Below are 72,089 nucleotides of genomic sequence, written 5' to 3'. Positions count from 1 at the left end.
TACGAATTGGACATTCGCTTATTGCTCTATTCACTACCTTCACCCCTAGACAACACATAGAGGTAACTTAATACGCCGATCCCAAAACATTCAGCGGCTCCTGAGGGGGTAGCGCTACATATATGCCCCTCTTCTCCTCTTGTCCATTTACAGAACACCTTGTATTCTACAAAGCATTCACAGGATACAATGAGTTCTGTGACTGGGCAAAAGCAGAGAAAGGGTGGACAGGCGGCACTACGGCTTCTACGTGTATGAGCCGCAGAGGACTAGAAGTATAGCATGAGCTATAATATCCAACTGAATGAAAGTGTAAGTTTACAATGTATTAGTCTCTATTGTTTGCAGAACAAGGTATTTCTAAGTAAAACCTTATTTCAGCTTTGCTCTGCAGGCGCTTGTATGCTTCAATTCATATATTGCTGAGCTAATATAATCCTTGCAAGATTACTGAGTTTAAAGGATTTGTATTGGGTTTAGCGTTCAAAGTACAGAAACACTAAACGCGATTTACTACAAACTTGTACAAACCAATGTTTTCACCCCCCTTCCCTTTCCACTAGACTTTACTACCAGACATGTAATTTGTTCCAAGAAGTCCAACCAATGTATCGTTTTTTACATGTGATAACACAGCAGGGTTTACTTCCTCTTTAACTGCTCCGTAGCCTAACACCCACACACACTTTGTTATTTTTTGTAATAATAAAACAAATTTTATAATGATTACATTTTTTTAATAGAGGAAGCCAGAGATTCGTTCTGGCAGGGGGGCCCAGGGCAATTTCCCTTTTTTGCCCTTAAATCCGGTGTAGTGTCAGTTTGCTGCCTATCCTAGAATGCTGCGGAAGTCACGTGGCGGCCAACTGCGCATGCGCGATGCGTTCCAAACGCAAGTGCTATGCGTCCCAATGGATTTTCGACAGTACAAACCAGCGAACCCGGCATTCAGGGCGACGTGGATTTAGAGGAACGTGGCCAGTCGGCCTCCTGGCGCTTGCTCCGCTTGCTCGGCCTCCTGGCTCTTTTTTTTAACATCGTCCAATCCACAGGGATGTTAAGGAAAGAGCCTGGATGCCGACCGAGGTTTCACTGGTGTGCACTGTCGTGAATCCATTGGAACGCATCGCATTTGCGTTTGGAACGCATCGCGCAGTTGGCCGCCACGTGACTTCCGGAGCATTCTAAGATAGGCAGCAAACTGTGACAATACACCGGCACTGCCTGTTGCAGAGATTTCTGCTTACTTCTTGCTGTGTCACTGTAACATGAAGTTAGGGGTAATTTTTCCAATAGAAACAAAGACAGTAATAAAATCAGTAGACAGGTTTTATCGCTGCCCATGTCTGTTGTGGAGGCTTATCACAATCCAATGCTGGACATTTCTATTGCTGAAGCATCTGCATTGGACTGTGGGATGTCAGAGGGTTGGGTGTCCTTGGTGTCAAATCTGAGTTAAACAAAGGATTCAGCAAAAAAGAAATTTTGCTGACAACTAAAGATATGTGCAGGAACTTGTTCTTAAAATGCCATCTAGGGCGAAGTTTAAACACTTCAGATAAAGAGAATTTCTGTCCTGATCCAAATGTAATTGTTATGAAATCCTCGATCAGCTGCATGTGATATAGGTCAGATGTCCTTACAGGGCTTTTTTTTTTCCAGTATCGTAAGCCATTGTCCAGTGCAAAGAGATTAGGAAATCATAAACACAAATTAAATATCAGCAAAACTTAAAGCGGGGGTTCACCCTATTAAAATTTTTTTTTTTTTTTTTTTATTCTAGCATAAAATTCGGCATCGTAGCGCGAGCTACAGTATGCCGGTCTTACATTTTTTATCCCCGTACTCACTGTTTAATCCTACCTAGACGATTCCGACTGCCCACGGGGAATGGGCGTTCCAATCCAGACGGAAAGTGATTGACGGCCGGCTCTCGCGCGCCACGCTTCTCCGGAAATAGCCGAAATAGGCTTGGCTCTTCACGGCGCCTGTGCGCAGGCGCCGTGAAGAGCCGAGACCTACTCCGGCTGTCTTCGGGGAGCGTGACGTGCCAGAGTCGGCCGTCAATCACCCTCCCTCTTGCTAGGAACGCCCATTCCCCGCGGCAGACGGAATCGTCTAGGTACGATTAAACAGTGAGTACGGGGATAAAAAATGTAAGACCGGCATACTGTAGCTCGCGCTACGATGCCGAATTGTATGCTGAAATGTTGTTCAGCAGGGTGAACCACCGCTTTAAAAACATAATACCTATGGGTCAGAGGGAAATTGCTTTGCTGACACAGACAGTGATAAATATCTGTAAGATGTAACTCTTATGCCGCGTACACACGACCGTTTTTCGGGTTGTAAAAAATTACGTTTTTAATGGTCTAGAAAAAACGTTTTTTTCAACCCGATCATTAAAACGGCCTTGCCTACACACGATCGTGAAAAAAATGCTCTGGCAAAGCGCGATGTTGTACGACGTCACTATAAAGGGGGAGTTCCATTCGGATGACGCCACCCTTTGGGCTGCTTTTGCTGATTTTGTGTTAGTAAAAGACGATTTGCGCTTTTCAATCTGTTACAGCGTGATGAATGTGCTTACTCCTTATGTTTTTTTCACGTCGTTAAAGCCCACACACGACCATTTTTTCAGACGTTAAAAATGACAACGTTAAAATTGACGTGAAAAATTAGAGCATGTTCGAAATTTTTAATGCCCATTTTTTACATTGTGAAAAATGCTCTGGAGCCAGCGCACTGCCCCAGTGTGAAAGCATTCATTGATTTTAATGGAAATAGGTTTTCGTGAGCTTTTCAGGTGCTTTTTTAAGTGTGAAAGCGCCTGAAATGCTCCTCGGTGTGTAAGGGGTCTTACCCACTCTAAGACAACTTTCACACTGAGGTGCTTTTTAGGCACTTTCATGCTAAAAAAGCACCTGAAAAGCTCACGAAAACCTATTTCCATTAAAATCAATAAATGGTTTAACACTGGGGTAGTGCGCTGGCAGGGCAGTGAAAAAACACCCCTCCCCATTGAAATGAATTGAAATCTCTTCAAAAGCGCCTAAAGAGCTCTTTAAAAACGCTCAGTGTTTTACAAATTTTTTTACTGATAAAAATTTTAATTTAAAGTTGCTCATGGCTGTAATGTATTGTCGGATCCCGGCAATGTGGATAAAAAATTTAGGAAAAACATCCGCCCTTCGGGTCTGGTATGGATTTTAAGGGCAGCTCCATGCCAAAATTAAAAGAAAATAGCGTGGGGTCCCCCCCAAAATCCATAACAGACCTTTATCCCAGCAAGCAGCCTGGCAGGCCAGGAAAGGGGGGGACGAGCAAGCGCCCCCCCTCCACTACTGAACCATAACAACATAGAATATCCAAGCTCAAACTTACCAACCAATCAGCAACCAACCAAATTCACCCGTCTAACAGTATGCGTTAAAAACAGAGGTTTATTTGCACGCATTTGCAAATGCATGTGTAAGCTGCAGGCCCCGTCAAGGCTCTCTGTGTACTGCAGTCCTAACTCTAAATTTAAAGTCTTCTCAGTGGAAGCACATGCATGCTGATGGATAGATAAAGGGCAGGTGACTGGAGGTAGCCCAGCCCTTAAAGGGGCAGGAGCACACTAAACACCCAGCACATAGAAGCAAAAGTGCCAGTGCGTTTCCTGACCGCAATGACATCAATTCAAAAAACAAATGTCACTGCCCCTACCTATGACTGGTCTATACAGAAAGGAGCGCTGGAAAGGGCGCGTATACAAACAAAAACAACATAGAATATCCAAGCTCAAACTTACCGACCAATCAGCAACCAACCAAATTCACCTGTCTAACAGTATGCGTTAAAAACAGAGGTTTAGTTGCACACATTTGCAAATGCATGTGTAAGCTGCAGGCCCCGTCAAGGCTCTCTGTGTACTGCAGTCCTAACTCTATACCATACCAAGCTGCTTGCCCTCAACATGGGGAGGGTGCTTTGCCCCCCCCCCCCCAAAGCATCTAGTTCCCATGTTTATGGATTTATTTATTTTTACTTTATTTATTTTTATTTTTACACTTTCTTTTACATTTTTTTTGATCACTTTTATTCCTATTACAAGGAATGTAAACATCCCTTGTAATAGGAATCTATTGTGACAGGTCCTCTTTATGGAGAGATGTGGGGTCAATAAGACCCCACATCTCTCCTTCAGGCTGAAAAGCATGAGATAGAAAAAAAATTCACGATCTCATGCTTACCAGCCGCAATCGCAGCTTTGTTTACATCCTCGGTCCGGACGTGATGTCATAACATCACGCCCGGGCCTCAGACGGTCATAGACATGGTCATCATCTTGTCACCGGAAATCTCTATGGTCGTCATCCGGCGACGGCGGATTCTATCTCCGGGTCACCGATGGCACGGGAAAGCCCGGAGAAGCACCAGATGGCGGTGGGAGGGGGATGTCCCCTCCCATCGTCTGTAAGAACGATATTTTATAATGTAATTATCCAACAATAAGAAAACTAAACAGATTTGTCCCCCTTTGTATAATATATATATATATATATATATATATATATATATATTTTTTATAAACAAAGGTGACCATACCACATAACTAGCAGCCGCGACAAAGAGAAAAAGGGAGGGGGACACCACATATCCTGTCTTCTGAGGCGACTGACAGCTGCTAACGGAACCTTACTTTTATAGCCCTGTCTGGTGCTGGTTTCAACTAGAACTAACTGGTACCAAGCCCCCAGCACCTAAAAGCCCGGGAAAAACATGTGTACCCCGATCCCAGGCCATGTGAGCACCAGGTGCTTACTTAAAGCCCGGGAAAGTCACGTTTTTTAACTCTCTATACCAGGAGTGGCCAACCAGTGGCCCGCGAAGCCCTCTGATGTGGCCCGCGACCTCCTTCTCTGGAATGGAGGGTTGGCAAGCCCAGATCGCAGGTTGCCGACCTGCCATACCACAGCATCAGTGTTGTAAATGAAGCTGGTGGTAGAGGAAGAAAGCGGCTGCAGAGCAGAACCCCACTAGCCGATGCTTCCTCTACAGCGCTGGCTTTTGCCACAGGTGGAGTCTATGGCAAAGTTCAGCTAACCCGCAGTATAGACACAGGTGCACTACGCTGTGGGTAAACCACAGCACATCAATGTGAAAGCAGTCTTAGGCCCTTTTCACGCGATCGGCCCGACCAAATGGGACCCTTAATTCACCTCTATTGATCGACTGATGTCCGTTTACGCCGGCCTACCTCCAATCCGAAAAACAGAAGAGAATTCATCCCCTTTCATCTGGGCGGATAGTAGGGCCTATAGAGAAGCCGCGACCTGTCATCCGCTCATTGTGGCCCTCAACTGGTTAACAAGTTACTTAAGTGACCCTCGCTCTTCAAAAGGTTGGGCACCCCTGCTCTATACCATGTGAGGACCAGGTGTTCCCCAGAGAGCCTTAGCAGGCTCCCAAAGGGGAACTTGAAACAGTTCTTATGTCCTTCCGCTTTCCCATGAGAAAAGGGGGAATTGAAACCGTCTCCCCCTTTTCTAACAATCCTATACAGATGAGCCAGCTTTGGTCTTTTACTAGAGACAGACATTGAAATGTATATAAACAGGTTGTAGTGGATCATATGACCAAATCCTTACAATAGATCTGGTTAATAATTGAATGTTGCTTCATCCACCTCCGTTCCTACCTCTAGTCATCACAGCAACCAGTTCACGTCATTCAAACCCCCCACTTCCTCCATTGTGTTCCCAAATTCTGCCAAGTCATGCTAGCCTAGCACGCTATAAGCTCAGCTTGCACTCTGCCCAGATCTGCCTAGTCATGTTTAGACAACCCTTCATCTACTCTTTTCTGTAGAAAATGACATTGTAATTGACAGGTTTATGTATAGAAGATTTACTAAATAAACGTGCATTCCCTGACTAGAACATCTAGGGTTGCCACCTAGCCAAACCCGAACATTTTAGCGGCCTTGGATACCTTTGGGTGCCCCAAGGAGAGTAGTAATGTGGTGTTCATAGCGTGCTGCATCGAACAGTGTGTGTGGCCAAATTGCTATTCCTGACATCATCACCCTGCCACCCAGTGATGCCGAACTTGCCCGAGACAGCTGTCTGCAGCTCCCGGATGGCAACAGATTTGTGTGACTATCTTGGTTACTTCATAAGCCACTGCCCGGTTTGAATAAAGTGCCTGAAACCTGGACACATGAATCAAAACGCTGACTGTCCGGGTCAATCCTGGACAGGTGGCAACCCTAAGAACATCACACCCTCACAAGGGTCAATTCACTAAACCATAGCACATGTGGTATTTTTGAAGTGAAGTTAAACCTGGAGTTAGGCTTTAGGTATCAATAGTCAAAATGTGAAATCCAATATTAATTTCCAGATTAAATTTAAATTATCTTCCAGCCAACTCCTATTAGGTGTACTTTGTGAGAATCCCACACACATTTACTTCCTTGAATTCTTTGACACGTATTCACTATGCTAGCGGTCACCAACCAGTGGTCCGTGGACCACTGATGGTCCACGAGAAAATTCTGGTTGTCCCCAGGGGTTCTGCCGCAAATCAACATTGTTGTCGATGTATGCCGTCCAATGTTGTTTTCCAGTGTTGTTCTCAATGCAGACTAAGGCCTCGTACACACGATAGGTTAAACAGAGGACAACGGTCTGATGGACCGTTTTCATCGGTCAAAACCGATCATGTGTGGGCCCCATAGGTTATTTAACCATCGGTTAAAAAAAAGCCAACTTGCTTTAAATTTAACCGATGGATTCCTAACCGATGGGAAAAAAATGATCGTTAGTAGGCACAACCATCGGTTAAAAATCCACGCATGCTTAGAATCAAGTCGACGTATGCTTGGAAGCATTGAACTTCATTTATTTTAGCAAGTCATTGTGTTTTACGTCACTGCATTCTGACACGACCGTTTTTTTAACCGATGGTGTGTAGGCGCGACAGACCATCAGTCAGCTTCATCGGTTAACCGATGAAAACGGTCCATCGGTCTGTTCTCATGAGATTGACTGATCGTGTGTACGCGGCTTAACAGTCAATACTGTCAGCACACATTGATAGCTGATGCCTCCTCAGGATCCGTACACCTCTGTGAGGGGCCATCTTTGCCTACGAGGGATGCACAGGCGCTCTGTAGAGAGCTGTACAAGCAGCTTGTTGAAATCAGCGGTCTCTAGGATTTCCACACACATCCCGATCCACATGGATCTCCACACACATCCTAGAGCAGGGGTGCCCAACCAGTGGCCCGGGGGCCACATGTGGCCCGCGGAGCCCTCTGATGTGGCCCGCGACCTCCTGCACTGGGATGGAATAGAATACTGTTATTAAAGGTAAGTTTATTAATAAAATCACAGTGTATATACTGTATGTGTTCTGCAGTGGTTACTGGGCTGCTTTCAAACTGATCCGCAGGTGCAGAGCAGTGCATCTGTGGGTTACCAGCACTGAGCTATAGACTTCTATTACCTACGAGTTTGGTGAGCTTTCTGAAAGTGCACCACACCTATAATATATATAATAGAAGTCTATGGCAAAGTGCAGCTAACCTGAAGAAAAGCCACAGGTAAACTGTGCTGCACCAGCAGGGCGGGTAAACAACAGTCTGGTTACAAACGCCTACCTCCAATCCAATCCGCTAAAAAAAATAAAAAAATAGAGTGGGCTCTATGGAGTAGAGTGGGCTGCCATCCACCCGCTTTGCTTATTGTGGCCCTTGACCGGTTACCAAGTCGCTTAAGTGGCCCTCGCTCTTCAAAAGGTTGGGCACCCCTGTCCTAGAGGGTCTGATCCATGAATCAGGATGCAGACAGACAGCGCACTGATCTGTGCATATGACCCACACGGATGTAGTCCAGGATGTGCATGGAGATCTGTTCAGGTCCGTGAAGCCGACCTCCTGTCAATGATTTTAATACACGGCCTGCCTGAGTCTGCACAGATCACATGTGCATCCCGTGCTGAAGACGGCCCCTTTACTTTGGCGTATGGATCAGTGTCCCTGTGTGAATGAGGCCTTATTTATAAAGGTACTGTATATGATTTTGTTGCTGTTTTTTGGAGGTGTAGACTGCAATCCTACAGTTCATACAGAAAGTATTCACAGTGTTTCACTTTTTCTACATTCTACATATTTTTTTTCCAAAATAGATTCAATTCATTATTTTCCTCAAAATTGTACAAATAATACCCCATATGACAACGTGAAAGAAGTTTGTTTGAAATCTTTGCAAATATATATATAAAAAAAAAGTATTCACAGCCTTTGCTCAATACTTTGTTGAAGCACCTGTGGCAGCAATTACAGCCTCAATGTCAGGAAGGGCATGCCAGCACCCAAAATGGCGGCCATAGAGGTCGAGCTGGGTCTTCAGCTTCCACAGGAGCGCCGTTAGCGCGCGTGCGCGCTCCCGTGCGCGCTCCCGCTCCCGTGCGTGCGCGTGCACGTGCGGGCGCCGCGGCGTGCACTCTCTGAGTGTTTTTGGCGCCAGACAGGCTATTTAGGCTGGCCTCTTCTTGGACTCAGGTGCTGTCCGTTCTATAGCGTTTGGCTAACCTACCTAGTAACCTGTATCCTGTTTCCTGTACCGTTGACCCGACCCGGCTTGCCTTTGATATCCCTGCTCTCCGCCTGCACCGACCCGGCTTGTTTTGGACCCTGCTTTCGCCTACTGATTCTGCTACTCTGCTGCCAGCCCAATACCGACCCAGCCTGCCCTGTGACCTCGCTTCCGGCTTCCGCCTGTGTTCCAGACGTATCCGATAGTGCATGACCCGGCTTGACCACTTCCTCTACCCGCTGACAGTTGCCTGGGACTACCACCTGCACCTGTGCCTCTCCGCTACCTGCTCAGCAACTCCAGCTTAGCGACTCACCAGCGATCCTGCAAGGCACTCGTGCGACTTTGTACTTTGGAGTCTCCTGTCCACTTTACCAGGAGCTCGGAGTCAGAGCTGCAAGGGAGGCCGTCTTCCGCACATCAGGCTCTTACCGTCAGGGGCGTGACAGTAACGGACAGCCATGACTGAGCCTGTGCGGGGACCCTCTCCTATGGACGAACTATGCCAGCATCTGGCCGAACTAACACGGGCAGTAAAGGACTTACAATCCGGCTATACCCAGCTGCAAGGACAAGTGCAAGCTTTATCTTCTGCTGCCCCAGGACCTGCATCTGCCTCTGCTGCCCACCAGGGGGCCTCCGCCACTCCGGCAGTTGTCATGCTTCCACCTGAACCCAGGGTCCCGACCCCAGAAAAATTCCTTGGAGATCGCAGTAAGTTTAGGTCCTTCAAGAATGCATGTGACCTATATTTTGCACTGCAGCCGCGCACCTTTTCCTTAGAGGCCACAAAGGTCGGCTTTGTAATCTCCTTGTTGCAAGGGGAACCGCAATCCTGGGCCCATCGTCACCTAGAACAGAAGTCCGAGTGTTTAACTGATGCAGCTTCATTTTTCACCGCCATGGCCCAGTTATACGAGGATCCCCAGCAGGCCGCCTCCGCTGAAGCGGCTCTTCGCTCTCTCCAGCAAGGTCGCAGACCGGTGGAAGACTACGTCGCTGAATTTAGACGATGGGGCTTTGACACTGATTGGAACGATGTTGCATTACGCTCCCAGTTCCGCATGGGCCTCTCTGAGCCCCTTAAGGATGAAATAGCCCGTGTGGGAATGCCTTCCACCTTGACGGCCCTGTTTGACTTATCCATTCAGATTGATCGCCGGTTGAGAGAACGGAGATCAGAGAGGGCTGCGGGCCAGTCACGCCCGGTATGGATGCTACCACGGATTCCCAGCCCATTCAACCCTGCTCCACCGGTCCCAACTCCGACCACGTCCGACGCACCGGAGCCAATGCAGATCGGCCTACTTCGCCCTTCCCTCTCCTTCGAAGAACGTCAACGCCGCCGCCAGCAGAACCTGTGTCTGTACTGCGGAGGGTCAGGCCACTACGTAAGATCTTGTCCAGTCAAACCTCGTAAGTGCCTCTCAGTTACTTCACCCTCTGCAAATATGAACTTACCCAGCATTTCTGCTCACCTTGCTCTCTCCATCTCATTACAGCTGCCAGAAGGGACCATCCAGACGCCCGCCATAATTGACTCCGGGGCCTGCAGTTGTTTCGTGGACCTATCCTTTGCTGTGAAACACCGTATCCCGCTCCAACCCAAACCACAGAGACTCTCCGTCTACCTGGCCGATGGCTCCGTTATCAAGTCCGGGGCAGTTACTCATGAGACTGTCCCTCTATTAGCCACCATGGCTAACGGTCACAAAGAACTACTCCGATTGGATGCCATCGCCTCTCCTTTATTTCCGATTATTCTCGGCATGCCTTGGCTGAAAGTCCATAACCCCAGCATCGACTGGACCACAGATGAAATTAACTTCCGCTCACCCTACTGCCTTCAACACTGCCTTCCCACCCCTTGTGACCAGCCTTCCCTACTATGTCTTGATTCAGACTCTAAAGCTCGTCAACTGGTGCCTACAGTATACCACGACTTTTTGGACGTATTTAGTAAGAAAGGGGCAGAGACGCTCCCTCCCCATCGTTCCTATGATTGTCCAGTCGACCTCCTCCCCGGAGTTGAAGTTCCCTTTGGCCGGATTTTCCCCTTACCTGAAAATGAACTGGTAGCCCTTAAGGACTATGTGGATGAGAATCTGAAAAAAGGGTTCATCCGCCCTTCCACGTCCCCGGCTGGTGCGGGTATCTTCTTCGTGGAAAAGAAGGACCACTCCTTACGTCCATGTATAGACTACCGCGAGCTAAACAAAATTACGGTCAAAAACCGTTACCCCCTGCCGTTAGTGCCTGAACTTTTCCAAAGACTTGGTGCTGCCCTCATTTTTACTAAGCTGGATCTTCGGGGTGCTTATAATTTGATCCGTATACGGGAGGGTCATGAATGGAAGACTGCCTTCCGTACACGTTTTGGGCATTTCGAGTACCTGGTGATGCCCTTCGGACTTTGCAATGCCCCCGCCACGTTCCAGCACTTTATCAATGATGTCTTTCGAGATTTCCTGGACCTGTTTGTTGTGGTGTACCTTGATGATATACTAATTTTTTCTTCCTCCTTAGTTGACCATCGCAGACACGTCAGAAATGTTCTGGCCCGCCTTCGACAACATGGACTTTACGCCAAGGCTGAAAAGTGCGAATTCGAACGCCAGAGCATCCAATTTTTGGGCCTGATTATATCCACTGAGGGTATCAAGATGGACCCTCAAAAAGTCGCAGCCATCCTGGATTGGCCAGCTCCCAGTGATAAGAAAGGCATCCAACGTTTCGTAGGTTTTGCGAACTTTTACAGAAAATTTATCAAGGGTTTCTCAGCAATCATCTCCCCCATCACCCAGTTCACCAAGCAAGGCGTCAGGTTCCAGTGGTCTTCTGAGGCCCAAACTGCTTTCGAGACCCTGAAAAAGTTATTTACCTCCGCATCTGTCTTGAAACACCCTGATTCGGCCCAACCATATGTTCTTGAGGTGGATGCGTCAGAGACGGCAGTCGGGGCCATACTTTCCCAGAGACAGGGACCTAAAGCTCTGTTGTACCCTGTCGCCTTCTTCTCTCGTAAATTGTCCAGTGCGGAGAAGAACTACGATGTCGGGGATCGCGAACTCCTAGCGATCAAAGCGGCCTTAGAAGAATGGAGGTATCTTCTGGAAGGGGCCGCACACCCAATATTAATCTACACGGACCATAAGAACCTTGAATATCTGAGAACGGCAAAGAGACTAAAACCACGGCATGCCAGATGGGCACTTTTTTTTTCCCGATTCACCTTTCATTTGACATACAGACCAGGATCAAAGAACATAAAACCAGATGCGTTGTCACGCATGTTTAGCAAACCTCAAGAAACTTCCCCGCCCGATACAATCTTGTCTCCTGGCAACTTTCTTCTGTTGCAAGGAAACTTAATCAATCAAATTAAGCAAGCTTCAGTAGGTAACCCTTCCCCACTCGGGACCGTTCTGTTGGCAAGGGATGGGCTACTCTGGCACGGAGACAAGGTCTTTGTGCCAGAAAGCCTGCGAGTCCCCACCTTGGGGTTGTGCCACGACCACAAGCTTGCGGGACATTTTGGTACGAATAAGACGTCCGAACTGTTGCAACGAACATTCTGGTGGCCCGAGATACAGAAAGACTGTAAAAAGTATGTGGAGTCATGTACCACGTGTATCCGTAACAAGAACAGCAGGTCTAAGGCCTGGGGCCTACTCAAGCCACTGCCGGTTCCAAGCAGACCGTGGCAGATGATTTCCATCGATTTTATTGTGGAGTTGCCGCCATCCGGGGGCTATAATACCATCTTTGTGGTCGTTGACCGCTTATCCAAGATGGCCCACTTTCTACCTATGAAAGGCACTCCTTCTGCACAGGAGACCGCACAGGTCTTCATCAAAGAAATCATAAGACTTCACGGAGCACCGGCAAACATAGTCTCCGACAGAGGGGTCCAGTTCACCTCTAGGTTCTGGAGGTCATTATGTGAATCCCTGGGGATCGAACTTTCATTTTCATCAGCTTACCATCCGCAGACGAATGGACAGACGGAGAGGACCAATCAGACTCTCGAACAATATCTTCGCTGTTTTTCTTCTTTCTCCCAAGACGATTGGATGCACTTACTTCCTCTGGCCGAATTCGCCTATAACAACTCCTCCCACTCTGCCACCAAGCAATCGCCCTTCTTTGGATAAAGTGAAAAGTGCTTTTGCGCTAAAATGGATCCTAAATGAGTGAATCCACCAAAAATATATAGTGCAGCAAAACCTAATTATGTTTACATGACATAAAACAGGAATATAAATAAATGGTGATTCTGCGCAACATATCACACTAATGGAATAGTGATATCACATAAACAAGATAAATGTAAGAGCTGACAAATAATCAGCATATAGTATTAAATGCAAAGAGAATAGTGAGTCCAAATATAAATATATATATACTCAAATAGTGAATAGTGAGTCCAAAATATATAATACTCATAGGGCGAATGTGCAAAAATATATAAAGAATATTGTGCAAAAAAACCGGAATGGAAGTTCAATCCCAATAGTAAACACAAATCGCCCTTCTTTGCAAATTATGGGTTTCACCCATCCTTTTTGTTCAACTCGATTCCTGAATGCTCAGTACCTGCCGTCCTTGAAACAGTGGACTTCTTTAATACCAACAACAAAGTGTTACAGGAAACAATGGCCAACATCCGCCTGTGTTCCAGACGTATCCGATAGTGCATGACCCGGCTTGACCACTTCCTCTACCCGCTGACAGTTGCCTGGGACTACCACCTGCACCTGTGCCTCTCCGCTACCTGCTCAGCAACTCCAGCTTAGCGACTCACCAGCGATCCTGCAAGGCACTCGTGCGACTTTGTACTTTGGAGTCTCCTGTCCACTTTACCAGGAGCTCGGAGTCAGAGCTGCAAGGGAGGCCGTCTTCCGCACATCAGGCTCTTACCGTCAGGGGCGTGACACTCAAGTCTTTTTGAGTATGATGCTACAAGCTTGGCACACCTATTTTTGGTCAGTTTCTCCCATTCTTCTTTGCAAAACCTCTCAAACTCCATCAGGTTGGATAGGGATCGTCGATGCAGACATTTCCAGATTCCTCCAGAGATGTTCAATCGGGTTCAAGTTTGGGCACTGGCTGGGCCACTCAAGGACATTCATAGAGTTGTCTCGTAGCCACTCCTTTGCTATCTTGGCTGTGTGCTTAGGGTCGCTGTCCTGTTGAAAGATGAACCTTCACCCAGTCTGAGGTCAAGAGCGCTCTGGACCACTTTTTTTTTTTTCAAAGATGTCTCTGTACATTGCTGCATTCATCTTTCCCTCAATCCTGACTAGTCTCCCAGTTCCTGCCGCTGAAAAAAAATCCCCACAGCATTATGCTGCCACCACCATGCTTTACTGTAGGGATGGTATTGGCCAGGTGATGAGCGGTACCTGGTCTCCCCCAAACAATATGCTTGCATTCTGGCCAAAGAGTTCAATCTTTGTTTCATCAGACCAAAGAAGTCCTGAGAGTCCTTCAGGTGCCTTTTGGCAAACTCCAGGTGGGCTGTAATGTGCCTTTTACTGAGGAGTGGCTTCCGTCTGGCCACCCTACCATACAGGCCTAGATAATGGAGTGCTGCAGAGATGTTTGTTCCTCTGGAAGGTTCTCCTCTCTCCTCAGAGAAATGCTGGAACTCTGCCACGGTGACCATTGGGTTCTTGGTCACCTCCCTGACTAAGGCCCTTTTCCCCCAATCGCTCAGTTTCACCACTGCCCGCTCTAGGAAGAGTCCTGGTGGTTCCAAACTTCTTCCATTTACAGATGATGGAGGCCACTGTGCTCATTGGGACCTTCACTGCTGACGAAATTTTTCTGTACCCTTCTCCAAATCTGTGCCTAAAAATAATCCTGTCCCAGAGGTCTACAGACAATTTTCTTGGACTTCATGGCTTGGTTTGTGCTCTGATATGCATTGTTGACTGGGGAACCTTATATGGACAACTGTGTGCCTTTCCAAATCATGTCCAGTCAACTGAACTTACCACCGGAGTGCTCAAATCAAGTTGTAGAAACATCTCAAGAATAATCAGTGGAAACGGGATGCACCTGAGCTCAATTTTGAGTGTCATGGAAAAGGCTGTGAATACTTATGTACATGTTATTTTTTTCTTTTTTCTATTTAATAAATTCAAAAAGATTTCAAACAACCTTTTTTCATGTTGTCATTATGGGGTATTGTTGGCAGAATTTTAAGGAAAATAATGAATTGAATCAATTTTGGAATAAGTCTGTAACATAACAAAATGTGGAAAAAGTGAAGCGCTGTGAATACTTTCCAGATGCACTGTATAAAGATACGCCAGCTTTGGCCTTTTACTAGAGACACAGAAATGTATATAAACAGGTTATAGTGGATCATATGACCAAATATATATATATTACATCAGATCTGATTCATGCTCGAATGTTGCTTCATCCACCTCTGTTCCTCCCTCAAATCGTCACAGAAACCAGTTCACGTCATTCACACCCCCCACTTCCTCCATTGTTTTTCCAAATTCTGCCAAGTCATGCTAGACTAGCACGCTATAATCTCAGCTTGCACTCTGCCCAGATCTGCCTAGTCGTGTTTAGCCGACCCTTCATCTACTCTTTTCTGTAGAAAATGACATTGTAATTGACAGGTTTAGCGCTATGTATAGAAGCTTTACTAAATAAACGTGCATTCCCTGACTGGAACTTCCAGACATGAAAAGGCATCACTCCCACACAAGGGTCAATTCACTAAACTATAGCACATGTGGTATTTTTTCAATCAAGTGAAACCTGGAATTAGGCTTTAGCTATCAATGGTCTAAATGTGAAATTCCATATTAATTTCACCATTAAATTTTCTTCTAGCCAACTCCTATTAGGTTTACTTTGTCAGAATCCCAACACAATTACTATGCTCCCATCTACCATTGACTGACTGCTCAAATGCATATTTAGTAAATATGCATTTATACTCCCATCTACCTTAAACTGAACATTGACTAGTCGCTCACATGGTAAATCTGCGTTTGTTAGCGCTGTTTCAACTCCATCTGTAGCCATGTTCACATTATTTTGATGTTTGTTTAGCCTTTAAGTCTCACCTAAAATTATGTGTAGCACTACCCCCGCAGGAGCTGCTGGATTAGATTTGGGCATGCCGTTACCTTACTGTTCACCACGCTCTCTTAGGGCCCTTTCACACGGAGCGGATCAGTAATGATCCGCTCCGTGTGTCCGCAAAGCTCAGCGGGGATCCTCCGTACAATCCCCGCTGAGCTGGCAGCTGACAGGGCGGTCTCCGCACACTGTGCAGGGACCGCCCTGTGTTTCCTCCGCTCTCCCCTATGGGGGATCGGACGAAAACGGACCATATGTCCGTATTCATCCGATCCGGCAGACGGAAGAAAAATAGGATTTCTTCTGTCTGCAAATGCGGATCTTTGCGGAGGCGGACAAATTACGGGTGTCAGGGGATGTTCATCCGCTGACACCCGTAATCACATAGGGACCCATGTATGTCCCGTTTTCATCCGCAAACGGACGGATGAAAATGCGGACATACGGTCCGTACGTGTGAAAGGGTCCTTAGGGGTCCTCCTTGAAGAGTTATTACAAATGTCCGCACCAACACTTCGTTTCTTTTCTTCAAGGGTTTTATTAAGCAAAATTCCATCAGAGGGATATCGGGGTAGGGGAGATTCAGGTACCTTGCTTTGCGGATCACAGGTATGTTCATAGATCCAGAGGACAGGATTCAGCAACCACCGGATAGGCCCACTCTCACTGACCTAGCAGCCGATGCGAAGCTCGTTCAAAAGTCTCTAGCACAGACTTGATGAGTGCCGTCAAGTCGTTACACAGTCCTCTGTCACAGGATCGTGTAACCACACACACACTTTGTAAAGTTCCAAAAAATATACAGCTACACGGTGCCAGGATCTTTCAGCCAGTCGGCAGCACCGTGAAGTAAATTGGCCAGGATGCGTCCTCCAATTGAGTCCCCAATTGCTCGGCTTCTTCCCGCAGGCAAGAGAGCACAGGACCACCCCTGGACCAGTAGGCCCCAGAAACTCCTGAGCCTACTCTCAGTAGCGGAGCCTCGGGCCAGCAGGCCCCGAAGTCAAAAGACTATTAACACATCCCTGAGGCCAGAAGGGCCATCAGGTCAGGATCAGAAGACCCCGCCAGAACGGTGTCTGTCCCTTAAGTACCCCCTCCCAGAATGCACAGCGGCGGAGACCACACCCACTGGGCTGCTTCTGGCTAAAGAGGCACTCAATACACCCAACTCAATGCATTTCAAACCTTGACTCCCGGTGACAGCGTCACCCACAGTCAAATGGAAAATGTGCAACGCAGCTGAACTGGAACAGAAACCCATAATTTGGCATAATCATTCTGAGCTAAACTACAGCTCAGATAACTAAATTTACAAATAGCGCCTACTCAACAGGAGCAGGGCGCTACATATGGGTTCTCTTATCTTTACAATTTTGGCCCTTTGGTCCTCTTGCAGTTTGATTGTGGTGTGAAAAGTTTTGCTCTGCTAGCTGTGTGCCTAAAATTACCTCCTGATTAATTGCCAGATTCTATCCACAAATCCACAAAACCCAACACAGTATAAAAACAAGGCCTTTTTTTTTACGGGGGAACACATGCAGGGGGTTCTCCCAAAGAAGTGAGGTTCTTTAAATAAGTGGCACTTCCGCTCTTGCACAGTGATTTGCACAAAGCAAACATCAGCAGCAGACTACTTTACAAAACATCAAACTGCAGGTGACCTCATTTCCAAATGATCTCACCTTCCTCTCTGAAACACGCACTCTTTACCTCTCCTTTTCACAATTGCAGCCTCTCAACGCAAACTCTTCTCTTCACCCCTCTTCTCCACCCCACAATCTGTACATATCACCCTCACTTCTCCCTAGGTGACCACATTTCTAAACTACCAATCAGGGACACCCTCCCTTCCCAAAAATCAGCTTGTACTGTAACGAATCACAGCACAGTGATTGGACACAAGAGGCGGGATTTATGATTTCTCCAATCACAAGCAGGGGGTGGGATTGTGCTCCTCCAGGCATTCCCAGCCAGGGCAAGTACTGTCAGTGAGTAAAGCGGTGAAGTGGCGGCCTTTTTGGGGGGCATCAGATTGGCCCGGGGGGTTGCTGTGTCAGTTTCATTCCGGGACACTGTATTGTCCTGGAATGAAGGTGCCCGGGACAGACATGCAAAATGCGGGACTGTCCCGGGCAATCCGGGACACGTGGTCACCCTACTTCTCCCCTCCCCCTATTACTGCACTCATCACCTCTTTCTAACTCTAAGCCCACTTGCTAAGAAACACCCCAGGATACTGAAGCATGTCTCCTCATACAAATCGTATTCTCATATTACCTCCCTTACTCTTCTGCTTCTCCTAACCTCTGGAGATATTTCCCTAAACCCTGGGCCTCCCCTATTTAACTGTACCCAACACACTTATCACCATCAACCCACACCCTCTATCAGTAGTCGCAATCTATGCAATTTAGTCTTCATTCATCTTCTTCCAAACGCCAGCCTCCCCTTCTCCTGTGCCCTCTGAAACGCCCGCTCTGTCTGCAACAAACTCACCGCTGTTCATGACCTCTTTGTCACTAATTCCTTTAATCTACTTGCTGTCACCAAAACCTGGCTCCACGAATCTGACACTCCTTCTCCTGCTTCCCTCTCCCATTGGTGGCCTTCTCTGGACTCCCTCCCTAGGCCTAATGGACGCAAGGGAGGTGGAGTGGGATTCCTCTTATCCCCCCAGAGCACCTTCCAGGTTCTTCACTGTCCTCCATCTCTTTCCCTCTCATCATTTGAAGCTTACAGTGTACGTCTATTGTCTCCAACTTCCCTAAGAATTGCTGTGATCTACCGGCCCCATTGGACTATTATTGACTTTCCTTGATGAGTTTTCGGCCTGGCTACTTTCTCTCTTCGGAAATTCCCACAATCCTTCTCTGTGATTTCGACATCCCTGCTAATACAAACACTCCTGCTACTTCTAAACTTCTTAGTCTAACCTCTTCATTTGACATGAAGCAATGGGTACAGGCTTCTACTCACTCTAATGGCAACACCCATGACCTTCTATTCTCATCATACCTATGCACTCCATGCAACTTTTCCAACAATTCTTTTCCTCTCTCCAACCACTACCTTATTGGTTTCTCTCTCTCCCTGTATTCAACCGCCTAACCATCACCCGTAGAAATTTTCACCACTTCAACCCTTCTCTCCTCTATTCTGCTACTGATCACCTCTATGACAAAATCTCACCCCTGTCCTGCCCCAACCAAGCCACTTCCATCTACAATTAATCCCTGTCCTCCACCTTGGACAAACTCACTCCCCTGACTATACGCAGAATCAGGCCTCCACCCCTACAACCCTGGAAAACAGATGACACCAGAATTCTCGAAAATGCTGCCTTTGACATGGTTGACCACACCCTCCTCCTCAAAAAACTTTACTCGCTCTGTCTTTGTGACTGTGCTCTTCAGTGGCTCTCATCCTACCTATCCCAACGTACATTCAGTATTACTTACAATTCTACTTCCTCCTCTCCTCTTCTCTGTCGGGGTCCCTCAAGGTTCTGTTCTTGGACCTTTCTTATTTTTAATCTACACCTCTTCCCTGGGTCAGCTGATAGCCTCTCATGGCTTTCAATATCATTTCTACACTGACGACACCCAAATCTATCTCTCCACCCCTCAAATCACTTCATCAGTCTCCTCACGCATCACTAACTTACTAACAGACATATCTGTCTGGATGTCACACCACTTCCTCAAACTCAACTTGTCCAAAACCGAGCTTATAATATTTCCCCTTCCACGTGCCTCTTCGGCCCCGTACTCACGACCAAACATGTCTGCTGAAACTGGTCCGCAGACCAGTTTCAGCAGACATGTTTGGCCGTGTGTTGGCCCGAGCGGACCATTTTCGGGCGGATCGGACAGGTTTCCAGCGGACAACTGTTTCCTGGACTTGCTTTAAAACCGTCCGCTGGAAACCTGTCCCCCCGACATGTACGGTCGTCTGTACAGACCTACCGTACATGTCCGGCCGCCCGCCATCCCTCGCATGCGTCGAATGACTTCGACGCATGCGTGGAAGCATTTTAAAGGCGGGCCGCCCACGTCACCGCGTCATTGTCGCGGCGACACCGCGTCATCGACGCGGCGACACCGCGGACACGCCCCGCGTATTGTTTACACGCGGACTTCTGTTCGATGGTGTGTATAGCCATCGAACAGAAGTCCCCGGGCAGTCCCCGGCCAGAAATGTTCCGATGGAAACGGTCTGCAGACCGTTTTCATCGGACATGTCCTGCCGTGAGTACAAGGCCTCACCCTGATATCTGTCAAGAGCAATGGCACAACCATCCACCCATCCCCACATGAGTGCTAGGTGTTATTCTAGACTCTGAATTCTCCTTTTGGCCCCACATCCAATCACTTTCAAAAGCTTGCTGCCTTAACCTCCACAACATCTCTAAACTATGTCCCTTTCTAACCAATGAACCAAAGCTCCTGATTCACTCCCTGGTCATCTCTCGCCTTGACTACTGCAACTCCCTCCTCATTGGCTTACCTTTAAATAGCCTATCCCCCCTTCAGTCCATCATGAATGCTGCTGCCAGACTTATCCACCTTACAAACCGCTCAGTGTTTGCTAGACCTCTCTGCCAATCCCTCCATTGGCTGCCACTCACCCAATGAATTAAATTCAAAATATTAACAAGAAGTTACAAAGCCATTCACAACTCTGCCCCCAGCTACATCACTAGCCTAGTCTCAAAACACCAACCTAATCACACTCTTCATTCCTCCCAAGAACTCCTGCTCTCTAGCTCCCTCACCACCTCCTCCCATATCCGCCTCTGGCACTTCTCCCGAGCCTCGCCCGTCCTCTGGAATTCCCTACCCCAATATGTCAGACTGTCTCCAAATTTATCCACTTTCAGGCGTACAGTGGTGGGGCAGATGTGCAGGAGGTACAGCAGTTAGAGGGATCAGAAGATGGTTCAGCGGTGGGACAGAAAAGCAGGGGGGTACAGTGATGGGGCAGATGAGCAGGGGATGGTTCAATGTTGGGGCAGATGAGCAAGGGGGGGGTTCAGTGTTGGGCCAGATGAAAAGGGGGTTACTGTGGTGCGAAAGATGAGCAGGGTGGTTCAGTGTTGGGGCAGATGAGAAGGGGGTTCAGTGGTGGGACAGAAGAGCAGGGGATACAGCAGTGGGGCAGATGTGAAAGGAGGTGCATTGGTGGGACAGATGAGAAGGGGGTTATAGAGGTTGGGCAGAAGAGTAGGGGGTACATTGGTGGGACAGATGAGCAGGAGGTACAGTGGTGGAGCAGATGTGCAGGAGGTACATTGGTGGGGCAGATGAGAAAGGGGGTTACAGTGGTGGGGCAGATGAGCAGATGGGTTCAGTGTTAGGACAGATGAGAAGATGGTTCAGTGTTAGGACAGATGAGAAGATGGTTCAGTGTTAGGACAGATGAGAAGATGGTTCAGTGTTAGGACAGATGAGAAGATGGTTCAATGTTAGGACAGATGAGAAGATGGTTCAGTGTTAGGACAGATGAGAAGATGGTTCAGTGTTAGGACAGATGAGAAGATGGTTCAGTGTTAGGACCAGTGGCGGCTGGTGCTCAAAATTTTTGGGGGGGGCGCAAACATAAAAAAAAAAAAATTGCAGCCTCACTGTGCCCATCAAATGCAGCCACTGTGGTATCAATTGTCACCACTGTGCCATGCCATCAAACGCAGCCACTGTGCCATCAATTATCACCACAATCATCAAATGCAGCCACTATGACATCAATTTGCACCACTGTGCCATGCCATCAAACGCAGCCGCTGTGCCATGCAATCAAACGCAGCCGCTGTGTCATGCCATCAAACATAGCCGCTGTGCCATGCCATCAAACGCAGTCTCTGTGCCATGCCATCAAACGCAGCCGCTGCGCCATGCCATCAAACGCAGCCGCTGTGCCATGCCATCAAACGCAGCCACTGTGCCATGCCATCAAACGCAGTCACTGTGCCATGCCATCAAACGCAGTCACTGTGCCATGCCATCAAACACAGTCACTGTGCCATGCCAAACGCAGTCACTGTGCAATGCATGAATGTATGTTATTTTCAGTGGCGGTGCGGAGCCAGAGGGGGCAGTGCTCCAGCGCCCTCTATGGACGGACCGCCGCTGGTTAGGACAGATGAGAAGATGGTTCAGTGGTGAGACAGAACAGCATTGTGGTATGGCGGTGGAGCAGATGTGCAGGGAGTTATAGTGGTGGGGCAGATGAGAAAGGGGGAACATTGGTGGGCAGGTAAGCAGGGTGTTATAGTGGTGGGACAGAAGAGCAGGGTGGTACAGTGGTGGGGCAGATGAGCAGAGCGTACAGCAGTGAAACAGATTTGCATGGGGGACAGTGATCTGAGGTGTGAAGGTGCAGGAATTGGGGCTGATCTGAGGTGTTGGGGTGCAGGATGTTAATTTCTCACTGCTACTCAAGTAGTTTACAGAATTTACTTTATAAAAAATCATTTTGGTGATTGAGAGTGTGAAGTTGAGATTTTTTGTTATAAAATCGGCACTCTCAATTTCTTTGAAAATATTTTTCAGCACACTGTGCTGAAAAGGTTCCCTACCCCTGATCTACAGTATTTACTCAACGCAACCCCATTTTTTATAGTTTATCAAAAAAAGTTAATATATTATTGGATTTCTTTGCACTAAAATCCATTTTAGTGTATTTTTTCCTGAAAATATACATTGGATAAGTAGCTGCACAAATTTAGCGTGACATAAAACATTTTAACTATCACCATTTTATTCACCATGGTCTCTGCTTTCAGAAAATATATACTTTTTGTGGGTTTTACAGTAATTTCTAGAAAACAAAGCTGATGTGTGCAAAAAATTAAAACATTTCCTCTGTAGATAAAGGGTTAATGTATGCTGTATATGTAGGTGTTGCAACGTTTATTTTAAAGCACGCATTGTGCGCATTATTTTTCTAGTAAAATTTTACACTTGCATAACTGACATTTTCTGCCCTGTGAATGTGAATCTGCGTTTTTTTTTTTTTTTTTTACACACTGCTCTAAAAACACTATTGGTGCACACGTTCTGTGACTGTCAGCAGCATACGTGGACTTTGATTGGCTTGTGGTGGATGATGTAAGTGAAGGGAGGGAGGGAAGTCCCCAGGCTTTCAGGCTGGTTGCCTATATATACAGAGCTCCTTTGTACTGAGATCAGATCTTCTCTTGACTCTGAGCAGAGTTCTTGCTTCAACAGTGTTTGAACGGAACCCTCTCTGAGTCCTTTGCTCTTTTACTTTTGAAACATCTATTGCATTACTTCTTTTTTTGTGCGCCACCCAAAACCACCAAACCGCCGAAATGGATTCCCAGGTGCGCCAGAACTTCCACCGCGACTGCGAGGCTGCCATCAACCGTATGGTGAACATGGAGCTGTACGCTTCCTACACCTACCTCTCCATGGTGAGTACCTTTTTTTTTTTTTATTTTATTATATTATATAACAAAAATTCAGGCAGAGACCTAGTTATGTATGAAAAGGAGCCAGCAGCCATATTGTAAAGTCTCTGGCATGGGTCTTGGAACTACAATTCCCATCATGCCTAGTCATGTCAGTGTGTTACAATGCCTCATGGGATGTGTAGTTCTACAACAGCTGGAGGGCTGTAGTTTGCGGATCTACAAACCTCCTCTTAAAGGCAGTTGCACTATTGTGCTCAGCATTATGCTAAAATGGTAACACTGACATATCAATACCTAAATGATATAGAAACGCCTTGTATACCCAATGATCTGGATACGTTGCTGTGGAGCCATACTGTGTCACATAGATCAGTGGTCATCAACCCTGTCCTCAGGGCCCACTAACAGGCCAGGTTTTATGTATTACCTTGGGGAGATGCAGACTAGAATACTGCAATCGCTGAGCAGCAAATGAGATCACCTGTGATGTTGTTATCTTGCAAACCTGGCCTGTTAGTGGGTCCTGAGGACAGGGTTGATGACCACTGACATAGATGTTCCATGGTGTGCGTGATGATTACCCCAGCTTGTCCGATCAGCTAGATAGAATGCCCCCCCCCCCCCTTTTTTTTTTTTTTTTTTGCCTGTTGTAGATCAGATGTGTTTTATAGACCTGAACGTCTCAACCTAATAGGATTTGATTGCTGACTACCTTGTTGGCTCATTTACATCTTTATGCTATTTTACTTCCCTTTACTGCTGTTTTACAAAGGCAAGATGGCACCTTGTAGTGAGCTCACTGCTGCCCTATGCAATCAAGAATCCACACATTGTGCTGTTTCCTCCACCGCCTCCCTTGCACACAGTAATCAATATCAGCTCTCTGCAGTGCTTCCCACCCTTTGTTCCCAGCTATCTTATCTCTCCATGTACTGAGAGGCTGAAAACCAGTTTTTCTTCTCTTGTGCAAGGACGCTGATGGGAGGGGGACAAGAAAACCCACCGCCCGCCTACTTGCATACTATACATTACTAACACCCCCTCCAGCACTAAAAGCTTTACTCTCCTCCAGGCTCATTCTTCAGTGGAAAAACATGTAAATGGCGTTTGTGAAAAAGCTATTGTGGCTTCTTACTGCTCTTTATGTACAAAGGCTAGCTGCAGAGCTGGGGTTTTACCAAGTATTTTCTAATAGACTTGTTTTCATAAGTATAAAAAAAATATAGCGTCAGTTAGCCAGCTGACTGTCTGTGTCAGTTAGAACGATTTTGTGAAATTCCTTTTGTTATTGCTTAATAATGAGTCATCGTGTTAATGTTAATTTGAAAGGAGCTAAATAATGGAAGACTACAAAATGGATGACTCTGTTGGTAATCAGTACACGGCTGAACAATAAGACACAGGTTTCTTCTTGGGCTTAATGTTATTGTCGTCTATTCTTTATGAACCCAAAATCGCCAAGGCTTAAAGTAGCTTTAAACCCGTTACAACCACTTTACCTACAGGTAAGGCTTACCTGTAGGTGCAACAAATATCTCCCAAACCTAAAAGGTTTATGAGATATTTGCAGAAAATACCGATGTGCCGCTTGTAACAGCGATCATGCCGTTAGTGGTGGCACCTGGGTGCATTTGCGGGAGTGATGTCATCGCTGCTCCGCCCAGTCACCGTGCCGAAACAGTGATACCAGAAGTCACTCTGGGTATCATAGAGGTCACCCAGGACCGCTGCGGGAGTTTCGATCTCGGCTAAGTAAATCATAATGAGCTAGTATGCTATGCATACTAGCTCACTATGCCTTTGTCTTTCAGGTTTTTTTTTTTTTTTTTCTTAGAGGGTTTGCTTCCTCTTTAAGCAGGAGAAATTTGCTTGATCAACTGTTGATGGGGGGGGGGGGGGAAATGACTCCAGCAGAGCAGCCGGGAGAACACAGTGATTACTGCTAAGCAGATATAATAGCCGCTAGCAATAATTGCATGCAAACTGACAGGCTAGTTTAACCCAAGTTGATCGATCAATTTGGGTACATTCAGCCTGCCCATACATACTTCGAATCTTGGCCATTTCCAGCTGAACCAGCCGAGATTCGAATCGTCTATGGTTGGGTTAAAATTGCCAAATCCACTGGATAATTGCTAAACCTTTTAAAGAGATTCTTCCCTTTAATTACTAGGACTAAAATTAAATTGAAATTTGACTTCAAAATGTTCATTACCTCAATACCATAAATAATGACATATTTGATTCTTCACTGCAGCAGTATATGAGTTTGGAAATTGTAGAGAAATGTTAACTGATGCATTGCAATTAAATTACACCCATTCGATTTTTAGAAGACTAAAATCTCTACTGGAGACTCTTGTCGACTAAAACATAGGACATTTTAGTGGACTAAAATCTACTTGAGATTTAGTCGACTAAATATGACTAAAACAATTGCAGAAGACTAAAATGACATTTTTAGTCCAAACAAAATCGAAATTTTCTGTCAAAATTAACTTTTTTTTTTTTTTTTTTTTACATTATAGCTAATTGTGAATTTATTGTGTTGGGAAAAGATTGTCCTGATACATCAAATTCTTGGTCAGAATAAAATCCTGTTATTTGGATACCTGCTACTGCTCGAGATCTGTGCGTGTCTAATTTTTTAATTAAATTTCTCTCAAGCGTCTTCCAGGACAGCCCATGAGACCTAGGGCTCCTCCTACCAGGACAGGAAACACGTTAACCCCCACCAGATAAAAGGGCGGTCCTCCAGGCCCCATGCCAGTATTAGTGTTTCCTCCGGATGGGGGGTAACATGTTTCAGGAACCTGGTCCCCTAGGTCTCATGGGCAGGGGCTCTAATGACCGTTCAAAGGGGTATGTATATATTTTGACTAACCTCCTTGCCATTAGCAGTTTTTCCATGGGGAAGTTTTTGCTGCTGCCCTTGCTTCTTTGTGCCTGGAGAGGGCCAGGACCGGGATGGCGTCGGGTCCCTTGCGCTGTTCGCAGCACAGGCTGTATGTTGGTGAGAGTGTTTCCCGCACACAGCATGGCTGATTCGTGCTGGGAAACGTGGAGCTCACTAGCGCTGGTAGGGGCGGAGCCTCTGCGCTTCAAGCTGGCTACAGGAAGATCCGGCGAGGGTCACTTCCGGGTCGCATGACGTCATCCTCGGGCGCCGGAGACATGGTTCCTGTCTCCATAAAACGGCGCGAAACGGGGGCTAATGGCTGCTGGTGATTTCTGGTAAAGACAGCACAGGCTGTAGGACTACCAGACGGACGGCATGGACAATCCTGCGATAATCGCTCAGGCAACGGATGCAGTCCCCAACACCAGCACCTCTCAGGTAAGCTGCAAGTGTTTTTTATGGTCACTTTTTCTTGCTATCCTGGTGAAGGTTTTTACCCCCCCCCTCCCAATCATAGGATTAGGTGTTAGGGGACACATTTTCTTCTCCTGCACGTGGTGATGGAGTATTTTTTTGTGGCTTGGGTTACTTATGGGGTCATTTAATTTGTGTCTTTCAGGCCAAGACTCAGGACAAAGCCCAATCACAGCCACATAAGAGAAAATGTGCGGTGTGCGGTAACAAACTGAGTTCCACTTGGGGAAAACCAGTTTGCCGCACTTGTATAGATGGTTTAGTGAAGGATGACCCAGTGACCTCATGTCAAAAAATGTTGACTTCGGTCAGGGATGAGCTTGCTTCTACCTTTGGCTCATTTAGGGAGTTGATTGACAAAATGCAGGTTCCCCAACAGGGTACATCTTCAAAAAGAAAGGCTTCAGTGGTTAGCACCCCGCAGGTGAGCGTAGAGAGTGAAGACTCTGAGGCTGAAGCCAAATCTACCCATTCTTCTCAGGAAGACTCAGGGTCAGATACAGAGCCCAAGGATAGAGTATCCTCTAAAGGCTCAAGGTTCAAATTGTCTCTGGAAGATGTGGATAATTTGTTAAAAGCCATCTATACCACCCTTGAAATGGAGGAGGAGGAGGTACAAATGTCTAAGCATGACCTTATGTACAAAGGTTTGCACAAAAAGAAAAGTAAAAACTTTCCAGTGCACGATTCCCTCCTTAATACGATCAAACTGGAGTGGGAGAGTCCAGAGAGAAAACCTTTCTTTTCCGGTAACCTAAAAAGAAGGTTTCCATTTGATGAGGATGCAGCTCTACCGTGGAATAAGAACCCAAAGTTAGATGCTCCTCTTTCAAAAGTTTCAAAAAATTCGGACCTGGCGTTTGATGACATGGGTACGCTAAAGGATCCTATGGACAAAAAATGTGATGTCCTTCTTCATAGAGCTTGGGATTCAGCTATGGGGAATCTCAAACCAGCTCTGGCCTCTACTTGTGTAGCCAGAAATCTGGAGGAATGGCTTACACAAATCCAAACCCATCTTTTAGCGGGTACTTCTAGGGAAGAGATTTTAAAATCCTTTCCTCTCCTTTTTAGTGCTGTGGGTTTTCTGGCAGATTCATCTGCGGAATCGGTAAGAATGACAGCCAGAACTTCAGCTTTAGTGAACTCAGCCAGAAGAAGCATTTGGCTTAAAACATGGTCTGGGGATGCAGCATCTAAATTACGATTATGTGGGCTTCCCCTAAACGGGGATCATCTTTTTGGCCCAGGTTTGCAGGAGGCACTGGAACGTACGGCCGATAGGAAAAAGGCCTTTCCAGAAAAGAAAAAGCAGATGGGAAGAAAGTTTTTTCGTGGCCAAAATAAAGGCTTGCCATGGCAACAAGGTCCTAAAGAAAAGGACAATAGGCCCAAAAAACATTGGTCCGGGTACAAAGGCAAAGGGAGAGGAGGTGTGTTGTTTAACACACCTCAGCAGCCCGCCAAGCCACAATGACCAACATCTGCCAGTGGGGGGAAGACTGAGGGCCTTTCTCCCACAATGGGCAACCGTCACCTCAAGTCCCTTCATTCTGGATCTGGTGGCAAATGGATACAGGCTAGAGTTTTCCTGTCGGCCACCAGAACGACTCTTGATCACATCTCCTCCCAAAGATCGGGAGAAAGCAAGAGCTCTGGGTCTCCAAGTAGGAGAGTTGTTAGACCAGAAGGTCCTGATTCCGGTTCCTCGGTCAGATCAGAACAAAGGGTTTTATTCCCACATTTTTGTCATCAGAAAGCCGTCAGGAAAGTATCGGCTTATTCTGAATCTTCGGTCTCTAAATCAATCGATCCGATACAAACACTTCAGGATGGAGACAGTCTTCTCTATCAAGAATCTGCTTTACCCAAACTGTTTTATGGCCACGTTGGACCTCAGGGATGCTTACCTACATGTCCCGATCCATCCGGCTTTCCAGAGATTCCTGAGAATAGCAGTAAAGATGGGATCGGAAATCAGGCACTTCCAGTTTCAGGCCCTCCCCTTCGGTCTGTCCTCTTCCCCTCGTATCTTCACAAAGGTATTGGGGGAAGCGCTGGCGCCACTAAGATTAAAGGCGATAACTATCATCCCTTACCTGGACGATCTATTAATAGTGGCAGAGTCCCGCCAGAAATTACTAGCAGATCTTCAGACTGTACTCGACTTCCTTCAATCCCTGGGCTGGTTGATAAACAGGGAAAAGTCTTCCCTAGATCCAGCCCAGAAGGTGAAGTACCTGGGTTACGACTTTTGCTCAGTAGTCCAAAAAGTTTTTCTCCCAGAAGAGAAGGTCTCCAAGATGGTGCAAGCAGTGTCAGCCTTACAGACCAATCAGTTGGTTTCACTGAGGGAAATTTCAAGGACGGTAGGTCTCATGACCTCGTGTTTCCCTGCGGTACCATGGGCAAGGTTCCATCAGAGACCATTGCAGAGATTCCTTCTGGAAAATTGGGACGGGGACGCCAGGTCCCTAGAGTCAAAAGTTTGGTTACCGACCAAGGTAAAGAGAAGTTTGTGGTGGTGGAGGAAAAATCTGCACCTAACAAAAGGCCTGCCTTGGTCCATCTCGATATCCAAGAGGATCACGACGGACGCAAGTGCCTGGGGGTGGGGAGCCCACCTCAAAGACCAGGTCGCACAGGGGAAATGGTCCTTGAAGGAAGCAAGAGCCTCATCGAACCAGAGGGAGCTGCTAGCGGTGCAAAGAGCCCTGCAAGCTTTTCAATCGGAGGTCAGGGGTCACAATCTCCAGATCCTGTCAGACAACATTGCGACAGTGGCGTACCTCAACAAACAAGGAGGCACGAGGAGTCGAATTCTTCAAGGAATCGCACAAAACATTTTGTCTTGGGCAGAAGTAAATCTAGGCTCAATTTCAGCAGTGCACCTGAAGGGGACGCAAAACAGTTTGGCAGATTACCTCAGTCGCCACAGGGTGGAGCGAGACAATTGGTCACTTCATCCAGAAGTCTTTTTGGAGATCACCAACAAATGGGGTTGTCCCGAAGCGGATCTGTTCGCAAATCAGGACAACCGCAAAACAGAGGAGTTCTTTTCTCTAAACCCAGAGGATCGATCACTGGGGATAGATGCCCTGGCGAATCCGTGGCCCTTCAACCTCTGCTACGCATTTCCGCCAATCAGACTCATTCCGGAAGTGCTCCGGAAGTTTCTCCTAGAAGAAACAGATCTTATTCTGATCGCCCCCTTCTGGCCCAAGAGGCCATGGTTTTCCCTGCTACAGTCTCTGGTCTCGGAGCCTCCACTGAGACTTCAGAACAGAGAGGACTTGCTGTCGCAGGGTCCAGTGTCACACCCACAGGTGGTTTCATTAAGCTTGACAGCTTGGTATCTGAAGAGAAGATACTGAAGGCTCAGGGGTTTTCTGACAAGGTGATTAGAACCTTGGTAAATTGCAGAAAACCAGTCACTAGAGCCATCTATTCCAAGGTTTGGAAAAAGTTTAATTCATGGTTGTCTGAAAACCAAAGATCAACGCATGATGTTCCTTCTATTTTGGAATTTTTTCAAGAGGGTGTCGACAAGGGTCTTTCAGTTAGTACCTTAAAGGTACAGGCGGCAGCTATCAGCGTTTTCCTCCAGTTTTCTCTTTTGGAAAATCCCATGGTAGCTAGATTCTTTAAATCCATTTCAAGGGCCAGGCCAGTAGTGGTAAGAAGTTGTCCAACTTGGGACCTGTCCCTGGTACTTCAAACTCTGGTAGAGTTTCCCTTTGAGCCTTTGGAGGATATTTCTGTTAAATTACTTACCTTAAAAACTATTTTTTTAGTAGCTATTACCTCAGCTCGTAGAGTAAGCGAGTTACAGGCCTTATCAGTAAGGGAGCCTTTCCTCACGATTTTTGAGGATCGAGTTGTATTGAAAACTGATCCAGGTTTTTTGCCTAAGGTAGCTAGTACATTTCACAGATCACAAGACATTGTACTGCCATCCTTTTGTAGTTCACCACAGGGTGATCAGGAAAAGAAATTTAGTTTTTTAGATGTAAGAAGAACCCTTCTTGCATATTTGGAGGTCACCAAGGTCTTCAGGAAGACAGACGCTTTATTTGTCCTTTTTTCAGGTACACACAAAGGTAAAGGTGCATCTAAAGCCACATTGGCTAGATGGATTAAGCAGGCCATCTCAGAATCCTATAAAATCAGAGAAGTTCCTACACCTTTTGTTACAGCACATTCAACAAGAGCTTTGGCTGCATCTTGGGCTGAGAGGGCTGGTGCTTCACCAGAACAAATCTGTAAAGCTGCCACATGGTCCAGTTATTCGACCTTTATTAAACATTATCGCCTGGATCTGCTATCCGCTCAAGAACAGGCGTTTGGTCGAAAGGTCCTTCAGGCAGTTGTCCCACCCTAGACTGGTAAGTTCTGGCTCATCGTCTCATGGGCTGTCCTGGAAGACGCTTGAGAGAAAAGCTGAGTTAGGCTTACCGGTAACTCCTTTTCTGAGAGTCTTCCAGGACAGCCGGATTCCCACCCGGTTTTGTTGTATGGAAGTTATGTGTTATTAATGCATATGTTTTTCAGGGTAGTCCTACGGTTCTCGAGAAGACTGGCATGGGGCCTGGAGGACCGCCCTTTTATCTGGTGGGGGTTAACGTGTTTCCTGTCCTGGTAGGAGGAGCCCTAGGTCTCATGGGCTGTCCTGGAAGACTCTCAGAAAAGGAGTTACCGGTAAGCCTAACTCAGCTTTTCTACCCTCTTCCTTCAGGCTTTCTACTTTGACCGTGACGATATCGCCCTTCAGAATGTGGCCAAGTTTTTCAAGGAACAAAGTCACGAAGAGAGAGAGCATGCTGAGAAATTGATGAAGTATCAGAACAAACGTGGGGGTCGCGTTGTCCTGCAGGATGTCAAGGTAAAAATATATTTGGTATTATCCTTACCGTTGGGGTGTGATGTCCAAACCTTGTAGGTGAGGCCAGTTGGGTCTAGGAATAAAGTGAATCTTGAGGTCATGTTTGAGCACAGAACTTGGTGGTTTACTGCTCAAGCTGGATGTCTGGATCATGTGGAGGTTCATGCAGATGGTTGAAAAAAGGTGACTTTGCCACCAAATATTTTGTCTGTTTTGTATATCTTATTACTAGGGTTGTCCCGATACCACTTTTTTAGGACTGAGTACAAGTACCGATACTTTTTTTTATGTACTCGCCAATACTGATACTTTTTTTTTAAATGTGTCCCCAAATGCAGCCATTGTCCCCCGTACCTACTGTTAATCACCGCGGCGGGGAACATTAAAGACCGCGTTCGTTTGAACAGCTGTTTTCCCCGCTGCGCATAGACACTCCCCCTTGCTTGCGATTGGACAGATCTGTCCAAGGGGGAGTGTCTATGCGCGGCGGGGAAAACGGCTATTCAAACGAAAGCTGTCTGTAATGTTCCCTGCGCCACGGTGATTAACGTTGTGGTGGCGTCGTTGTTGGCGGTTTCGGCGGGGGGGGGGGAAGTATTCTATTCTATTGTATTAGCGGGAGTACGAGTACTCCCGCTAATACTCGGTATCGATACCGATACTGGTATCGGGACAACCCTACTTATTACTGATCCGCTTTTATGCCTGTATCTGACTTGGTAGCCAAATCAGATTCCCTGATGTGTCCTGAAGACATGAGCCAGTTTCATTATATGCAGATTGCTTAATGGATATAAAACGCAAACTGCTTCTCTAAATTATGCAAATAGAAAGAAATGCATATATGTGATTGTAATGTAGCCCCAATAAATAACTCAACCTAAATGGTATAATGGAGATCTAATTTTCATAATGTAAATATTCTAACTGTAGACATTCCATGTTTTCTCAGAAACCAGAACGTGATGAATGGGGTAACACCCTGGAGGCCATGCAGGCTGCTCTGCAGCTGGAGAAGACTGTGAATCAGGCTCTTCTGGACCTGCACAAAGTGGGATCTGACAAGGTTGACCCCCATGTAAGTATCTACCTTCACTGAGTCCTGGTAGTTGGTGGAAAGATGTTTTAGGCCTGGTTCACACTGGTATGATTTGAGATGTCAAATCGCATCTCAAATTGTCGGCAATGGGTGCGACGCCGCATCTGCGGCGCTGCACCGATTTAAAAAAGTAGTTCCTGTACTACTTTTTGCGACTTCGGGCTGCGATTTACATTGGCATCTGTGCAGAAACCTGCGCAGATGTCTCTGAAATCGCAGCCGAAATCGTGCGAGTTCAGCTGAACTCGCACGGCTTCACTCCCGCAGCCCAGTGTGAACCTGGGCTTAAAGAAAAAATAGACAAAGCCCAGGAGCAAGGCCAAATTTACCAAACAGGTGATGGTGCCACAAGATGCACAACTGTGTGTTCCAGTGCACACCATGAGCCCTCAGACCTGGGGTGATCATATTCTTCAACTCCAGTACTTCAAGCCGGCAGATGACAGGGCAGTCCCTGCACACTGTGCAGGGACTGCCCTGTTAGATCTCCACTCTCCTCTATGGGGGGATCTGATGAACACAGACCACCTGTCCGTGTTCATCCGCTCCACAGACGGGATTGGCGGGGGGAATATGATATATTTTTTTTTTTTTTTTTTTTTTCTCCATCTGCAGAAACGGACCATAGTGGGGACCGATGAGATCGGGTGTCAGCGGATGTTCATCTGCTGACGCCTGCTATACCCTAGGGATACATTTATTTCATCCGAAAACGGATGGGTGACATACGGTCCGCACGTGTGAAAGGGCTCTAAGATTCCTATAGAGTTCTGTCTGAAGCTAGATGGAGAACTGAATCAGAAATTTTTCTCCTACTCTAGAAATGTGCAGACAGCAGTTATGGGCTGGTGACCTATAACTAGTGCCACTGTAAGAGCTTGGCAGCGTAGCAGGTTTTTCTAAATGGTAACAAGTTCTATTCTTAGTCTCTCATCGTGTACTGTAGGTTGTAAGAATCTGGTTTCTAGAAGAAACGTATGTTTTCATACGCTGCATTCGTTTGGTAGATTTCAAACAGACAATTAACTGGTTCTATTTTTATCTTTAGCTGTGTGACTTCTTGGAGTCTGAATACCTGGAGGAACAGGTGAAGTCTATTAAGCAGCTTGGAGATTACATCACCAACCTGAAGCGCCTTGGGTTGCCCCAGAACGGCATGGGCGAGTACCTGTTCGACAAGCACACCATGGGAGAGAGCAGCTAAACTGAGTCCCGCCCATGAGGATCCAACCAGTCTACTCTGCATCCCTTTATGTATGTGGAATAATTAACACCATGTATCCCTGTTACCTGAAATATGGACCAAAACCTTTTTGTGATACTTAAATGCAGCAGTGACTGTGCTTTGTCAACAAGTTTCCAATAAAGTCTTTCTGCAATTATGTAATCTGTCATTATTTTACTTTGTAAAAATGCTAACTTGGGTTACAGAGCATGCTGTGCTATAAAGAAATATAGCACTTTTTTTGCTCACTGTTTGGTACTTCTGCAAATTAAAGAGGGTGTCTCTTAACCCAGTGGTCATCAACCCTGTCCTGCAGGGCCCACTAACAGGCCAGGTTTTATGTATTACCTTGGGGAGATGCAGTCTAGAATACTGCAGTCACTGAGGAGCAAATGATATCGGCTGTGATGTATTTCAGTTATCTTGCAAACCTGGCCTGTTAGTGGGCCCTGCAGGACAGGGTTGATGACCACTGCCTTAACCCAGCTGTGTTTGATCAGCTATTCAGGTCTATTACAGTAGATCACATTATTTTTTAATTGGCAGAGGGCTATTGTCAAAATATTGAAGAAATAATAGTTTTTGTACAAACGGGTGCCCAACATATTTCAATCTAAAGCATATTTTGACGTGATCGTGGGAAGACGTTGCTAATGGAAGATTTAGTCACAGATGTATGCAATAATTGAAGGACAACGTTTGGAGGCCCTGCCTGATGAATCGGAATCAAGTGCTTCACATTGCCTAGGTCTCTGTCTGCCTTTGAAAATCTTTAATTTGATCCAAGTGAAAAAATGTCTTTACACATAAAATTGCAGCCATTTAGACTTGGTAGCCAAACCAGATTCCCCGATGTGTCATGAAGACATGAGGCAGTTTCATTATATGCAGATTGCTTAATGGATCTAAAACGCAAACTGCTTCTCTGAATTATGCAAATAGAAAGAAATGCATATATGTGATTGTAGACTTTTATTACGGGAGAGTTCTGGTGTTTTAGTGGTTCTCTTCCAGTTCATGGTGTGGGTGGGTTTTTTTTTTTTTTTCCCCCCTCTATGGCCTTGACATAGTTGGATGCAGGGAACACTAGGGTGGATTTACTAAGGGCACTTTGCAAGTGCAGTTGCTCCAGAGCTTCGTAAATGAGATGAAGCTTCCCTTTACAAAGAATAACCAATCACGTACAAGGAAATGGGGAGGGGGATACTTGCGGATGATGGAAGTCAGCAGAGCTCCCCCTCATTTACTAAACTCTGGAGTAACTGCTCTTCCAAAGTCTATTGGCCCTTAGTAAATCCACCCAATCAGCGAGGAGTCAACAAGATATATAGTTAGGGAGGATTATAGTTACCCACATCTGAATATCGTGTGTGTGTGTGATGATAGATCTATCATCTGGAAAAAGGTATATTTGAATTGCCATAAGATCTTTTTCTAGGAGTACATGATGGGACACAGCATAGGATTATGCTGCTGTCTTTAGGAGATTGGACACTGGGAAGACAAAGCTGTAAGGACAGCCCAATGTACCAGCATGCCTCAATTTTGCCTTTTTGTCTCATAATGTACTCAGAGAAAAGGGTTTTACAGTAATTGCAACAATCTTAATTGTACACTACTGGAAATGCAATGAGCATTCAGGTATATTGGGACCTCTTTTCAACTAAGGGGTGGGCGACAGAACAAACAAAGACCAACAGATGGTAGAACAATGTTCTTGCTAAAGTAAACGAGAAACCCCCTTGGGGCTCAAAATAACCTGGTCTGTGTTTAGCAAAAGAGAATTCTCTACAAGTTAAAGCTACCATCTCAGAAACTTGCCTTGCTTAAGTGATTGCGATGAGAAATGCAACATTGTGAGTTAAAGGGGTTGTAAAGGTTCCTTTAAGCTAGTGCATTGTTGGTTGGTTCACTTACCCTTTCCTTCGCTTTTTTTTTCCTTCTAAATTTGTTTTTGTGTGAATTTCTCACTTCCTGTTTCTCCTCAGTAAACTTTCCACCATCATCCAAGCAGTGGAAAGTCATTTAGAACAGCTTACTGAGGAGAAACAGGAAGTAAGAAATTTCAGACAAAGAAAAACATTTAGAAGGGGAAAGGTAAGTGAACTAACAATGCACTAGCTCAAAGGAACCTATTTAGAAAATAAAAAACAAACCTTTACAACCCCTTTGATATAGATGGAGAAATATATCTAACAAGTTCTAAGGGAGGGCCTTGAAGAGCTGGCAGAACCAAGGTGTCGCTAGGAAATATACCAGAGGAACTATGGGCCAGATCCTCAAAAGGGATACGCCGGCGTATCTACTGATACGCCGTCGTATCCCTGTTTCTATCTTTGGAACTGATCCACAGAATCAGTTTCCAATAGATAGGCAGAAGATCCGACATGTGTAAGCGACTTACACTGCTGGATCTTAGGATGCAGTACCACATCCGCCGCTGGGGGCATTTCGAGTCGAAATGCCGCTTCGCGTATGCAAACGAGCACTTACGGAGATCCACGAAGCGGTTTAGCTTCATGAAATCTCCGTAAATACTTACGTTGCAATCGTAAAATTAGGGCTGCTTTTACAAAGTGTAAGGCTTCTTTCACACTATGGATTGTATGTCCGTTTTATAATATCCGTATTACACCTATTAACGGACGTTTATTAACGGATTTAATAACGGATACATACGGATAAATATTTTACCATTCTTCCTTTATTGAAAACGGATAATGTTTATCCGTATACATCCGTTATATCATTCCTTTCTAACGTCCGTTAATAAAAAACATTTCACCCTCAGCTCCAGAAGTCGTATGGATATTCAGGGGAACCCCGCCGTCAATTTAAAACAAAAATGACGTGCGGTTCCCGGTAAATATCCATAACCAGACCCTTCAGGTCTGGTATGGATATTCAGGGGAACCCCGCCGTCAATTTAAAACAAAAATGACGTGCGGTTTCCCCTAAATATCCATAACCAGACCCATTATCCGAGCACGTTGACCTGGCCGGCCGCAGAAAAGAGGGGGGGACAGAGTGCGGCCCCCCCTCTCTCCTGAACCGCACCAGGCCACATGCCCTCAACATGGGGAGGATGTCCCCATGTTGATGGGGACAAGGGTCTCATCCCCACAACCCTTGCCCGGTGGTTGTGGGGGTATGCGGGCGGGAGGTTTATCAGAATCTGGAAGACCCCTTTAACAAAGGGGACCCCCAGATCCTGACCCCCCCCCTGTGTGAAATGGTAATGGGGTACACTGTACTTCTACCATTTCACGAAGGAAGTAAAAAGTATTGTAAAAAAAACACACTGACACAAAAGAATAAAGTCCTTTATTAAAAAAAAAAAAAAAAAAAAAAACTCCAGCGCTGAAAATCCACTCGTTCCCGGCTTCCTGCGTTGTCCTGATCCTGCGACGGGTGCGGGTGATCTCCCGCGATGAGAAGATCCAGCGTCGGGTGATCTCCGCTCCGGCGATGTGAAGATCCATCCATCCGGCGCAGCAGCATCCCGGACCTCCTCTCACCGCTGGGCACAGCCCAGCGAATGAGCGGCTGAAGCTGTGACATTTCTTATATAGAGGAGGCAGAGCCACCCGTCACGTGACCCTGCCCCCTCTGACGTACCTCTGCTACGTCACTGGGGAAGACCAAGAAGAGGAAAGACCTTTCTCTTCTTGGTCTTCCCCAGTGACGTAGCAGAGGTACGTCAGAGGGGGCAGGGTCACGTGACGGGTGGCTCTGCCTCCTCTATATAAGAAATGTCACCGCTTCAGCCGCTCATTCGCTGGGCTGTGCCCAGCGGTGAGAGGAGGTCCGGGATGCTGCTGCGCCGGATGGATGGATCTTCACATCGCCGGAGCGGAGATCACCCGACGCTGGATCTTCTCATCGCGGGAGATCACCCGCACCCGTCGCAGGATCAGGACAACGCTGGAAGCCGGGAACGAGTGGATTTTTCAGCGCTGGAGTTTTTTTTTTTTTTTTTAATAAAGGACTTTATTCTTTTGTGTCAGTGTTTTTTTTTACAATACTTTTTACGTCCTTCGTGAAATGGTAGAGGTACAGTGTACCCCATTACCATTTCACACAGGGGGGGGGTCAGGATCTGGGGGTCCCCTTTGTTAAAGGGGTCTTCCAGATTCTGATAAACCTCCCGCCCGCATACCCCCACAACCACCGGGCAAGGGTTGTGGGGATGAGACCCTTGTCCCCATCAACATGGGGACATCCTCCCCATGTTGAGGGCATGTGGCCTGGTGCGGTTCAGGAGAGAGGGGGGGCCGCACTCTGTCCCCCCCTCTTTTCTGCGGCCGGCCAGGTCAACGTGCTCGGATAATGGGTCTGGTTATGGATATTTAGGGGGAACCGCACGTCATTTTTGTTTTAAATTGACGGCGGGGTTCCCCTGAATATCCATACCAGACCTGAAGGGTCTGGTTATGGATATTTACCAGGAACCGCACGTCACTTTTGTTTTAAATTGACGGCGGGGTTCCCCTGAATATCCATGCTCAGTAAAATTAACGTCCGTTAACATAACGGACATTTACGGAGACATTTACTAACGTCCATGTGCCATAGACTTCAATGTTAAAATATAACGGACGTTAATATATCCGTTACTTGCAACGGACAAAAAATTGACAAAAAATAGTGCAAGACCCGTCACATATTCCGTTATAACTAACGTCCGTATGTTATAACGGACTATTACGGATCTTTACGGAACATAAAAAAATCCCATAGACTTTAATGATATTTTATAAAGGACGTATAACTTCCGTTTTTTAACATTATCTGACGGATTTTAAAGCGGATTATTAAAACGGATTTATTTTGTAGTGTGAAAAGGGCCTAAACTGTTTACACCTTGTAAAAGTAGACCCTTCTTTGCAGCGACGCTGATTTTTTATTTATTTTTTATTTTCCCCGACGCAACTTTTTTTACCCGGCGCGATTCACAAAACACGGCGTAACGTAATTTCGCGCTATGCCCGTCGGGAAAATGACGTCACGAGCATGCACAGTACATCCGGCGCGGGAGCGCGCCTAATTTAAATGGGACTCGCCCCATTTGAATTGGGAACGCCTTGCGCCGGCCGGATTTAAGTTAGGCAGCCGAAAATTTCTAGGTAAGTGCTGGATCGGGCACTTAGGTAGAAATTTTGCGGCAGTGTAACTTAAATCAGAATAGTTAAGTTACGGCGCCTCTTTGTGGATCTGGCCCTATGAGTATAAAAACCTTAAAGTGAGAGGCAAGCGGCTTCTGAAAATAAACTGCCAAGGCCAAGATTTGATCCTTGATGGTATTCGAAGCCAAATGCTTATAAAGGCCAGACTGAAGAAAAGACAATATTTGTCCCACTGAGAACTTCCTGGGATAACATTTCCTTGACTCACAGCAAGAGAAATAGGCTTTACAAATGTGATTGTAGACTTTGAGAAGTACATTTTCCTGAGCATAGGGATGACCAAATCCAATTGGTACCTGGGCTTCAGCAGCCAAGCTGTTAAAGCCAGCAAGCGAGTAGCAGGGTGGCACACCACCTTCTAGAGAGGCCCGGAGCAAAGACAGAACCTGCAATAGGCGCAGGGCCGGCCATGACAGGGTTAACAAATCCCTGCTCTGGTTTGGTGGGAGTGGTTAACAGGGAAGCAGAGCTAGGGGGGAGGAGAGGTGATAAATTCCTCCCCACGCTTCCCGGGTTAACACACGTGGAGAGAAGTTTAGACAGGAAGCTGCTGGGGATGCTGTGCTCTGCCAGAAATTAACAGTGAGGTAGGCTGCGGCTGGGGGATTGTATAGTTACGTGCCTGCATTAATGTCTGGGGTCGAGGCTCTCCTCACCCAGCTCAGGCAAGAGGCCGATTTCCACGGTGAGGGGTGGCTCCAGTCTACGCTGGGGGCCGCTCCTGCCGCCCGGGGACACTAGTGAGGATTCCCCCGTTCGGGGGGGGTGGGCCGGGCGCCCCGCGGGCGCGCTTATCCAGGCCTCCCGACCGCTATTCCCAGGGTTCTGCCACCTGGTCCTATAGAAGGGAGGGCAGCCCCATCCGGTCCCCTTGCTAAACTGGCTCCCGCCCGCTGTCCCCTGGTCCTTCCACACAGTCCCATGGTAGTGAGGGCAGCCCCACCCGGGCCCCCTCCGCCCCCCCCCCCTGCAAAACGGGCTCCCGCCCGCTGTCCCCTGGTCCTTCCACACGGTCCCATAGAAGTGAGGGCAGCCCCATTCGGGCCCCCCCCCCCTGCAAAACGGGCTCCCGCCCGCTGTTCCCCTGGTCCTTCCACATGGTCCCATAGAAGTGAGGGCAGCCCCATCCGGGCCCCCTCGGGCCCCCCCTAAAAAACGGGCTCCCGCCCACTGTTCCACCCGGTCCCATAGTGGTTAAGGCGGCCCCATCTGGGCCCCCTCCCTGCAGAACGGGCAGCGCAGCGGTGGCGGAGCGCCACGAGGAGGCCACCAGTCGGCGGCGCGGGTCGGGGGGGGCGGCCAGGGGGCTCCTATGCGGCGGCCAAGTCCGCTCGACGTGCTGAGCATAGGGAGGCGGGCTCCGACCCCGGTTGCGCACCGGAGGGCCGAGAGCCTCTGCAAAAAAAATTCTGTCCCTGCGGTGGCTAGCTTTCCATCATCCGCGGCTAGCCACCTCCAATCCAGCCCCGTGGTGAGGGGGAGTGGAAGACGGCAGTGGGCAGGCGGCACCAAGAAAAGCGTCAAGGAAGTCGGTTCACGGGTCCAGGGTGCGCAGCGAGAGCGAGTCCAGCTCTGGGCCCGCGGCAGCCAGGCCAGAGTCGCCTGGTGGCCTTTTATCTGGTGAGGAGGTCCGGACTGATGACTGCGCGGAGGGGGAGCTGTCCGAAGAGGAGGTCGCGCCCAGGACGGAGGTCGCAGCGTGGGAGTCGAGCCGGACGGCTGGTGGGATTGCTTCCAGACAGCCCGGTGAGTCGCTGTTGTCTTTTATTCTGCATTACACAATGTGGGGGTGTCGTTGGGGGGACGGGGGGAGGGTCCCCGTAGTCAGTTAGAGGTGCCCGCTGGGGGCAGGGGTGAGCGGGGGTAGGTCTGGCGCCCGGGGGGAACAGACAGGGGAGGAGGCAGGTTTGCAAAGGTTGTTGGCGGGTTTGGAGGTGTTGGTCGGCCAGTTGAAGGGGGGGTCAGCCCCGGCGGTGGCATGGGGTCCGGCGGGGGGATCCGGGGTGCCGTCACCCGCAGAGGCAGTCGCTGTATCGGGGGCTGTGGTGCCCGTGGACAAGAGGCAGAGCAGGAGGGGGTGGTGGCAGGTACTGCTGGGCCGCCTACAGAAAAGGGGGATGCGGGGGTCGATTCCGCAAAGAGGGATTTGGTCCGGTTGGCGGACGCAGCAAAAGGAGAGGTGTATACAGGTTATGAGGCACTGCTGGGTTCTCATTTGAAGCCGGAGGTGCGGGAAAAGATATGGAAAAGTGAATATGTAGAGATATTCACGTTGTTACCGCTTACAAAGTTTAACCTTGGTAGGGTTAAGCCGGAGGAGTCCAAGAAAGAGGACGAGGAGAAGAGGAGGTATAGGCTTAGACCTAGAACTTTTGCGAACTGGTCGCAGGCGTACTCTATCATGGCAAGCGTGATCGGTGAGAAAAGCCCCGAACACTGTTCGGCACTTTTCAGATATCGGGAGGCGATTAGTGAGGCCTACCGGTGTTACGGAGGCATGGGGTGGCTCCGGTATGATGAGCAGTTCCGGCAACGCCGGGCTATTAGGCCTGATATTAGGTGGGACACTAAGGACTTCGGCCTTTGGATGCGGCTTATGTCGGCCCCATGGACGTCCACACCGTTTTTTCAGGGGGGGGCCGGTGGAACCTCTTCCCCAGGACAGTCGGCCGGAAAGAAAAAGGGGGTCTGCTGGCAGTTCAAAGAGGGAAACTGCAAGTTCGGAGGGTCTTGCCGGTTTAAGCACGAGTGCTCCGGCTGTGGTGGCAATCGCCCCGCTTCCCGTTGTTTTAAGCAGGGCAAGGGACGTTCCGGAGACTTTGCAAGTAAGAGGGAGGACTCCGGTGTTGGTGGAAAGGATGCGACCGTTTCTCGGTAGATATCCTGACTGGGCGGCCGCCCTGTCATTGGAAAGGGGCTTCTCAGGGGGCGTTGGCATTTCATGCAACTTGTCGGTGGTCCCCCCCTGTGGCTAAGAAGAAGAAACTACGCCTACGGAAGGAAGTGGCGCTGCGCCGTATAGGGGGCCCATTTGTATCGCCTCCTTTGGACGGGTTGGTGGTTTCCCCATTGGGGGTGGTGCCTAAGAAGGAGCCGAACAAGTTCCGGCTTATTCATCATTTGTCATTTCCAAAGGGGGGGGTCGGTCAACGACGCCATCAGTATGGGGGACTGTACGGTGAGGTTACGGATTTGCGCCGTATGGTTGGCCACGTTGGAACACATGGTGGAGCGGTTTGGCGTGCCGCTGGCGCCAGAGAAAATGGAAGGACCGAGGTCGGTCATCCAATTCTTGGGCATCATGATCGATTTGGAAATGATGGAATGTAGGCTGCCGCTGGACAAGCTGGAAGGCCTCAAGGCCGAGCTTTGCGAGATGGTGGGTTTGCGGAAGGTGCGACTCCGAGCGCTGCAGTCCCTCTTGGGGAAGCTGAATTTCGCGTGCCGCATTCTCCCGATGGGGAGGGTCTTTTGCAGGCGCCTCTCGGCAAGCACGGCGGGGGTCAGTTCACCTAGGCACTATGGGTGCTTGGGGAAGGAACATAGGGAAGATCGGTTGGTGTGGCATTCATTTTTGAAGTCCTTTAATGGCAGGGACTTGTAGATGTCCGGTCAGTAACTTCGACATGGAGTTGTTCACGGATGCGGTCGGCGGTCTAGGTTTTTTCGGGCATATTTTCAGGGGCAGTGGAGTGCGGGCTCTTGGCCCCAGTCCTGGTTGTAGGCGGGGTTCACGAAGAATTTGGTGCTGTAGGGAACTGTTCCGGTGGTGCTGGCGGTGGAATTGTGGGGCTTGTCCTTCAGGGACCGGAAGGTGCGTTTCCATGTTGATAATCTGGGGGTGGTCCAGTGATTTACAGCGTCCTCTCCTCCGTTTATTCGGTTATTGCGGCACCTGGGGCTGCGTGGTTTGCGGATGAACATATTTGTATATGCGGTGCATTTGCCGGGGGTGGAGAATGTAGTGGCTGACGCCTTGTCAGCGCCTTTCAGCGGGCCGGGTTCCGGGAGTTGGTTCCGGAGGCGGAGGAGCAAGGGGTCCCCTGTCTGGAGGGGCTTGGGAGGATTCCCAAGTGTATCAGATATCGCCTCCGGGTGTATCAGATAATCGGTGAGTGAGAGTACTTGGGGGGGCGTATGAGAAGGTCTGGTCGGAGTGGCAGGCTCTGGTAAGTGAGGCCGAGGTGGACACGGCCGGTCCCGAGGTCAGGGGATTGGTGATTTATTTTTGTGGCCAGGAACATGGAGGCCGGGGTCTCAGTCCAGGTTGGACAAAAAGGTGGCCGGTTTGGCCTTTCTGTTTAAGTGGCAAGGGCGTCTGGACTTTACTAAGGAATTCTGTGTTCGGCAGGCTCTAAAGGGTTACAGGAAGCAAGGGCGTCGGTCGGATTCCCGGCGCCCGGTGTCGTTTGAGATTCTGCGGGGAATTAGGGGGGAGTTGGGGACATTGTGTCCATCCCGGTTTGAGGTGTTGTGGTTTCGGGCGGCTTTCGCGCTGGCGTTCTTTGGAACCTTTCGCGTGGGGGAGTTGGTCAGCCCCTCAAACAGCACAGGGTGGCATGTTAGCCGGGGATGTGGTGTGGGCCCGAGGGGGGGGTCGCATTGTTGTTGCGTCAGTCCAAGACGGATCAGAAAGGGAAGGGCAAGGTGGTGCGAGTGTTCCCTATTGAGGGGTCGGAGTTGTGCCCAGTTAGGGTGGTGCAGGAATTTTTTGGACGTGCGGCCAAAGTTGGGCGGATCAATTTTGCTGCATGAGGATGGGACAGTTTTGTCGCAGTATCAATTCGTGACGGTGTTCAGAGGGTCTGGGGGGCTTTGGGCCTTGTGGCGAATGAGTTCTCGGCGCGTTCTATTCGGATTGGGGCCGCAACGGAGGCGGCACGTAGTGGTTTGGATGATGACATGGTGAAGATGATCGGCAGATGGGAGTCTAGGAGGTTTCGATTATAGGTTAGACCTCAGCTCATGGTAAAGGTTGGGGCGAGCGGTGGTGCGGGCCAATAGGGATAGCCCAACAAAGTCTAGGGGGTCACCTCCAATGTTGGTAGGGGGTGGGCCGGGTTTTTGGTAAAGGTACAGTTTGTTGGTAGGGGATGGGAGCGTCTCCTGGGGGCCTTGTATGATGGATTTCTTGATTACTCTCTTACAGGGGCGGGACAAGGACTGGTCTGGATAATGGGCCACTCCTTCGTTCATTGGGGGGGTATGAGAGCGGACATGCGACCGGACGGTCGCCGGCTGGGTGTCTCAAGACAGGAGGCAATGGTGCGGTGGTTGGGGTCCCGGGGATGTTGTGGAGTAGGGTGGTGCCGGAAGTGCACAAGTTTGGCACGGTTGGATCGTCAGCCGGATGTTTTGTTGATACATGCGGAGGGCAACGACCTTGGGGTTCGTACCATGTTGGATGTCGCGCGGGACATCAAGTTCAAAATTTTAAGGATTCGCATGTCCTGCCCGGAAACGGTAGTGATATGGTCAGACATTGTGGGCAGGTCATCAAGGCGGATGGCCAGATCGTGAGAAGTCGTGAACAGGGCCAGGAGGAAGATCAATCGGGAGGTGGCTAAGATCGTAATCGGGAATGGCGGGTTGGTGGTTAGACACCCTAAATTGTAAGTGGATACGGGGAGGTATCTACGGAGAGATGGCGTACATTTGACAGAGGTGGGGATTGATCTGTAGGTGTTGGGCCTACAAGACGGCGTCCAGCGAGGATTGAGGGTGTGGTGGTGCGCCCAAAGGTAAGGAGTTACCTTTGGGTGCTGGTGGCGGGTGTTTTGGACTTTGCAGGAGAAGAAAGTACCCTAAAGTGGATGCCATTACCCAGAGGTGGTATGGGTTCTGAAGGGGCGGTTAGTCCAGTCTACCAAGGTGTAGCTGGAAAGTTGGTTAATGGGGGGCACTGCGGTCAGTTGGTCGTCTCTGAGTCAGTTTGTCGGCTTGAGGCCTAAGACCAGAGTTAGGTACCGCAGTGCTCAAAAGGTTTAAAATGGTTACAAGTGGTGTTAATGTGCCTGCAAAGTCCAGCACCAGTAGTGTTAAAATTGTATCTTAGGTATACATATGTTTATGTGTGGGAAAATGTTATTTAATATTTTAAAAGGTTATTTAAAATAAATGGAGGCTGCTACGGCCAGTTTTTTACTCCAAAGATTACAGTAGTTGTCTCAGTTATTTATTAAAGGTAAAGGTTGAGTAAAAATGTGGGTCTTAGCAGATAAGGGTAATTTATGTTATACCATAGTCAAGGATAGATGAACTGGGAGGGCCCACAGAGTTTAAGAGCCTGTCAAGCAGCCAGATCTTAATACAAGTGTCAGTAGAACTCCCGCTTACCGTAGCCGTCGGTAGCGGCGGAGGAGATCGGGTGCTGCTGCCTAGTGTGTGAGGACTCGAGTAAGGGCAAGATGGCCCCCACCTGTCCGCAAAGCGTCAAAACGTCAGTCCCGGCCAGCGTCTTAAAGAGAATTTTTTTGTTGTCATTTTTTTAAATGACAAAATTTCCATTTTTTTTTTTCATTGGAGTGTAAATATGAGATCTGAGGTCTTTTTGACCCCAGATCTCATATTTAAGAGGACCTGTCATGCTTTTTTCTATTACAAGGGATGTTTACATTCCTTGTAATAGGAATAAAAGTGATACTTTTTTTTTTTATTTCAGTGTAAAAAATTATAAAATCAATAAAAATAAATAAAACAAATAAAAAATTTTTTAAAGCGCCCCGTCCCGACGAGCTCGCGCGCAGAAGCGAACGCATACGCGAGTAGCGCCCGCATATGAAAACGATGTTCAAACCACACAAGTGAGGTATCGCCGCGATCGTTAGAGCGAGAGCAATAATTCTAGCCAGAGACCTACTCTGTAGCTCAAAAAATGCAACCTATAGAATTTTTTAAACGTCGCCTATCGAGATTTTTAATGGTAAAAGTTTGGCGCCATGCCACGAGCGGGCGCAATTTTAAAGCGTGACATGTTGGGTATCATTTTACTCGGCGTAACATTATCTTTCACAATATATAAAAAAATTGCGCCAAATTTATTGTTTTATTTTTTAATTCAAAAAAGTGAATTTTTTCCAAAAAAAGTGTGCTTGTAAGACCGCTGCGCAAATACGGTGTGACAAAAAGTATTGCGATGACCGTCATTTTATTCTCTAGGGTGTTAAAAAAAATATATATATAATGTTTGGGGGTTTTAAGCAATTTTCTAGCAAAAAAAACTGTTTTAGTCTTGTAAACACCAAATAAGGACCCCGATATAAAGGGGGGATTCTTGATGAGGACCCCAATATAAAGGGAGGACTCTAACATGGACCCAAATATAAGGGGGGCTCTGAAAGCAACCATGGTGTAAATGGGGGACTTTGATGTATCATCTTTAAAAGAGGCTTCCTTCTGGGATTACAGCCATGCAGAACAATTTGATGCAGTGTGAAGCGTATGGTCTGAGCACTGACAGACTGACCCCCCACCCCTTCAACCTCTGCAGCAATGCTGGCAGCATTCAAACGTCTATTTCCCAAAGACAACCTTTGGATATGACGTTAAGCACGTGCACTCAACTTCTTTGGTCGACCATGGTAAGGCCTGTTCTGAGTGGAACCTGTCCTGTTGTATGGTCTTGGCCACCGTGCTGCAGCTCAGTTTCAGGGTCTTGGCAATCTTCTTTATGTAAAGCAACAATTCCTTTTTTCAACTCCTCAGAGAGTTCTTTGCCTTGAGGTACCATGTTAAACTTCCATTGAACAGTATAAGAGAGTGAGAGAGATAACACCAAATTTAACACACTTGCTCCCCATTCACACCTGAGACCTTGTAACACTAACAAGTCACATGACACAGAGGAGGGAAAATGGCTGATTGGACATTTTCACTTAGGGGTGTACTCACTTTTGTTGCCGGTGGTTTAGACATTAATGGTTGTGTGTTGAGTTATTTTAAGGGGTCAGCAAATTTACACTGTTATACAAGCTGTACATTCACTACTTGTGCAAAGTGTAATTTCTTCAGTGTTGTCACATGAAAAGATATAATAAAAGTTGGAGTTTCCCACTTCTAGAGGAATACAGGCCCTAGCAGCATTGACCAGGTGTCTTCTTGTAGTGCTGCCTCAGTAAGGGCTAGTTTACACTTGTTTCAAAACAAGGCTTCGGACACGCTTTGTTAAAGCTCTCTGAACATCGGTCAAAGCTTCTGTCACTAAATAAAATGGTAATTGTAAGCTTACACCTGTTTACACCTTGCGTTTGCTTGGTGGTTCCATGAGGCTTTGGTGTGGCTTCAATGAGGCTTTGGTGGAGCTTCAATGGGGCCTTGATGGGACTTCGAGGCTTCATTTGGCTTTAAGCGAGCTGTGCCATAGACTTCTATGGAGGCTTTGAAGACGCTTTGAAGCACCACTAAAGCTACAAGGGGTATAATTTTTGAAGCAAAGCCGAAAGCAAGGTGTAAACAAGAATGTACGCTAACCATGTTATTTAGTGACAGGAACTTTGACTAGTGTTCAGAGAGCTTTACCAAAGCCTGTCCGAAGTCTTTTTTTGGAGCAAGTGTAAACTAGTCATTTATGTGTGTTGAAGTCGAAGCAAGTGTAAAAGAGCCCTAACAGTCCTGTTTACACTTGGTGCTTCGGTGGGCTTTGATGAGGTTTCGCTGAGGCTTTGGGGGGGCTTGGATGGGGCTTTGATGAGGCTTTGGTGGAGCTTCGATGAGTCTTTGGTGAGGCTTCTTGTGACTTCAATGAGGCTTCGGTGGAGCTTCAAGCTTTGCTATAGACTTCTATGGAGGCTTTGAAGACGCTTTGAAGCACAATTAAAGTGACATGGGGTATAATTTTTGAAGCAAAGCTGAAGCAAAGCAAAGACGTTATTCCACTGCATAGCTTGGTGTCATCTGCAAAGACAGAAATGTTACTTTTGATCCCAGACCCAATATCATTTATAAAGATGTAGCGCCCCCTTACTTTAGTATGGGCACTACGCTAAAGTTAGTGGGAATAGGAGAGTTACTTTGCTCCCATTCACAATTTATTTAAATTGTGACTTCTGTCATTCCAGAAAGGTCCACTGGGTCAGTCTGTGCTCCAGGGATGTGTTACCATCCCTGGCCAGCAGTTGGCACCAGTGGGGTTCTGGCAGAGTGAGTTTTCCTCAGCAGCCAATTGGAGGAGTTTGTCATGTGTTCTAAAATCTTCGCGGGGTCCCCGTTCCAGGTGCGGCATCCACCTTCAGGGTGCGCGCATCGATGGACCCCGCCAGCGTGGCCCACCTGGCCAGAATCGCAGGCTACACAAACCCTCATCCGGAGGTGAAAGGGGACTCCAGTGACTCGCTGGGTTCCCAGTTCTATTGAGAGGATCCCAGGCTGGGTGCCGTTTTGATTGGGGGGTCGGCTGAGGAGAACACGGAGGCAGGTTGTTCAACAGTGCTTTAAAAAGTAATGGACCCAACACTGTAAAAAGCATTACATTGTCTTATGTAAAAAGCATTTCATTGTCTTATGTAAAAAGCATTATATTGTCCTATGTAAAAAAACACTGTGCTGTAATGATTTCTGTACAGGAGGGTAAACTAAGCTTAGGAAATGCTGAGACTGGCATAACCCAGGTTAGAATATATCTTCTGTGTTGAGATCATCTTTGCTGGCTAAGCTTATGGGCTTCATTGCATTTGCCCCTTGCTCTTGTTTTAATCACTTGTATACTACATTATCTATTACACGCCATGCTAACTGTTGGATAACATTTCCTTTCTGTGTCAACAATAAGGTGTGTTGGACAATAATATAAGGTATAAAATGACACCAATTTCAGATATTAAGTTGTATTCCATTACTGTAATGAGCTGACAAGGTCAATTTTCTACTCCTTGGTAAGTCAAGCTGATTCTGTAATCTCATGCTGCTCATGTGGTATTTCCACAGTGTCAGCTCTAATTTCCACCAAGTCTGTGCTTTTCAGCAGTGAATAGAAGTTGATTGATTATAAATCATGGGGTGGATTCAAGAAGCAATTGCGCCTGTGTAACCATAGGTTACACAGCGCAATTTCTTACTTGCCCCGTCGTAACGAGTGCTCCTGATTCAGGAACCTCGTTACGCCGACTGCAGCCTAAGATCTGCACGGCATAAGGCTCTTATGCCCGCATATCTTAGGCTGCATTCTTGCGATGGCCGCTAGGTGGCGTTCCCGTTGTGCTCAGCGTATAGTATGCAAATTGCATACTAACACCGATTCACAACGTTGCGCGAGCCCAGCGTACGCAATTTACGTCGTTTCCGTACGGCGGTTTTTGCGTAAGGCTGCCCCTGCTATTAGCAGGGGCAGCCAATGTTACGTATACCTGTCGTTCCCGCATCGTGAAATTTGAATTTTACGTACTTTGATAAGTAAGTGATTCGTAAAATGGCGCTGGACGCCATTCACGTTCACTTTGAAGCAAATGACGTCCTTGCGACGTCATTTGCCGCAATGCGCGTCGGGAAAGTTTCCCGACGGAGCATGCGCTCTACGATCGGCGCGGGAACACGCCTAATTTAAATGATTCCCGCCCCCTACAGGATCATTTAAATTGCGCGCGCTTGCGCCGGGCATTTTTCAGGCGCGCCCGCGCAATTTACGGAGCTTCTGCTCCGTGAATCGAGGGCAGCGCAAAAAAATTGCAGGGGCGCAGGGCAAAATCGTTGCCCTGCGCCTCCGTAATAAATGCGCAAATCTAGCTGAATCCGGGCCCATGAGAATAAGCAATGCCGGAAATAAAACACCAATAGCTGGATTCACGTAGACCTGCCTAACGTTAGGCAGGCGTAGCGTATCTCATGTACGCTATGCCACCGTAAGTTAGAGAGGCAAGTGCTGTATTCACAAAGCACTTGCGTCCTAAGTTACGGCGGCGTAGCATAAATGTGCCGGCCTAAGCGCGCCTAATTCAAATTGTGAAGAGGTGGGCGTGTTTTATGCTAATGAATCGTGACCCAACGTGATTGACGTTTTTAACGAACGGCGCATGCGCCTTCAGTGGACATATCCCAGTGCGCATGCTCCAAATTACGCCGCAAAGACTTATTGGTTTCGACGTGTACGTAAATTACGCCCAGCCCCATTCACGGACGACTTACGCAAATGACATAAACTATTTAAAATTCGACGCGGTTCCGACATCCATACTTAACATTGGCTGCACCATCTTTTCTTTTATCTTTAGGCCTGAAAACGCCTTACGTAAACGGCGTATCTTTACTGCGACGGGCAAGCGTACGTTCGTGAATAGGCGTATCTCTCTGATTTACGCATTCTAGGGGTAAATCAGCGTACACACCCCTAGCGGCCGGCCTAAATAGACAGCTAAGATACGACGGCGCCCGCGGTCATATGTTAGCTAGATTTAAGTGTATCTCAATTTGAGAATACACTTAAATTTACGACGGCGCAGATTCAGAGTTACGACGGCGTATTTACTGACACGCCGGCGTAACTCTCTCTGAATCTGGCTACAATTGCGTTATATCATGTGGCATTGGTAGACGAGAAGGGAATCAAGTGGCTAGGTCTGTGCCAATTTTTTCAGCATCTATAAGGGAAGTATGAATAGGAGGAGGTAGTGTTAGGTTGGCCATACATTATGCAATTTTCCTGTACAACCATCCTTTAGATTTACCAAAACCATACAATATGAGGTCAAACCTAAACACTGAGGCCCAGATTCACAAAGCACTTACGCTGACGTATAACAAGTTACGCATAACAAGTTACGCATAACACATAACAAGTTACGTATAACAAGTTACGCCGACGTAAGTGCAAATGTGAGCCGTCGTATCTGTGCGCCAGACCCACAAACTAAGATGTGCCTAAAAACAGGCTTCACCCCGTCAACGTAACTTGCCTACGCCAGCGTAGGATCGGCGCACATTTAGGCTGGACGCATGGTGGCGCTCCCATTGATTAGCCATTCAAATATGCAAATGAGGGAAATACGGCGATTCACGAACGTACGTGCGTCCGACGCAGGCTACGCGAGGTGCGCGTAGTTGTACGTCCGGCGTAAAGTTATGCCCCATAAAGGAGGTGCAACCCAGCAGCAGACATGCAAAGGTCTGCACCAGGGAACACAAGCCGGCGTATTTTACGTTGGACGTGAGTCTAGCTGGGCGTAGGTTACGTTCACGCCGTACGCAGTGATCTGGCGTAGTTTAGGCAGTTGTTCCAACGTGGTTGTGAGCAGGCGCAGGGGGATGCGTCCACGTCACGGCGCATGCGCAGTTCGTGATACGTATCTGTCTGGCGCTCGGCCCATCATTTGCATGGGTCACGCCCACTTCCACCTACGCCGGCGTACGCCTTCGAATCCCACGCCACGCTGGCGCAGCGTTGGGAGCACTGGCTTGCTGAATTCCATGCTTGCCTCTCTGCGCTGCATTGGCGTAGCGTACAGTGGTTACTCTACGGCGGCGCAATGTGCGCTCTGCTCTCTGTGAATCTGGGCCTGAATACGTGTGTACTCAGGTAGGTCCTTGCACTACATAATGGAAGGTAAATTTAAAGGAAATTGAACATGTATAGTGTATGGCCAGCTTTAAAGTGTATATCAAGTCCAATTTTTAAATACTGAATAGACATGTGCAGAAAAAAACAAAACATTTGTTTTGTTTCGATTTATTAATATTTAAATAGCAATAAACAAGTGCAGTGACGTAACCCATTATGACGCACCACATCCAAATAGATACAAGAAAAACAGGTCAGGTCAGGTTTCTGTGATGTAAAAAAATGAAACAAAGATAAATAATTTCAGAACCTTTTCCACCGTTAATGTGACCTATAAACTGTACAATTCAATTGAACAAGAAACTGAAATCTTTGAGGTGGAGGGAAGTAAAAATAAAAAAATTAAATATGATTGCATAAGTGTGTACAACTTTAAACTAATACCTTGTTGCAGGGCTCGACAAATCCCGGTCGTCATGGCGACTAGAAATAGTGTCCTGGCGACTTGGCTTGGAAAGTTTTTTGTGAGCTGGCGCCATCTGGTGGTGAGCCGTTGGTATTACAAGTTATTACCACCAGATGTGAGCTGGCGCCATCTGGTGGTGGCCGTTGGTATTACAAGTTAAGCATTACAAGTTAAACAGCAATTCTAATGTAATTTTTCACTATTTTTCACTATTTTCACTGCCATCTTCTTCCCTCTAATTAGAACCCCCAAACATTATATATATATTTTTTATCCTAACACCCTAGAGCAGGGATCCTCAAACTACGGCCCTCCAGCTGTTGTAGAACTACACATCCCATGAGGCATTGCAAAACTCTGACATTCACAGATATGACTGGGAATGATGGGAATTGAAGTTCCTGAACAACTGGAGGGCCGTAGTTTGAATACCCCTGCCCTAGAGAATAAAAAGGCGATCGTTGCAATACTTTCTGTCATGCCGTATTTCGCGCAGCGGTCTTACAAGCACACTTTTTTGGAAAAAAATTACACTTTTTTTAATTGAAAAATAAGACAACAGTAAAGTTATCCCCATTTTTTTTAATATTAAGAAAGATAATGTTACGCGGAGTAAATTCATACCCAACATGTCACGCTTCAAAATTGCGTCCGCTCGTGGAATGCCGACAAACTTTTACCCTTTAAAATCTTCATAGGCGACGTTTAAAAAAATCTACAGGTTGCATGTTTTGAGTTATAGAGAAGGGCTAGGGCTAGATTTATTGCTCTCGCTCTACCAATCGCGGCGATACCTCACATGTGTGGTTTGAACACCGTTTACATATGCGGGCGCTGCTCACGTATGTGTTTTCGTTTCTGCGCGCATGCTCGTCGGGACGGGGTGTGTTTTCTGGCTCCTAACTTTTTTAGCTGGCTCCTAGATTCCAAGCAAATTTGTCAAACCCTGCCTTGTTGAAACACCTTTTGATTTTATTACAGCACTCAGTCTATTTGGGTATGAGTCTATCAGCATGGCACATCTTGACTTGGCAGGATTTACCCACTCTACTTTGCAAAAACACCTCAAATCTGTCAGATTGCGAGGGCATCCTCTGTGCCCGGCCCTCTTCAGATCACCCCACAGATTTTCAATTGGATTCAGGTCTGTGCTCTGGCTGGGCCATTCCAAAACTTTAATCTTCTTCCGGTGAAGCCATTCTTTTGTTAATTTGGATGTACGCTTTGGGTTGTTGTCATGCTGAAAGATGAAGTTCCTCTTCATGTTCAGCTTTCTAGCAGAAGCCTGAATGTTTTGTGCCAATATTGACTGGTATTTGGAACTGTTCATAATTCCCCTATACCTTGACTAACGCCGCGTACACACGATCGGAAATTCCGACAAGAAAATGTGAGCTGTTGGTCGGAAATTCCGATTGTGTGTAGGCTCCATCGGAATTTTTCTGTCGGAATTTCCACCCCAAAAAATTTGAGAGCTGGTTCTCAAATTTTCAGACGGGAAAAGTTCAGATCATCTGTATGCAATTCCGACACGCAAAAAAACCCACGCATGCTCGGAATCAAGTCGACGCATGCTCGGAAGCATTGTACTTCATTTTTTATGGCTCGTCATAGTGTTGTACGTCACCATGTAATTGACCGTCGGAATTTTGTGTGACCGTGTGTATGCAACACAAATTTGAGCCAAAATTCCATCTGAAAAAAATCCACAGTTTTCTTGTCGGAATTTCCGATCGTGTACGCGGCATAAGGTCTCTTTTCATGCTGAAGAAAAACAGCCTCAAAGCATGATGCTGCCACCACCATGCTTCACTGTGGGTATGGTGTTTTTTTGGTAATGCGCAATGTTGTCTTTGAGCCAAACATATCATTTGGAATGAAAGAAGTCCAGCCTGAGCTTTTTAGACCTTCAGCTAAGAGCTGGGACCCAGCTGCTCCTGGGAATGTGAGCAAGCCGACCCACCATTGCCAGCTCCCTGTTGAGGGGGGGGGGTCACTCTTATCATCGCTGGTACAGTTACAGTAGAATCTCAACATCAATAGGTGCATGCCTAGGCACCCTTCACTAGTGGCAGAATCTTTAAGAACCTTTTGCAGAAAATCCTATTACCTTAAACCTTGGTATCATCAGGATTGGTGAGTAGGCAGAAGCCCACCCTGTGTACACCCCACAAAGACACTGCATGCAGGCACCTTTATCCCATCTCTTTACATTAAAGCCTCAAAAAGGAAACACTTTGCACATGCTATTTTCTGTTGCTGGTTGCTATTGCACAGCAAACCTTCTGGGCCCTTGTTGAGGTAGCTGAAGACACTGAACATCTACATCATAAGGACTCCACTCTCCTCTCAACTAGGGTGACCACATTTCCAAACTCCTTTCCCAAAAATTAGCTTGTGCTGTAACGAATCACAGCACAGTCATTGGACACAAGAGAAGCGGGATTTATGATTTCTCCAATCACAAGCAGGGGGCGGGAATTGTGCTCCTCTAGGCATTCCGGCCAGGACAAGTACTGTCAGCGAGTAAAGCGGTGATGTAACAGCATTTTTTGGGGGCATCAGATTGGCCTGGGGGGGTGGATGTGTCAGTTTCATTCCGGGACACTGTATTGTCCTGGAATAAATGTGCACAGGACAGACCTGCGAAATGCGGGACTGTCCCGGGCAATCCGGGACACGTGGTCACCCTACTCTCAACATCTGCACACATCAAGGGCAACTCTACTCAGAGATTAATTATTGCATTTCTTGTAACTTGCTGTTCTATAATTGTGCCACAAACTCGTTGGGCCCATGGCATCAGGATTTAAAGGGAGCAGTCTGGCAGAAAAGATCATTCTCTTCTTGTTCTGTTCTCGCTCCACTTTTGCCCCTGGCATGTATGTAGCTCAACATACAGCTTAAACCTTGCATCCTAAATAACCAGACTGTCTGTAACTTTGGATCTTTTTTACGATGTTACAAAGTTACAGACAGTCTGGTTATTTAGGATGCAAGGTGGCCATATAAGATGCGTATGAATAATGGTGAAACTAGAGATAAACAAATAAATGAACATATAAGAATTATATGAACACAAACAAATGTCTACTAGGCATATAGATAAACAGTCTTTATCATACCAGCGATGCTGCCTTAGGAGATTGGGACATAGGAAACATGGTGCAGGCTAAGTTGACTCCATATGGACTGTGCAGTGGAAAGAAAAAAGAGTTGTGATAGGAAGTGAAGACAGTTTTCAATAACACGACAGGAAATGTACATTACCATAGAACATTGCCCATCAACAGTCCTTTGTTAAGAGTGGCATCTAGTGGACATTATTTGAATTACAAGTCCAGAAGATATTACTGTATTTCCTTGTAGGCCAAAGGCATGACACTTCTCTTTTATGCCTGCGGTCATAGGCTCTTTCAGGACCTGCTGGTTACTACTGTTGGACTTATTGTGTGTTTTTTTTTTTTTTTTTTACATTTCATACCCTTTGCATATATATACCAGGAGTAAGAGTTTAACACTAAAATATATCTACCTAAATCGTTCTTGTTCTAATTTGCGTCAAGAATGTTAAGTAATAAATGTTAATAAATGACCTTTGAGGATAAAAATGATTTAACATTTAAAGGGGCATACCATCATCCAAAATATAGATATATAGAAGAAATGGCTCTAAGGTCCCCAGACCAAGGAGCCAAATACAAGGGTTTTTTTTTGGGCCATGGTTGGACTATCACGGTACTATTGGCAAGATATGAAAATTAGAAAGGAACAGGTAAATAATAACAAACAGTTTATTGAATTACAAAATCAATAAAAAACATCATTGGACAATAGAGAATAAAAAATACAATAAATGACCAACATAACACCAGTGTGGTAATCCCAGAAGGGGGAGAAGAACAGTGGGCTGAAAGTCGTATCGAACATCTTTACTAGTTTCGCGGCTAGAGCCGCTTCATCAGAAGAAAGTCTAAAAGCCCCCGCGCGAAAGGCGGAGAGGGCCGTTGCCACCTCATGGAGTCCCGGATGGCGACGGAAGGGCACTGGTATGGACTAAAGGACCTTGAATGCAAGGTTTGTGTAACAACAGGTAGGGGGCCTCCGGGAAGGAGAGCCCTGGTTAATGGCCATGGCCGACGGACTTCGGACCCTCTGTGGCCTTACCTGGCTCACAGTGCCTTTGGTGAGCGTCACTACCCTGACGCCCCCATGGGATCCCCTGTGGTCCCCTCCTCCCGGGTTCCACTATCATGGACACCCGTCAGTGGAGGTCAGTTTGGCTCCTTCGAGAAACCCTTAACCAGGGCTCTCCTTCCCGGAGGCCCCCTACCTGTTGTTACACAAACCTTGCATCCAAGGTCCAAATCGTCCATACCAGTGCCCTTCCGTCACCATCCGGGACTCCATGAGGTGGCAACGGCCCTCTCCGCCTTTCGCGCGGGGGCTTTTAGACTTTCTTCTGATGAAGCGGCTCTAGCCGCGAAACTAGTAAAGATGTTCGATACGACTTTCAGCCCACTCTTCTTCTCCCCCTTCTGGGATTACCACACTGGTGTTATGTTGGTCATTTATTGTATTTTTAATTCTCTATTGTCCAATGATGTTTTTTATTGATTTTGTAATTCAATAAACTGTTTGTTATTATTTACCTGTTCCTTTCTAATTTTCATACCTTGCCAATAGTACCGCGATAGTCCAACCATGGCCCAAAAACCCCCCCTTGTATTTGGCTCCTTGGTCTGGGGACCTTAGAGCCATTTCTTCTATATAAGAATGTTAAGTAAAATACTTGTTTACTTTACTACAGTCAGGTGCCTGTGTAATTGCATAATCACTTTGCAATATATGCCAGGGTGTCAGAGGTGTCAGTCATCTTCCAGTGGCCCTCAATAGGGTAGCGCTACATATGCAATGCCAGCAATTCCAGCAATTCCTCTTTGCTGCTGATTTATGCCCAGCCTGGAGCAGCGTAGAATGCATTGCACATGATTTCCCATTGGTTGCAGGCTCTATGTGGTCCCAAAAGAGCAGCTTGCAATGCACATTGATTGCTTGTTTCTTATTATTAGGCTCTAGGAACAGTTATAAAAACAGAATGAAAAGTATGTTATTTTAAAGGCTAGGTTCACACATGTGTGGTGCGATTCCCCCCCGTTTTCGCTGCAAGTTTCCAAAGCTGCTAATTAGATGCAGTTTAGAATTTTTGGAGCTGACGGCCACTGGAGACTTTAACATTAGCTGGTTGTTAAGGAGCAGGCAGGGAAGCTGGCCGCCATGTCATTACCGTTGGATGACTCATCAGCTGTCAGTGGGGTTCCCCGTCGACAGCTAAATGTAAAAAAAAAACAAAACATGCCAGCAATAAAAAATAGTGCAAAAAGGCGTGGTCTCCCCCCAAATTCATACCAGAACCTTTTCTGAGAATGCAGCCTGACGGGCCATAAAGGGGGGGGGTGTGCAGGCGCCCCCCCCCCGAACCATACCAGGCCACATACCCTCAACATAGGCGGGTGTTTTGGGGTAGAAGGGCTCTGCACTCCACCTCAAAGCACCTCATCCTCATGTTGATGGGGTCAAGGGCCTCTTGCCCACAACCCGGACCGGTGGTTGTGGGGGTCTCTGGGTGGGGGGCTTATCGGAATCTGGACGCCCCCTTTAATAAGATCCCCAGATCCCAGCCCTCCCCTATGTGAATGAGTTTGGAGTTCATTGAATCACCAGGTGAAAATAAAGGAAAAGGCCTAATGAATAAAACCAATGCAGCCTTCACGTCTAATGCTACGTACACACAATCGGAATTTCCCGACAAGAAAAGTTTGATGTGAGCTTTTGGTCGGAAATTCCGACCGTGTGTAGGCACCATCTGACTTTTTCTGTCTAAATTTCCGACAGCAAAAATTTGAGAGCTGGTTCTCAAATTTTCCGACGGGAAAAGTTCTTGTCGGAAATTACGATCGTCTATGCAATTCCGACGAGCAAAAAAACACAAATGCTCGGAATCAAGCAGAAGAGCCACACTGCCTATTGAACTTCATTTTTCTCGGCTCGTCGTACATGTTGTACGTCAACGCTTTCTTTACGATTGGAATTGCAGACAACGTTTGTGTGACCTTGTGTATGCAAGACAAGTTTGAGGCAAAATTCCGTCTGAAAAAAATGTACTGTTTTCTCATCGGAATTTCCGATCGTGTGTACGCGGTATAAGAACTGGTAAGCTTTAATTTGGTAAGAAATGTGCCAACATGTAAAAAAAGTCCCATATTACTTTCCAGCAGCAATCTTTTGTGCTGGGGAATGTCAGCATCTATTAACAAGCTGTCCTTCTGTGTTCCTGTACTGTTGCCATAGACTTCTTTAAGATCTTACTGGTAAGTATATTCTCTATCTTCTATACCTGGCACTCCTTTTTCTCTGCAATGCCTTAACGCCACAATCTAAAAAAGTTGACCAACCTTCAGCCTTATTTTAAAGTTCACATGATTTATTATCAACGGAAAGATCTAATTTGCATTAAACAGTCACATTGTTCATAGTGCGTGTAACATGACCCTGTGTTTGCCTGTGTATTACATTACTGGCTTGTATACATTTACTATATACATTAAGCCATTACCCGGGTTACCTTTGTGTCTTGTCAATGTAGGTAATAAAATATTTTAACAATCAATAATACATGAAGACGATCTCACATAATGAATACATTGTTTTTAAAAGGTGTGACTCTTAATTTGTTAACAAATACTCCAACGCTGACCATTAAAAAAACATTAAACATGCGTCATCAAAACCAATGGCGGGTAAGTATTCATCTACCTTTTCTTTGCGAAACATTCAAGTCCTTTGAGAAAACACCATGGTGGCATTAGTTGTTTTTGGGGGACTACTGGATACCCTCTAGGAGAGGCCTATTTATTATTCTGGTTTTGAAAAGATAAAGTTTTCAGACCCCCCCTCCATTTTTTAAAAAATTTTTACGTTGCAGCCTGATACTACAGTTGCTTTAATTCTTTTTGTTGCCATGTTTGTTTGTGGGCACTGTTGCCAAAGTGACTTTTGCCTGTATTGAGATTGCCCATGTGTTTCTTTTATACATCATCATCAGGAATAAATATCTGATATAAGGTTATTTGCACATTATCACAGTATTTTAAGACAGGTTAGGACCATGAAAACAAGGAAAGTGTAAAAAAAGGTGACTCTAATAGAGAGGTGTAGGCACCAAATCTCATATGCACTAGTGTCATGGGTGCACTGGGATCACTAGATGACTAAAGGTTGCTCTGAAGTGTATGGGAGTCACAGGTAGCAGGTAGGGGTGCACATATGTCATTAGATAACACAAGATGCTCTAGGGTACATCGAAATGCAATAAATCACTAGCTGACACCAGGGGCGGATCCAGAGTCTAGTCTCGGAAGGGGTACTACCAGAAAATTTTGCGGGCAATTTGTCGAGGCAATGGCTGGTGTTGGCGCTTCAATCATCACGGCGCCATGGTTAATATGGTGTCAGGATGATTGAAGCGCATTATTACTATTATTACATTGTAATTTAAAATTAAATAGTTCAGCTCACCATAATGCAGAATCAGTGGGAGCCCTGAGTGTGTCACTTGCCACCGATGCTTGCCACTAGATGCGGATTGTCACTTGTCATGTCACTTGCCACATCCCCTGCCACCAGATGTGGATTGTCATTTGCCAATGTCGCCTGTTACAATATGCGGATTGTCACTTGCCAGTGGTTGTGTCCCAGAGTGAGGGCGGGCAGGGAGAGATGATGTCAGAAAGCCACTACCTATCAGAATATGTCCAAAGTCCTTTCTTGTATTTAGAGAGGTATGGACTCCAGAGAAAGAGATATAATTTTGCCCCTGTACAAATCGTTAGTAAGACCTCATCTCGAATATGCAGTCCAATTTTGGGCACCAGTTCTCAAAAAGGATATCGGGGAACTGGAGAAAGTGCAGAGAAGGGCAACTAAACTGATAAGAGGCATGGAGGAGCTCAGCTATGAGGAAAGATTAGAAGAACTAAATGTATTCACTCTTGAGAAGAGGAGAATTAGGGGGGATATGATCCACATGTACAAATATATAATGGGTCCATATAGTGAACTTGGTGTTGAGTTATTCACTTTACGGTCAACACTGAGGACAAGGGGGCACTCTTTAAGTCTAGAGGAAAAGAGATTTAATCTCCAAATACGGAAAGGTTTCTTCACAGTAAGAGCTGTGAAAATGTGGAACAGACTCCCTCCAGAGGTGGTTCTGGCCAGCTCAGTAGATTGCTTTAAGAAAGGTCTGGATACTTTCCTAAATGTACAGAATATAACTGAGTACTAAGATTTGTAGGTAAAGTTGATCCAGGGTAAATCCGATTGCCTCTCGGGGGATCAGGAAGGAATTTTTTCCCCTGCTGTAGCAAATTGGATCTCATGCTCTGCTGTTTTTTTTTTTTGCCTTCCTCTGGATCAACTGTGGGTATGGAGTTATAATAACTGTGAAAAGCAAGACTCCGATGGGTGTAAAAAGATGTCCGCTTGCCGACTTTTAACCCTAGGCCTACTGTGGACAAGTGCGGGCATACCAAGATGGCCGCGATGCAACGTTACTTCAGTTGCATATTCAGATGGGTAGCGGCGGCTTCCTGACAGAACACCTGCCTGCTCGCTCAGTGACACTCCAGCCCACTCACCAGCCTTACCGCCGGGCATGATTGCTCACTCACCAGCCTGTCCTCTCACTCACCCACCGGTGCTCACCTGCTCATTTTCTCGGGGGGAGAAATTGCCCTGTTGCCCCCCCTGGATCTGCCCCTGGCTGACACAGGATGCATGTTGCTTGAACACCAAGCCATGAGGCATTTTGCACTTTAAAACTGTGCCAGTCAGGAGAGCTATCTCCCTTTGACAGTGGCGCTGATCAGGGGAAGTGTGTTCTGACTTTCCGCCACCATGAGTGGGGTCAGGGGGGCCCTTTATGGTTTCTTGCACTGGGGCCCTGAAGGTTCTATTTATGCCTCTCAGCCATGGTTTCTTTCTTTTGGATAGAAGCCCTTCCAGTCATGCATGTACTGAAGGTATCAGATCCCCTGATATAATGAATTCCATTACAAAAGCCTAAAAGGAACTTCCTTTTGGGGGATAAAACACAGTTTTTGCTCCATGTTGTCCAAGTTGGTGACTGTCCGGAGATCAGTCTGTCAAGGGGATGCATCAGTGCCTGTTTTGTTTGGAGTACCAAAACATCCAGATGACAGTCAGAGAATGGACTTTGGCCCTCTAGTGCCATTTCTGTGGGTGCTATTCTATGTAGGTGATGTGATTAGGGACACCCCCCCCCCCTTCCCAAAAATCAGCTTGTGCTGTAATGAATCACGGCACAGAGATTTATGATTTCTCCAATCACAAGCAGGGGGTGGGATTGTGCTCCTCCAGGCATTCCCGGCCAGGTCAAGTACTGTCAATGAGTAAAGCGGTGATGTGGCGGCCTTTTTTGGGGGAATCAGATTGGCCCGGGGGGTGGCTGTGTCAGTTTCATTCCAGGACACTGTATTGTCCTGGAATGAATGTGTCTGGGACAGACCTGCAAAATGTGGGACTGTCCCGGGCAATCCGGGACACGTGGTCACCCTAAATGTGATGGTACAGCCAACACCTTATGAGATGAGATATGTGCTTTACTGGTGCAAGCCTAATCGGCCTTGGAGTGAATGGCGATGGAAGAAAAGGAATCTTCCACCTGATGGTGAGCGTGAACTCCAGGAGTATGTGAGTACTCCAGGAGAGAAGGGGTTAGAGGCATATTGGCCAGGAGGATGAGAAAAAGAGGTCTAGAACCGACATCTGTTCACATGACAGTATGTGGTTTGAGCTGAATACCTACCTGATAACCTGCAACCCTGTATGTACAGTACAGGTGAAGCCCAGGTACTTCTGTTGGCCATGTGGAAATAAGCTGGGTCACCCTTACAAGTCAATACAGTCATGTTTCTGACACTATTTGGCTCCTTGCACACAAGGGGGTCTAGGAGTATTGCAGCAGCCTTTTAATGCCCCAGGAGGAACAGATGCAGCATTGAGCCCAGGGCAGGGACAAGGGGTGGGCAGGAGGGATGGCTGCCCTGGACACTGAGGTGGGGGGGGGCACCACAAGGAGATCTGGGTGGAATTGTGTTGAGAAGGGGGATTTGGGGGGCAGCACAGGGGGTAAGAATTGTTCTAGGGCAAATTTGGGCAGGTGTGCTAGGAGTGGAAATTTGGGGGATTTGGGAAAAGGATTTGTGCTGTGGGGGGGGGGGGGGGATTTGTACTACAACAGTATTATGGAAGAGGGAAAATATTTTTTGGGGGGAGGATTTGTGCTAGTAGGGATGATTGGGTGGATTTCTGCTCAGATGGGGGATTGGGGGGGAGGATTTGTGCTTGGAGGGAGAAGATTCTCTTTTTTAGGGGAGGGGATTTGTGTTGGGGGCGATTTTCGCTGACACATAATGCTCATACATCTTGGGGGGGGGGGGGGGATAAGGGAAAATTGCAATGCAATGCAATGCAAGTGGCCTGTCAAAGCCTAGTGCAGGCTGTGGCTGGACAGGGCTGAACACTGTACTGTGTGGTGGTACCCGACTTTAGGGCCTGTGCATTCAGGGATGAAGGCAACCACACATTACAATCAAATATGTAAGCTTTTCTGTTTCAGGGAATGGCGCTGAGTTTAGTTGAGTTTAGGAGTTTTCAGGCAGAAAAAAACACTTGACGCGTCTAAACACAGCATTTAAGTGTGTCATGCATTTCTAAGTGTACATTTTTCTAGTGTTTTGGGGAAAAGTGCTTATAAACGCAAACATGCCTAAACACATCTAGGCCCGGATTCACATACATCGGCGCATATTTATGCCGGTGTATTGTCACATTCTGCTGCCTATCGTAGAATGCTGCGGAAGTCACGTGGCGGCCAACTGCGCATGCGCGATGCGTTCCAAACGCAAGTGCGATGCGTTCCAATGGATTCACGACAGTACACACCAGTGAAACCTCGGTCGGCATCCAGGCTCTTTCCTTAACATCCCCGTGGATTGGAGGATGTTAAAAAAAGAGCCAGGAGGCCGAGCGAGCGGAGCGAGCCGTCCGAGCGAAGCGAGGACGTGAGGCCGACTGGCCACTTTCCTCTAAATTTACGTTGCCCTGAATGCCGGGTTCGCTGGTGTGTACTGTCGTAAATCTATTGGAACGCATCGCACTTGCGTTTGGAACGCATTGCGCAATGCGCAGTTGGCCGCCACGTGACTTCCGCAGCATTCTACGATAGGCAGCAGACTGTGACACTACATCGGCGTAGCGTATCTCTTTTACGATACGCCGGCGCAGCGCACAGAGGCAAGCACTGGATTCACAAAGCACTCGCTCCCACTCGCTCTTAAAGATACGCTGGGTTTCCTCGGCGTAAGCCAGCGTTGGTGGAAGTGGGCGTGAGCCATGCTAATGAGGCGTGACCCCATGCAAATGATGGGCCAAGCGCCATAAAGATACGAATAACGAACGGCGAATGCGCCGTCCCGTGGACGTATCCCTGTGCGCATGCTCAGAATCACGTCGGAACTACTCCCTAAGATACGACGGATCACTGCCTACGACGTGAACGTAACCTACGCCCAGCCCTATTCACGTACTACCTAAATGATGTAAAATACGACGGCTGTGTTCCCTGGTCCATACCTTAGCATGACTTGCGCCTCCTATATGGGGAATAACTTTACGACTTACGCAAACCGCGTATATTATGCCCCGGGCACAACTACGTTCGTGAATCGGCTTATCTCCCTCATTTGCATATGTGCATAGAAAATCAATGGGAGCAGAAAATGTGCCTAGCGGAAATATGCGTCCATATGCGTCCACAAGTTACGTCGGTCGTAGGAAGCCTATTTTAGGCGTATCTCATATTGTGGGCACGGCGCACAGATACGACGGCGCATAGTTACACTTACGCGGCGTATCTCGAGATACGTCGGCGTAAGTGCTTTGTGAATCCGGGCCGTACAGTTTTTACATGCTTTTTCTAACAGCAGTCCTGGCTTTTTATTCTGCTGCCTAGTGTACGTGGACCCATATACAACAGAACGTGAAATAACTACTTGAACAGTTTGTCCTTTTCCAAACTTGTTTTACTGCAGGTAGAAACTGATGATTGATCATTTGACCTGTGTGTATTTCTCTGCCCCGTGACTAAGCAGAAATGTGTTTCCATGACTTAGCAAATAATATGTTTTCACCTGTGTACTACTTGTAGCCTTTCATGCAAACAAGGAATATCAAAGCATCTATTTGTTTTCTAGTACACATATTACGTGTTACAAAGCAGCACAAAGGTATGTCACAGGAGTGTCCATTTTCTTTTAATTGGGTGAAGGATTGGTCCCCTCACCTTAGGCCCCATACACACGAGAGGATTTATCCGCGGATACGGTCCAGCGGACCGTATCCGCGGATAAATCCTCTCGAGGATTTGCGCGGATTTCCATGCGATGGAGTGTACTCACCATCGAATCGAAATCCGCGCCGAAATCCTCTGGCGATGACGTGTCGCGCCGTCGCCGCGATTATGACGCGGCGACGTGCGCGACGCTGTCATATAAGGAATTCCACGCATGCGTCGAATCATTACGACGCATGCGGGGGATCCCTTCGGACGGATGGATCCGGTGAGTCTGTACAGACCAGCGGATCCATCCGTTGGGATGGATTCCAGCAGATGGATTTGCTTGGCATGTCAGCAAATATTTATCCGCTGGAAATCCATCCCAGGGGATAAATATCCGCGGAAACAGATCCGCTGGAGTGTACACACCATAGGATCTATCCGCTGAAACCCATTCGCTGGGATTTTTCAGCGGATGGATTCTATTGTGTGTATGGGGCCTTATAGTGATATTGTAGATTTTCATATTTTTAATCCTAACTGTTCTACAATGGTTTCTTCCCGTTTCTAAATTTTGTATTGTCACACCAAGGGATTCTTTCTTGTAAAGTGTGTAGCGGAGAGCCTCTTTATTCACCACGCCCTGATACAGGTGCAGACCCATTTCATTCTATTTCCCACAACTATCTGACTGCCTTGGCATGCCAAGGGAAGATTTTTTGAGGTGGGTTCTTACATATAATTTTCCTTGCAACTGCTATGGTTGGGTTTTTAATAATTGGCCAATTCTAGCTGGACAGTGGGTTTTGTATGTTCTAGGATCTAGGGGCCAGATTCACATACATTTGCGGCCGTGTAACGTAACCCGTTTACGATACACCGCCGCAAGTTTCCAATTTTAGTGCTCGATCCACGAAGCACTTACCTGGAAACTTGCGGCGGTGTATCGTAAATACGTCCGGCGCAAGGCGGGCCAATTCAAATGGGCGTGTGCCATTTAAATTAGGCGCGCTCCCGCGCCGGACCTACTGTGCATGCTCCGTTTCGCAATTCCCGTCGTGCTTTGCGCGCAGTGACGTCATTTTTTCGAACGCGACGCGCGTAGCGTAATTCCGTATTCCCGGACGGCTTACGCAAACGACGTTCATTTTTAAATTTCGACGCGGGAACGACGGCCATACTTTAGACAGCAATACGTTTGCTGACTAAAGTTAGGGCACCAAAAACAATGACTAACTTTGCGACGGGAAACTAGACTAGCGGCGACGTAGCGAACGCGAAAAACCGTCGTGGATCGCCGTAACTCCTAATTTGCATACCCGACACTGGTTTACGACGCAAACTCCCCCCAGCGGCGGCTGCGGTACTGCATCCTAAGATCTGACAGTGTAAAACAATTACACCTGACGGATCTTAGGGATATCTATGCGTAACTGATTCTATGAATCAGTCGCATAGATACTCTGAGAGATACGACGGAGTATCTGAGATACTCCGTCGTATCTCCGCTGTGAATCTGGGCCTTTGTTACTAACCAATGACCCCATCCCTTCCCCTAATAACCACAAAAGACTTAGATGGAATAAATATGCCAAAACTAACATTTTATTAACCAAACTATATATAACCAAAATATACTGTATATATATAACTCTCAATAATTAACATCATAACACAATAACCTTTTATATAAAACTTCCAGTATTTTTTACCACCCTGGGGCACAAGGTCCAATAGGCATAACCCATAACTGTACCTGCTAGTCACTTCCAGGCCTCCAGTCGCTAAAACCTCAGACTCAGAGACAACTAGCAGGTACCCATATACCAACTGGGAGCCGTACCTCAGACGGGTCCCTAACCATGCCATTTAGATGCCCATATGACCTAGCAGGGACCTTGCACCCCCCCACAATGTCCACCACTCGTGGTCATCAAACCCCCATACCAGTAAATAACGGTCCCTTAAAATACACAGGTCGGGTGAGTGGGAAGCTGCTTACCCTCCGCTCCTCGTGGTGACCTGGCCCCCCCACTTCCTTTTCCTCCTAACCTAACTGAGCCTCCTCCTCCCCACTGGATCTGCCAACCCCACGCTAACCCTATGTTCCCCCAAGCTCTGACCCGTTAACCCCTGTCATGCCGGCCCTCTGTTGACGCCTGCAGCGTTACTCCGGGCCTCTCTTTATATGTGTCAGGCTATTTGCTGGGTCTCTCACAGATACATCTACTCAGGGATACATTAGACATTTTATGCCTATACATTGAGGTTAAAGGGCTTGTAAACGCTCGTGTTTTTTCACCTTAACCACTTATGTACCGCCCGCCATCGTTATACGTTGCTAATTTGAAGATAATTACCGTTGTTATGGTAGCAGCTAGCTACCATAACCCCAGTACCCTCTTCAAGAGCGGGCGGTCCTCTTTCAGATAAAAGTGGTCTCTGCGGCGGATACTCCGCAAAATCAGATTTATCGGTAGCGGGAGAGGGCCCCACCTCTCGCCGCTCTCCGGTGCCGTCAGCAGCGGCAGAGGCGATCGGATCCTCTCACGTCAGTGGCCTGGAGACGAGGGGAAGATGGCCGCCACCCGTCTCGATACCACTACAGGGTGGAAGCGACGTCAAATCGTCACTTCTACCCAATGCTTTTAAAGGGCCAATTTTTTTTTTAGAATGACATAAAAAGATCTGAGATCTTTTTGACCCAAGATCTCATATGAGGTCCTGTCATGCTTTTTTTCTATTACAAGGGATGTTTGCATTCCTTGTAATAGTAATAAAAGTGACCCAATTTTTCTTTTTTTTTAAACAGTGTAAAAAAAGTAAAATAAATAATAAAAGTTTTTTTTAAAAGTGCCCGCCCTGACGAGCTCACGTTCAGAAGCAAACGCATAATTGAGCAGCGCCTGCATATGAAAACGGTGTTCAAACCACTCATGTGAGGTATCGCCGCGATTGTTAGAGCAAGATAAATAATTCTAGCCCTAGACCTCCTCTGTAACTCAAAACATGCAACCTGTAGAATTCTTTAAATGTTGCCTATGGAGATTTTTAGGGGTAAAAGTTTGTCGCCATTCCACGAGCGGGCGCCACTTTGAACCGTGACATGTTGGATATCAATTTACTCAGCGTAACATTATAAAACAAAATTGGACTAACTTTACTTTTCTCTTATTTTGTTTATTAAAAAAAGCGATTTTTTTCCCCAAAAGAGTGCATTTGTAAGACCGCTGCGCAAATACGGTGGGACAAAAAGTATTGCAACAACCGCCATTTTATTCTATAGGGTTTTAGAAAAAAATATATAATGTTTGGGGGTTCTAATTAATTTTCTAGCAAATAAAAATGTTTTTAACGTGTAAACACATCTCAGAAAGAGGCGGTCCTTAAGTGGTTAACGCATTCTATGCAGGTGAAAAAACACATGGCCCCCCATCCCCCCGTTTTACTTAGCTGAGCCTCGTATTTCCCTCGGCGGAGACGCGCTTTCCCTCTCTGTGCGGGGTCCCGGCTCTTGATTGGATAGATTGATAGCAGTGCAGCCATTGGCTCCCGCTGCTGTCATCAAATCCAATGATGTGGGCACTGGCATTGCTGTCTATAGTTGCAAATGCTGGACTAGGGAGCGCGCCCGCAAGGTAACCGCCCAGGAGAGTGCTTCTCCTAGGGGGTTATCTGATGTGGGGAGGAGCCATGAGAGCTCCCGGGGGGCCCCAGAAGTCGAGGATAGGGGCCACTCTGTGCAAAACGAACTGCACAATGGAGGTATGACATGTTTGTTATGTAAAAAAATAAAAAAACATGAGCCTTTGCAACCCCTTTAAGCTTCAGTCTAGTTTTTATATATTTTTCCTCCGAAAGAGCCCTCTCACACTGTGCCGCCCATAGAGTCGGCGGTAAAACGCCGCTATTTTTACCACCGACGCTATGGGTGGATTTGCGGCGCATTTCGGACGCTAACGGGGCGCATTTACCCCCCGCTAGCGGCCTAGAAGGGGTTAAAACCCCCCGCAATGTGCTGCTGAAGCAGTGCATTGCGGGCGGTATAGCTGCGCTGTCCCATTGATTTCAATGGGCAGCAGCGGAGGAGGAGCGGTAAACACATCGCTCTTTCTCCGCTCCAAAGATGCGGCTAGCAGGACTTTTTTTACCATCCTGCTAGCGCACCGCTCCAGTGTGAAAGCCCCTCTTGCTTTTACACTGGAGTGAATGGGGACATATTTTTAAAGGCGTATTGCAGGCACTATTTTTAACGCTATAGCGCCTGCAATACGCTCCAGTGTGAAAGGGGTCTAATCCTCACACTTACCTACCTGTAACCCTAACACTAATCCTCACACTTACCTTTTCTGCATCTGTATCCCTAACGCTAGCCCTTGATCAATGATATTACACAGAGCTGTTCTTTACCGTGTGCTGAGGGGGCACCTGTGTGGGCATGCTCTCGAGCTGGGCTGTGTGCATCCATAGACACACACAGCTCAGCTCGGTCATGCTCTCTGCTCCCTCCTCAGAGGGTTGGCTGATAGCAGTAGGAGCCTATGGCCATGGTGATGCAGCCGGGAGAGTGCTGGATTGATGGAGGAGTCAGGTAAGTGTTTAGGAATGGGTGGTGGGGGCGTTAAATAAGTTGAAGAGCATATTTCTTACCTTAACACATAGAATGCATTAAAGGGGTGTTCCAGCCTTTTTTTAAGTTTATTAAAAGTCAGCAGCTACAAAAAGTGTAGCTGCTGGCTTTTAATAAACAGACACTTACCTGCTCCATGGCTCCAGCGATGCCCCGGCTGGGGCTCCGCTCCTCGCCCCCCCTCGCCGGCCGGCGTCTTCATTCCTAGTGTGGGCACCCGGCAGTGACAGCTTTCGGCTTCACGGCCGGGCACCCACTGCGCATGCGTGAGCGGCACTGCACATGCGCGAGCGGTGCGGCACCGTCCGATTGGACAGGCGCTCGCCTACAGGGAGGGGCTGCAATAAGGCGATTAAGCTAATCGCCTTACCAGCCCCTCGGCGGAAGGAGGAAGTGGGACAGGAAGTCCCCTTCTCCTGAAGCCCCCACTCCCCCCCCCAAAAAAATTACATGCCAAATGTGGCATGTAAGGGGGCGAGGAGTGGGTTAAGCGGAAGTTCAATTTTTAGGTGGAACTCCGGTTTAAGCTAAAAATGTTCAGGCTTTATGACCACTTTAATTTTCTTGCACAGTAAGGCCATGCCACGCAGGAGCAGTGAGACAGACATAGGCTTGCGCCCAGGGTGAGCCTGGGCACACCCTAATCACCCCATGGGCATTAGCATTATCCAGGGGCAGAACCAGGTGGGTGATTGGGGGTGCCAGTGGCCAGTGCAAATGCCCCCATTATATTAAAGGCTTGGTTCAACTTTAGGAACACATTACACCCGTATTTAGGGCGTAACGTTATGGCCCCAATCAACTGTCTCCCACCAACAGAGCTTCCTTCCTGTGACAGCAGGTGGCATTGATGTGCGTTTAAACTTTGGGGTGTACACCCCAATGCAATAGGCTGCGCACACCTATGGAGACAGATTTATTATAATTAAGCAGCTTTGTTCATATTTTCTCCCCTCAAGCACTCCAAAACCTTGTACGTGCAATGAGAATATCGAACTAATGATTGTCTGTTTTTTTTCTCATGCTAATCACATGTCGAAAACGAAGAGGTTACTAAAGTTATGAAAGTTCTCGTACAACAGAATACAACTTAAAAAGTGATGTATTGTAATCTTTGAGCATGCGTGATTTTGGCATGCCGATTTTTTTCAGACAAATACTGTACTGATTAAAACTAAAATCATACATTTTTACGAGAACATTTTCATGTTTGTCCCTTTGGATAATTTCGGATGAACTGTCATGATTGGCTCTCGAAAAGATTATCGTATGATCGATTCAAAAACTGTATTTTCCGTCCGATTTTCTGATTGTGTGTACTGGGCATAAAGTAGCACTACAACATAATAAAACCAGTCCAATTCTTAATTGTGCATCTATCTAGAGTGGAAATTTGACTTATCTCCACTGGCCCAGATTCAAAGAGATCTGCGCTATATTTGCGGAGGTGCAGGGCAACGATTTTGCCCTGCGCCCACGCAAATATTTTGCGCTGCCCTTGATTTACGGAGCAGTTGCTCCGTAAATTGCGAGGGCGCGCCGGCAAAATTGCCCGGCGTAAGCACGCGCAATGTAAATGATCCCGCCGGGGGCGGGAATCATTTAAATTAGGCGCGCTCCCGCGCCGAGCGTAGAGCGCATGCTCCGTCGGGAAACTTTCCCGACGTGCATTGCGGCAAATGACGTCGCAAGGACGTCATTTGCTTCAAAGTGAACGTGAATGGCGTCCAGCGCCATTCACGAATCACTTACGCAAACTACGTGAAATTCAAATTTCAAGTCGCGGGAACGGCGGCTATACTTTAGCATTGGCTGCCCCTACTATTAGAAGGGGCAGTCTTACGCTAAAGATGCCGTACGGAAACTCCGTACCTTGCGTACGCAGGGCCCGCGCAACATTGTGAATCGGCGTAAGTATGCAATTTGCATACTATACGCTGACCACAATGGGAGCGCCCCCTAGCGGTCAACGCAAGAATGCAGCCTAAAATCTGCGTGGCATAAGAGCCGATTTTAGGCTGCAGTCGGCGTAACGAGTTCTCTGAATCAGGAGAACTCGTTACGCCGGCGCAAGTCAGCAATTGCGCTGCGTAACCTATGGTTACGCAGGTGCAATTGCTTACTGAATCTGGGCCACTGATGGCTGTCCAGGATTCCAAGCACAGGATTCACAAAGCCAGCAAACGTTTTCAGCTAAAAGGCAGCCTGAGTTGTGTCTGATTTGTGTGACACCGTGACACGCGTCCTTCGGAAACGCTGGATGTGCAGTTGTAAAACAGCCTGAAAATCAAGCATTAGGCACTTTATGAGTCAATAAATAAAAATTCTGTGCAATTTAGGATTTAATTTAAATATAATAGTCCAATAAAGCTAAAATGAAAGGGTCATTTTATTTCATAATCTTGCCTGCACTAATTACCAAGCTTTCTGTGATTGGCTTGTGGTGGATGAGGTAAGTGAAGGGAGGGAGGGAAGTCCCCAGGCTCTCAGGATGGTTGCCTATATATACAGAGCTCCTCTGTGCTGTGATCAGATCTAATCCTGACTCTGAGCAGAGTTCTTGCTTCAACAGTGTTTGAACGGAACCCTCTCTGAGTCCTTTGCTATTCCCCCCCCCCCCCCCCCAACATCTTCCAATTATCGCTGATTTTCTCTGACTTATTTGCGCCACCCAAACCCCTGAGACGCTGAAATGGAATCCCAGGTGCGCCAGAACTTCCACCGTGACTGCGAGGCTGCCATCAACCGTATGGTCAACTTGGAGCTGTACGCTTCCTACACCTACCTCTCAATGGTGAGGATTTTTTTTTTATATAGTAGAGTGTGTGTGTGTGTATATATATATATATATATATATATATATATATATATATATATATATATATATATATATATATATATATATATATATATATATATATATATATATATATATTTAAAAAAAAAAAAAAATTGTATATGTTTCCACACAAGAGGTGTATGGAGGAATTCCCCCCTGCTGGACCATTTACTAAAGCTTGTGCAGCTGTGCATGGTAACCAATCAGATTTTAACTTCAGCTTGTTCAGCTAAGCTATAAAATTAGGCTTCATTTCCATGGATGTTACAGCCACTTTCTTTAGCCTTTTTTACAGCTTAAAAACACCTGTCCAGGTTTTTTTGGGTTTTTTTTTGAGCTGGAGCTCAAAAACGC

At 47.0% G+C, this 72,089-nt stretch overlaps 3 protein-coding genes across 3 annotated transcripts in view; all 3 read left to right on the top strand.

Annotated features, from left to right (window-relative positions):
- Positions 1–22,871: 22,871 nt before the first annotated feature.
- LOC120915340 (ferritin, higher subunit) lies at positions 22,872–33,866 on the top strand. The gene is made up of 4 exons (XM_040325751.1): positions 22,872–23,130; positions 31,239–31,385; positions 32,338–32,463; positions 33,533–33,866. Exons 1-4 carry the CDS (start codon positions 23,029–23,031, stop codon positions 33,686–33,688), a joined length of 531 nt encoding a protein of 176 aa, XP_040181685.1. The 5' UTR covers positions 22,872–23,028; the 3' UTR covers positions 33,689–33,866.
- Positions 28,006–31,145, top strand: LOC120915339. The gene is made up of 2 exons (XM_040325750.1): positions 28,006–30,888; positions 31,055–31,145. The coding sequence occupies exon 1, from the start codon at positions 28,026–28,028 to the stop codon at positions 30,882–30,884; it is 2,859 nt and encodes a 952-aa protein (XP_040181684.1). The 5' UTR covers positions 28,006–28,025; the 3' UTR covers positions 30,885–30,888; positions 31,055–31,145.
- A 37,631-nt stretch (positions 33,867–71,497) lies between the features above and the next one.
- LOC120915338 (ferritin, middle subunit-like) overlaps positions 71,498–72,089 on the top strand; it is a 5,036-nt gene continuing 4,444 nt past the window's right edge. The window contains exon 1 of the mRNA XM_040325749.1: positions 71,498–71,690. Coding sequence (XP_040181683.1) covers positions 71,589–71,690 — 102 coding nt within the window. The 5' untranslated portion in view covers positions 71,498–71,588. The remainder of the gene's footprint in view (positions 71,691–72,089) is intronic.

Source organism: Rana temporaria, chromosome 10 (assembly GCF_905171775.1).
Source record: "Rana temporaria chromosome 10, aRanTem1.1, whole genome shotgun sequence".
Lineage (NCBI taxonomy): Eukaryota > Metazoa > Chordata > Amphibia > Anura > Ranidae > Rana > Rana temporaria.
Note: the sequence above shows the minus strand (reverse complement) of the source record. Positions and strands in the feature narration are given on the sequence as shown.

Excerpts from the sequence above, each read along its gene's own strand:
- LOC120915339 (XM_040325750.1), top strand. The coding sequence starts at position 28,026 with ATGGGCAACCGTCACCTCAAGTCCCTTCATTCTGGATCTGGTGGCAAA.
- LOC120915340 (XM_040325751.1), top strand. The coding sequence starts at position 23,029 with ATGGATTCCCAGGTGCGCCAGAACTTCCACCGCGACTGCGAGGCTGCC. Across the intron at positions 23,131-31,238 it reads CCTACACCTACCTCTCCATG|GCTTTCTACTTTGACCGTGA; the intron begins GTGAGTACCTTT and ends CTCTTCCTTCAG. Across the intron at positions 32,464-33,532 it reads CTGACAAGGTTGACCCCCAT|CTGTGTGACTTCTTGGAGTC; the intron begins GTAAGTATCTAC and ends TTTTATCTTTAG.